Here is a 72,089-nt window from a genome sequence, read left to right on the forward strand (position 1 = left end):
TGCTTGTCCTGATTGTTTTTATTTGAAAAACTCTTTACTCAAAGAAAACATCCATCAAATTTTTAGATAATTCATGGTACCATGGGGATTGGTTTTTTGGTTTTAATTGATCTTCTCTCTGACTTATTAATATTAAGGGTTAAAGCAAGAAGAAGAAAAATTAATGCTTCGTTAATTTTCTAAAGAGATAGATAAAAAGGAAAAAAAAAATCTAAAAAGACAGCTAAAAATGAGCATAGGAAGTAGTTTTGAGCATTTGAATGCACAAAGCTTTTAGGATACCTGAGCTTCAAGCTTATTTGGCACTGTCTCAAAAGCAAGTAGGTCAGCACCTGAACCTGCTAAAATTTGAACTCTTCTCCGATGAAAATCTTTAAGAGTTTCCAATGTCATAGCATCACCATAATCCCCACTGTTAGGAACAAAATATCAAAAAACATGACAATCAAAAAAAATATGATTGCTATTAGTGCCGAGAATAGCAGCAAAAGTTTATCAAACCTCAAACTTTCAAAAATGTTAACAATTATATGCAGAAAAAGCTCAAAACTGTACACACATGCAAGATGACTAAGACATTCATTTCACACAACCTTTTGAATTTTCTCTTCTAAGAACCAGAAAGATTTTTGCCAAAATAACAGATACCAAGCTAAAAATGCCACCTTGGAAACAAAACATATCTTGAATATCATTTTGATTGTTAATCAACAAATGGGCTCCACAAGTAAAGTAGTAAACAAAAACCACAGCTGATGCTAAATACTAGATCTTAGTCCTTTAACCTGTACTCTGATCCGTCAGCCAAATAAGCTCCATAGCTCCCCACTGATGCTGCAATTAGGATAGTGCGTTGTTTGAGGATTCTACCATCAGCCCCACCACCCGAAGAGAATGCAGCACATCTTTCATAATACACATCGCGGGCCTCGCAAGCAATTTCAACGCTTCTTCTGAGCAAGGCTTCACTTTCTTCATTAGAAAAGCCCTTCGCTTTAAAACCTTGAATGGTGGCCTATGCACAAACAAACAACTACCTCAAGTTCATCTTTTTAGTAAGAAACAAAGAAATAATCAGAGACAACACATCCTTAGCAAAAGGAACTCACTTGATAAGATGCTGTGATTATAATGTCTGCACCATTTTCCAAGTAATCAAGGTGTACCTGCTCCATTGAGTAAGCCAACGATGATTTTAATTTGTAATTGGAAATGGCGAAAAAATGAAGCACATCATTCAATTAAGTTAAAAAAGATTAACGATTGATAACACTGTTTCACGATAATAATTCAGGTTCATGGAAATACAAGATCACCATTAGTAGATAAATTTATGACTCTGGCGTATACGAATTAACACTTGTGATGACAAATCGGTAAAAAGGTGAAAAACCCTAAGACTCGAAACGGTGCGGTTAGTATCTATGAGCGTATGCGGACAATTTTTCAATCGCAATCAATGAAAAGTTTTAGAGGTTTAAAATGGACGTGAGTACCTCGCGAATGAGGTGAGGGGAGGAATGGAGGCATTTGGCGCTCCAAAGCGGATCGTTGAGATCGGCGCCATGGCGTTCCAGCTCCGTCGCCAGACCTCCGTCAATGACGGCGGTGCCACCAGCCTGATGGAGGAAATCCGCTATAAACGACGACATTTTGACGCCGGAAAAGGGTGTTGGGTTTTTGAGATATTTTACAGGTTCAACTTCAAAGTTCAAATTACCGCCCGGGTTCAACGCTTATCTAAACATGTAGATACAAGTTGAGGGAGGGCTAGGTAGAATAAATTAATAATAAATGCATATTTTACAAACAGATTTATCAATATAAAAAATGGTAGGATATTGTGATAACCAAATAATATTACTATCAATGTTACTACCACATCTTAACCGTTGATTTCCGTCAATCAACGGTTATCATTTATTGTGAATTAATAATTAATTAATGAGATTGATTTGAAAAATGATAACCGTTGATTGGCAGAAATCGACGGTTAAGATGTGGTAATAACATTGGTAGTAACATTATTTGGTTGTCACAATATTCTATCTCAAATAAAAAAAGGGTTTTATAAGAGTGATGTTGTGGAAAAAGTGATTGTGTAATGTTATAGATAGGGGTGAAACTGGGCCGGGCCGGCCTACAGGGGCCTATGGCTCAGCCTACATCAGGCTAGATCTGACCTAATATATTTTGTATAATAGGTCAGACTCGGGCCTTAAAAAAGTCTGTTTAATAAAAAAGCCATAAGTCTACTTTCAAAAGGTCGGGCCTATAAGCCTTCAGGCCGAGCTATATTGTAATATTTATTTTAAATAAAATAAAATAGAGTAAGTATGCCTTGAAGAAAAAAAAGAGATATAAATTTAATCAATTGAAATTATTTATAACTTAATTATATTCGATTATATTTTAATAGAAATCTTACTTTATTTCTTATATAGGAGGAACCAACATCTCAACATGTTAGATTGTGTATATGAATATATTAAAATATTTTTTGGAGAGGTTATACTTACTACAAACATCATGATGTGTTTGTTTGTTGGATTCATGTAGTTATTTTAATTTACATAGTATGGATTGTTTGTTGGATCTGATGAAATACATGTTATTTAGTTTGAGCATTTTGCTTTTGAAAATGACTTAAATGCATATTGTATTAGTTTTGTTATGATTCATGATTCTGTTTGGACGTTGAAATTATGATTTTTGGCGTAGCAACATAATTTGAGTACTTTGTAAAGTTGATTCATAGTTCTGCTTGGAAGTTAAAAATTAACAGGCTAACGGGCTAAGCCAGGCCATTTGATTTTTTATAAACGGGCCAAACCAGGCTAACAGTTAGATTCATATTAGGTTTGGGGCAGGCCAAATTGAAATTTTTTGACATAGGCTTGGGCTTTTCGGGACAAAGCTTGGCCCAGCCCAGCCCACTTTCACCCCTAGTTATAGAGATTCGTTTTGCGTGCCGTAATTTCTTTTTTTTCTTTTTTCTTCAAAAAGTGTGGGTCCCACAAAATGTTGTGTGTGTAAGAAAGTTTGTTGTGTCATGTTAAATGACAAATGCAAACCCCTATAAAAAAATATTATCGCGTTACACATGGCATGGAAATATATTGGATCTGGATCCTCTAATGTGAAAAATCATGACCAAGTCATGTAGAAAATCATAATCATACAAAGGCAGATCAATGGTAATAAAGGAGGAGAGAAAAAAAATATTAAAATAGATAGTTACAAAATCATAACCAGTGATTTACCATTGTATCGTTGTGATCTTCTCATATGACCATGTCATATTTTTTTTTCATATGAATGGATCCATTTCCGAATATACTAGTTTTAAGTTAGGAAATTGTATAATTTTTCTTTAATGTTTTAAATTATTTGTAACGTTCCGATGGATTAAAAATTATATGAATTCGCTGGAAAAAAAAAAGTGTAATTTTTTAACAAAGTTTTTTTTTTAATCCACCGCTTTTCCCACCCAATCACATGTTGTGTCATGTACTTGGAATATGGCCTTAAAATTCATTCCTCAATATAAGTGCATTAAACCCGAGATATGGTGATAGGATCGAACAACATCCAATCATTGATATACATTCCATTAATCAAGTTTGTCACCCCACGAAATTAAACTAATTAGTTTTAGCTTTTAGGTCCGATTGAGTGCCCCTATTTATCTTTTTCTGTGGTTTTGTCTAATTCAACTAAATAGTGTCATGATAATAACGTAAATATATATAGTAATATCTCCATCCTTATATGCATTAAATAGGTGAACCTATCACTCATGGTTTTAAATCACAGATTACATCACGATGTGGTATTGTGGTTAGTATAAATGGCGACTGTGGTTGTGTTATCAAATTCAGTTCAAACTGACCAGGTTGATTCAAAATCCAATGAACCAATGATTTAACCGGTTCGAGTCAAGATATAGACAGATAATATATTAAATTCAATAAAAATCGGTTTGAATCGATCATGTATTATCAAAATCAGTAATTCAGTTGGTCACAAAAAAGTCGGAGGGTTATGTATTTTTTTTTAAAAAAATTTCAAAATTATTCACAAAATTTTAAAAAATAATAACTCTTCCCAAATGAAATCCTTATTCACAATTGCCGATTCCACTACTTACTCAAACACTTCTCTTATCTAATAGTTGATTCTCATATTCTCTTTACTCTACAAAGTTATTAATTCTACGCTCAAGTCTATCCATCTTACTTGCCTTGGGGATTGTTTTCAACTACATTAATGTCTCTTTAGTCTCATCCATGTTCCAATATTATCACTTTCTTCGCACTGTTTACAAGCACCATTTCAATGCCAAGGGTCGGGTATGTTCATGTTTTTCATTTTTTTTTCTATTTTTATGTAGAAAAACTCCATATTTCATTTTAAAAATGAATTACTTAAAAATATATTTTTGGTGTCTTGTCTTGAATCGTAAAAAGTTTAGATGTGAGTTTTTAATAAAATATCTTTAAAATATTCATTTTAAAAACTCCAAATTTCCAGACATGGATTTGTCTAGTCAAGATGATCATATTAGACATTGTCTGCATAGTATTAGTGTGTCTTGAATCGAAATTGGTTTATAACTTCCCAACTTTTACACAATTTGTAGAATTTGACATGCAAGATATATAGTAGATTTAGCAAATTTCTTATGAAAACTGATGAGAAATAATTTTTCTGTGGATTCTACCGTGAATTTTTAAGTATAAAATATAAATTTGGGATCTGGATCCTCTCATATAAAAAAAAATGACATGGTTATGCGGGAAATCATAACCATACAAAGATAAATCAATGATAATAAAATAATAAAGAAAAAAATATTATAATAGGTGATAAATCAATTGGGATGTGATTGAAAACCAAAACCTAGTCAGCAGCTAAAGGGGCTTTGTTATTATTACATTATCCTATTGAAATGGGCCTCATTTTTGTGGGCTTCGTTTCACCAGGCCCACGTTTTTGAGATTGCGTGTTGAAATTGTTTCTGGTGTCTTATTTGAGACATACACGGCTAGGACGAGTGAGGGTTATTTAAACATTAAGAAACTAATCTAAGTTAGCATCGAATGATTTATTTTGTTGTGTGATATGCTCTTATGAAAACTTGTTAGAGCTCCTTCTTCAGGATGCTTCTGTAGATCTTTTAAGTTCTCGCATCGTGTTTTTTTTTTTTTTTTGGGGGCTTTTGCCCCTCTTTATTACAAAAAAAAAAAAAAAAAACTTGTTGCAATGCGTTTACTGATCTCTCCGTCGTTTTAAACTTTTTCATGCTTAACACATGAGATTTGATAAAACCACATCAATAATCATCTAAATTATGTCTAATCTCATTGTCATTGATCCGAAGGGTACAGTACAGAGCAATAACCATTGTGAAATGGGTGTATCAATGTATTTTCGAGTTAAACCTCCAATGTAATTAGACACTCTAACAGCATGTAGTTAGACTTTATACCTGAATCTAATCTAGTCCTTAATAGACAAATTGCAAAAAAAAAAAAAAATCTTAAAAATGGTGGCATTCTAATTAAAAAAATGGTTACAACTCTTATAAATTTCTTAAATTAGTTGTCTAGCCCCCTTTTGAACAACTGTGATATTTTTATTGTGTGCCATGTAGACTAAATGTCATTTGCAATTTAATAACTTTTATATCTTTACCCTCTTATTTCTTTTTCTTTTTTTTGTTGCAAGTATAAGAATTAATAATTAAAAAGAGTCATTCGTAACATATTAACATTAATTAATTATTTAAAGAATTTTTATATAATTTTAAGTTATTAGTTATGAATTCACATTTTACGTTCTTTTCTTATATGTGCTTTATACTTTATGGCTTTAATGCTTTTACCATGAATGTAAGAAAGTTATTTATCTTTACTTTTCAAACGACGTTGTTTTGGATTGAAAGATTAAAAAATTATAATGAGAAAAATTATTATAATTTTAAAATAAATTATAATTACAACAATATTATGTTTTTTGTCTCAAAATAATATCGTTTTGAGCTCAATATAAATAATTTATTTACGTTGACCGAAGAAAAATCCAACACATATTTTATATATCATTTTATTAAGGTATACAATATCGGGAAAGAAGGCAAGCACACTGCAACACCAAGAGCAAGGCCATCGATGTTTCATTTAAGTTTTTATAAGAATGTCCGAAAATTCGCATATATAATTGGGAGCGGTTGGAACAACAAAATCAGCAAGTAATGTGTTTGAATGCGTTGCACATGGGGACAGAAAAAGTTCGCATGTGTTCATTATTTAAGCTAACAATATCATGACAATTATAGGACTGAACTTGAGCTTTTGCCTTTTGGTATCTTCGATGTCGAAGTGGGGACATGATATGCCATGTTGGACGTATATTGGGCAGTGTGCTGCCATGGCTACTCCCCGAAAAAATCTAAAGTGAGCACTGAAAAATTTGATGATTTCTCTTACAAGAAAAAAAAAATTCTTCCCTTTTTATTCATATTTTTCTTCTTCTTTTTTTTCTCCCCTTTGTATCGAATGAGTGGTGCTTCCGAAACACCCAAATTCCTCACCTACTCCGCATCAATTCATATTAAGTCAATTAACTAGTATTTGGGGTTGTAGTTTGTCGTTTAATATGACACAAAAAAATTTCTTACATACACAATATTTTTTGAGGTCCGCACTTTTAAAAAAAAAAAAAAAATTAAGACATGCAAAACGAATCTCTATAATATTACATAATCATTTTTTCTATAACATAACTCTTATAAAACCCTTAGTATTTACATCTTAAGTACGTATTTATCTTCATTTGACCTACGCTTGAAGGAGGTGGGTGGGATCATTTCTTTTAGGGTGGGAACAATCCCTTTGTGTGAAGGGGGATGTAATTATTTGAGAATATTTTAAAGCTTAAGAAATAAAATGAAAGATTATTATGTAATATTTAATTAATAACTATTTTATAACAATTTAAAAATAAAGAATAGTTATTTCTTCCTATTTTCTTTGACAATATAAGGTTATATTTTATGTAAGTATTCTCTTTATTTAAGAATTTTTTTAATATACAGTTAGAAGTTATCATAAAATTCAATCATTATTTTTTTCATTTTCATAACAATTAAAATAATTAATGCATAAAATACACATATAAATATTAGAGAAATATAATACAAAATTATTAATTAATCTTCATCCTAAAATTTTGTGGGTTGAAATAATTTTTTACCTAGTATCAGAGCTTACGTAATCAAGTGGTAACGAGTTCGATTCTATTAATAAAAATTATGGAATTTCTTACCATAGGTAGGTGGGCATATACATTATCTATCCTTAAATCCAAAGGGCACTTGTGTGAGGGAGCGTATTTGAGATATAATATGTAATATAAAATTATTAATGTAGACTTCACTTAACAACGGTCATGAATTCGATCTCACCACCCCCGTTCTATTAATAAATAATTAAATATTATGAAATTTCTATACGTAGACATGATATTATGCATTGTCCACTCTTCCAATACAATGAACTCTTGCATTAAGAAGCATGTTAGAAAAATAATATAAAATTATGAATTAATCTTCATCTAAAAGGTTAAGCTTCTCAGTTAAAATGATGCTTTACAATAAACCTTAAGATATTTAATCAATTATTGTCAATGTGATTTAACCACCTATAATTAATTACCAAACGAGGTGGCAAGGAAAAGTTGATTTACCATTTGTTAAAAAAATAAATAACAAAATTGGGAGTCATCATAAATATGTAACTAACTATAAGTGGTTAAAGGTTAAATTAATTTAATGATTAATAAAAGACGTGTATAAGAGGTTTCTAATTTCTGCATATGATCCCTTTAGGGGTGTTAAAACAGGTCATGACCCGCAGGTCAACTCACGACCCGACAAGCTAAAATGTGTATCGTGTCGACCCACGGGTTTAAACGGGTCATGTACGGGTTTGAGATTTTGACACGAACAAGTATTGTGTCGTGTCATAGGTTGACCCGCATAAATCGTGTGTCAACCTGTATTGAGGATATTTTTTATAATTCATATTATGAAATCATATTCATGTTGTGTCGTGTCGTGTCAACTCGCAGTTATGCGTGTCAAATTTAGGCTTTTTTATTTTTTTAAATAAATTCGCAAATTTTTCTTGTCTTGTCATGTCGACCCGTGACTCGCAGCAAGTTGTGTTGTGTACGGGTTAAGCGGTTTCATGTTCGTGTCGAGTCGTGTCGTGTCGACCCATTTTGCCACCCACAACAACTATTATTTTTTAAAATATTTTATAGTTATTTTAATTTATAAATAAAAATTTACCTTTTCTCTTTCCGAGTCCACCTTCCAAATCCTTCCATCCATATACCCTTAGGTGTTGTTTGGTAGAAGGATTTCATTTGGGTTCCTGAGAAAGTGGAGTGGGGAGTAACAACAAATTCAGATGAAAATGCCCTCAGTTGAAATGGCTCCAATCTGTTCATCACCTCCATGTTCATCAAAATTTTCCCAAATTTCATCACCATAACCTCTGTGTCCAGACAAAAATTTTCCCAACTTTTTTTCCCCACCATGTTTATCACCTCTAATTGAAATGGCTCCACTCAATATTATGAAGATGAGAACTAACGAAAAGGCTTTGGGTAAGGTGATTTATGGACATGCAAAAGAGTACTACACCTACATTGGTTTTGCTTCGGTCCCAACCGAAGATCAGTTCACATTGCAAGCTTTCTTTTTATGGTTTTCCCCTAACTTCGGCTTATAGATTTGGGGCAAGAAAGGAAATGTAAGAGAGAGAAAAAAAAGAATAAAAAAAGGAAATTTGAGCAAATGGGGTTACAAAGCTATGGAGTGAAGAAGCAATGTGCAAGCAAGATCCCATAAAAGAAAAAAGAAGAAGACAAAGAAGACGAAACGGTAAAGAGAACCGGACAACTAAATCAGGTATGTTGTTCATGATAATAGGGAATGATGGGTAAATTTGTAATTTCGGTTCAGATTCCCATCAATATTTTATTATCAACCAAACATAGCATCAGTAAAATTAATCCAACATTTCCGGAAAAAATTTGGCCTACCAAACACCTTTTAGTAACTTACCCGGAAAAAATAATTCCCTACCATATTCTAGGAAATCTTTTTTTTCGATAAAAAAAAATTATCCTCTACCAAACGCCCCATAAGTGGCTTTCTGTTACCTTTCTCTTAGTATATCTATCTATTATTACATATGTTTGTTATTATTTCCAATTTAAATCACAATAAAAGAATATATATATGGACAAGATCTTCTTACACCGATCTAGGAATAATAAATCTTATACTCAATTTTAACCGTTGATTTTTGATATCATACGGTTTAATATATTGGAAATTAATAATTAATTAATACGAATAATCCAAATAATTAGAGTCGTTTGATAGACATAAATCAAAAGTTAAGATTGAACATAAGATTTTTATTCTTATTCTTACACTGGTATATAGGGTAAATTATTTTTCTTATTTATAGTGATCCCAAAACTACATCGTTTTGAATTAATAAAGGGTGTTTTCGTAATTTTAGGAAAATTAATGAAAGATGTTTCGATAAAATTCATATAATAAAAAAATAAACAAAATTATAAAAATACCCTTCATTAATTCTAAACGACGTAGTTTTGGGGATCATTGGAGATAACTTAAGTTATCTCCATTGAGCTCAAAATGATGTCGTTTTATGGTTATAAGATTAAAAAATTATAATGATAAAGACAAATATAACCCTGCAATATATTAGAATTACAAAAACAACTTGATTTCCACCCCAAAACGACATCGTTTTGGGCTCACTGGAGATAACTTATCCCTATTGACTGAAGAAATCATTTGTCCACACACACACACACACGTATATATATATATATATATATAGTTTAAGAGAAAAGTATTTCTCCAATCACTGAAGAGAAAGTTATCTCCGGTGAGCTCAAAACGACGTCATTTTGGGGTTATAAAATTATAATGATAAAGACTAAAATAATCCTGTAATAAATTATAATTACAAAAATACATTAATTTCTGTCCCTAAACGACGTCATTTTGGGCTCACCGGAGATAATTTATCTCCATTGACTAGAGAAATCATTTACCCATAGTTTAATATCTCTTGTGTTATAGAAGATAATTGTATTCGCTATACACACAAAAATGCGAGGGACCCATTTTTCTCTCTCTTCTCGTTATATGGCTCCATATGGGTCCCACACGTTTTTATCTATGTGTAGGAGGTAATTTTTTCTCCTACAACATAAGAAACATCAAATTCATACATCAAACTCATATATATATATATATGAGTTTGATGTACGATTTTGATGTTTATCATATTGTAAAAGATAAAATTATATCATACAGACACATAAAAATGTATGGGACCTAAGGTTGGAAAAACGGGCCAACTCGGCTCGACCCGGCCCAACCCGCATGCAACCCGAAAAAAATGAGTCGAGTTAGGGTTGACTCGAAAAATAAAAACAAGACAGAAAATCCAACCAAACCCGACCCGAGTCGGGTTAGGGTTGGCTCGCGGGTTAGCTAAAAAATATAGCTCGTGGGTTGGCTTTAGGGGTGTAAATGGGCTAGGCTAGACTAGACTTTGACTTAAATAGGCTAGGCCCATGTAAAAAATATTGGGTGTAGCCTGGCCTATTAGCCTGTGTAGGCTTCAAATTACAAGTCTAGCTTGACCTATATTTAAAAAATAAAAGCTTTGGCCTAGGCCTAGGCCTATTAGCTTGTTTAAGTACATTAAACATTCAACAATTAAAGGAATAACTAAAATAATATTATTTTATTATTCAAAATTATTAAAATAATAATTTTATTTATTATATTTTAAATAAATAATATGATATAAGCCGGCCTGAAAGCTTATAGGCCCGTCATGTACAAAAAAAGCCCATGGCCTATTTTCTAAATAAGTTTTTTTAAAAGCCTAGGCCTGTTCTATTTTACTATTTATAATAGGCCAAGCCTGACCTAATATAGACTAGACCGTAGGCCCCTGTAGGCCGGCCTAGCCCATTTACACCCCTAGTTGGCTTGAAAAAATAGCTCGCGAGTTGGCTCATTTTCAGCCTATTTAAATGAACTTGTAGTATTAATGCACCAGCTATGTGACTTCCATCAGCTTAATCAAAGGGTTACAAAATGAGAAATAAAAGCAAAATATTATAGTTTCGAATTTTCTTTACAACAAATTTGCACTAACATCAAGAAACAATAAGAATCACTTGCTACCAAGTGAGTAAGATATTTGAACCAAATAGAGTCAACTAGTGGCGGACCCAGGAAATTTTTTTTATGTCCGCACAATTAGTGGTGGGGGTTCGGGGGCAGTGTCCCCGAATTTTTTTTTTTTTGTATTAAATCAACGCTTAAACCCGCTCATAATCTAATTGCTTTCATAACAAGCTGCAGTCAATAGTTTGACCAATTATCCCCCCTAAATCTTACCCTACATAATCATTCTATTTTATAGTGGTGAATAAAAAAGTCAACACTACTAGTACATAAGGCAAGCAAAATCACAGTGAATGCCTCGTCTCTAGATATTAACTTATTTGAGAATGTCAGACCTGCAGTCAATCCTCTCTTTTTATAAAAATGAAAAAGGAAACAAAGGATGAAGAAAGCATGGGAACGAGTACGTGACAGGGAAGGAAGAATAAGTTTTCTCTCTAATCAATTTGCGCTGCTAAGTTGTTTTAATCATCTCCGTACGTTGCTAACTAATAGAAGAATAAATATCTTTTTTCGTCCCTAACAAAAAATTCAATCTCCACTTTAGTCCATTATAAAAAAAAATTAGTCACCTGGTCCCTATGAAATTCAAAGTGGACCAATTTTGGTCTTTTTGAGGGACTAATGTAGGTCTTTTTTGAATTTGTGGGGGACCACGATTTTAACTATATTGATTCACTTTAAATTTTTTAGGGACCTCGAGACTATTTTTGTTTTTGTAAGGGATTAAAATGGGGATCATGTTTTTTGCTAGGGACTTAAAAGGATATTTACTCCTAATATATATATATATATTGAACTAAGAGACAAATAAGAACCTGCAACCAAAAAAAAGAAAATAAAATGAAATAAACAATTTTATGACCGCACTTGCGGGCATTTGCCCGCAAGTGGGTCCGCCACTGGAGCCAACACAGCCTAACAATATAAAAATGGCAGTGATATGAGAAAATTATGGAATTAGGTTTAGAGAAGTAAGAAAGACGATGACAGCATGTGTGGATTTTGTCCATTTTTGTATATTATATATATATATATTTTTTATTAAAAAAAAAACTCAACCCGCGAGCTGACTCGTTTGACCCGCGGGTTGGCTCATCTTTTTCCGAACTGGCTCGGGTTGACAGCTCATTTTTGCCAACCCAACCTGACTCATTTTTGACGGGTTGGCTCGTTTTTGCCAACCCTAGTGGGACCTATGTGGAGCCATGTAAAGGGAAAAAAGAAAAAAAAAAAATAAGCATCACACATTTCTATGTGTTTAATATATCTCATATTATAGGAGATAAAATTATCTCCTACATACACATGAAAACGTAGGGCCCGTGTTTTTGTTTTCTCTCTTTACATTTCACATAGGCTCACACAGGTCCCACACATTTTTATGTGTGTATAAGATATAAAATTATCTCTCACAACATGAGAAACATTAATATCATATAGATAAATAAAGATTCATTTCTTCACCTTAACGATTATATCTGAGAAAGACATATAAATATCGCAATCATTTGACATTAAAACCTTTATTTTATATTGGCCTAACCCGGCACAAAATATTTCACGGGATATGATCAACTTATATAGGTGTAAGAATAATAAATTTTATCCTCAAATTTAGTAGTTGATTTTCATCTATTAAACAATTGTAATTGATTGGGTTATTTTCATTAATTAATTATTATTTCTTAATAAATTATAAATATTATATGTATGAAAATTAACGGTTAAGATTAAATGTAAGATTTGTTATTCTTACACCGATATAAGAGCAGCTTGCCCCTCATTAAAAATTACTTCTCCATCATTCAGGCTTCATCAACTCGATCTCACTTTTGCGACCAGTATTTTAAAACTCGGTCTGGTCATTGACTCGACGAGGTATTAGGTCACTGGATCATTAGTTCAACTGATGGGTCACTGATTTAATCGATTTAATTAAACTTATATTAAATTATATAATAAATATATTATAAAGTGCATTTTATCTAACAATTGATGATAACTTAATGGTAAGTGATAACACTGTTTTCCAAGTCGATCTGGCTGGTTTGGTCTGAGTTTTGAAAAACAGTATCTTTTCTTTAGTACTTTATTTGTTGTTTTTTATTTTTCTTTTAAAAAATTCTTTTTCAAATTAATAAAATGTATTTTTAATTTTTTAATATTAATCGGTGAGAGAAAATATCAATAAAATAACGATATTTTAAATGTTTTTGATAAAAAAACTGAAGATATTCAATATTTTTTTTGGTGAACAGATATTCGATATTTTTAATTCTTATCCAACATTAATCTTAAAAGGTGAATATTTTCCTATATTCTGTGCTCATAAATAACACTATTTGGTACAGAATCTTTAAATAATTATTATGTAAACAATATTTAAATGAGACAAAGAAAAAGTCAAAGTGTAAGGAATGACAAAATTACATGTGAATTGTAATGTACACTTACAAAAAAATTATAATATAAAGTAGAAAAAATTATACATAAACAATTCAATTTTCATCTATTTATATATATTTAACTATGTGAAATAAGAATTTGGGAGGTAACTAAGTCTCATACCTCACTCCTTTTTTCTTTTTTATCAACTGTTGATGTCAGCAACATTTAGTATGGTTAATAACTTGTTTAAAGTTTGCGTAGCGGTAACATCCCTATTACAATAAACAGAATCCTCTATAATTAATAATTACACAGCCTAAGGTTCCATTTCCATCAAAGCCGGAGCGAAAAAGTAACAATATTTACTTTTTTTTTTTTTTGGTTGCATGTTTGCTATGCTTTTGCTGGAAATAGATTCTCGTGAAAAAAATATGACATGGTCACGTGAGAATATCACAATCATACAAAGGTAAATTAACGATTATGATTTTGTAACTATCTATTTTAATATATTTTCTCTCTCTTCTTTTATTACCATTAATCTATTTTTATATAATTATGATTTTCTACATGACATGGTAATGTAATTTTTCACATTAGAAAATACAGATTCGCTTTTGATACTGTGATTGTAAGCCTTATTAAAGAAGCAGGAATGCCAGTCGTTGGATCTGCTATACTTTTATAAAGTCTAGAAGCACTTTCCTCTTTTGCCAGAGCATTGACACTAGAATATCAGACAGGATTTATTGAAAATATGTACGTCCTTATCATGTTCGGGCGTGTAAAAATGTTTCAATTGATAAAAATAAAATTATTTAAATTTGACTAATAAAATTTAGAGTTTAGGTTTAACTTGAAGTTATAATACTTTAACTTAATTTGTGTAACTTATTTATAACTTCAATAGGCGCTGTTGATTCATATATAGTGTGCTAATTTCTTCGACATATTAGATTAGAAATACGATCGTCCGTCCAGCCAAATAATATGCAAATGTCCATCACAATATTCCAGTATAGTTTATCTTTTGATTCAATAATTCAATTTGGTGGTGTTCCTCTTCAAAAGAAAAAGTTCGATATAATTCTTCCCCGCGTGGCTGAATTTCGAGTCCTTCATGTAATAAATCAAATAATACATCAATAGCATATATTGTCGTTTCCTCCATATAAACTGAGACATTAAAGAGAAATTTGTCTTCTTTTTTTCTTTTTTCTTTTAAGTAAAAGGCGAAAGAATAGTTCGCTTTGTGCTCAACACACGGCTCCGTGAAAATTGTCTTTATTTGTTCGATATTCAATTTCAGCTTCTCCTTTACTGTTACAAGCAAACAATAGTGATTAGACATATTTATATTTATATAATCGTTTACAAAATGCTATATAATTGACACCAATTTATTGTATCTGCATGTAGTATGTATAAATACATAAAAAATTGATGAATTTGATGATATATAAGAGATTATATTCACTGGGGGTGTGAATAGGTTGGCACAGGGGAGACTTTACTTTAGCTTAAATAGGTTAGAAAATATTCTAAATTTGGTCTCGCATTTTAGTATGATTGCAGATAAAATTATAAATTTAATCTGACTTATTTTTTAAAAATAAAAAGTATTGTTGGCCTATTAGGTCTACAAAAATCATATGCCTACTACAATTTCAATTGTAATAAATCAAACATTGATTGCTTAGGAAATTAGAACACAATAATAAATAAGAACAACTCTTATGGGCATGTTTGGTACATAGTATAGGATAAAACCTGATAGTATAAGACTTGATAGTATAAGACCTGATTAAATTTTAATACTATCATACGTTTGGTATGGTATTGTATAAGATAATATCCTCCAATATTTTAAAAATTAATATATCAAAAAAATTATTTTAATATATTAATATTGAAATGATATATTAGTTCTTGGAAATTGTACTTTTAAGCAACATTAATACATTAACCCCTTATCAGGCCTAATCCTATCCCCTTAGGGCATGTTTGGGGCATAATATATGATAAGGCCCGATAGTATAAGACCTGATAGTATAAAGCCTGATTGTATAAGACCTGATTGAATTTTAATACTATCCAGCGTTTGGCACGATATTATATAAAATAATATATTGCATAAGATAATATCATCTAGTATTTGGTGATGCACTGTATAATACTATATAGGATAAAAATAAATATTCTTTAATAAAAATATTCTTTAATAAAGAATTTGTATAATTCTTTAAAAAATGTCATATGATATTAATTTTTATAAAAATTTATTGATTAGTGTGTCCAAAACATAAATTAATTTTTATAAAAAAATTCAATATTTTAAAATTAATATATTGAAAAATTAATTTTTATTTTAATATATTAATATTAAAATAATATATTAATTTTTTAGAATTGCACTGGTCAACGATGTTATTACACCAACCTCTTATCAGGCTTTATCCCTCCCCTTAGGCCGAATTAAGTTATACATCGTTTTGATGTATTAAGAGATCTTGCTGTATAAGCTTATACTATACGATAGTCACACCAAACAGCTGAAAATGTCATAACGTATAGTATAAGCTTATACTATCAGGCCTTATACGTCACACCAAACAGGCCCTTAGGCTTGATTAAGTTATACATTATTTTGATGTATAAAGGGATCCTGTTATATAAACTTATACTATACGATTGTCACACCAAACAACTGAAAATGTCATAACGTATATATAAGCTTATACTATGAAGCCTTATACGTCACAACAAACAGGCCCTCAATTAATTTCTTCAAAATATTTCTCTACCATAATGCTCATTTGGTCAATATTTGAATTCTTTCGCCATAAATAAAAAGTCAATTATCAAATTATAATTGATGATAGTAAATTTAACCTTTTTAAATTTGTAAAGATTATAAAAATTGTAGCTAAGAATTATTTATTATGTTAATTATTATTTGGCTAAACGAACATTTGACACTATTTAATATTTGCTGGAGTGAGGGGATGAATTTGTGAGTGGTAATGAAATTTAGGATAAACGACCAAAATTATGTCACTTGGCATGATTCCATAAGTTGCACAGAAATGATGTGTGAAACTCACCTGGTTGCACTATGCGGAAATTGCACACTATCTATATGCAAAACTAGATGTGCATTCCTTCCATACACAACCGATTGCATTATTTTAGAAAAAGAAATTTAAATCTGTAATAATTGAATATTTTTTTTAAAAAATTTGCATTAATTATATTGTTTTACCTTGATTATTTAGGCTAAATCATATTATTTTTCACTACTCTAAATAACTTTCATGATGGATAGTTTTATTTTGTTACTACTTAAGTGTATGGGTGGTTAGCATTACTTAATAAATAATAATTTGAAAGATGCAAAGAGCTAAGCAGTTAGCGCATATGCGGTGATTTTTATTTATTTATGAAAGGTGCTAATTCTCTCTCTCTCTCTCTCTCTCTCTCTTTTGTTGGTAAAAGCTAATTCTCTTTGTTTATTATTGATTTATTGTGCATATATAGATATGTCAATTAGGGGTGTTCAAAATGTTCAAAAGAATCAAACCGATCCATAATCAAACTGCTCCACATTTTAAAAACCGGTTATTTTTAAAAATCGATTTCATATGAAACTACATTTTATTTTATAAACGGGTTATTTACCAAACCATAAAAATAATTGGTTATTCATAACAAACTGCTCTACAATTAAAGAACAAATATGTATTATTTTTTATCATGCCTATTATATTAGTCAATTGACTCAAACTTCCAAACAATAAACTAGCAAAAAAAGTTAAACAACTCAAATAGAAAATATTTATTTAAAAAAAAATTACACATAAATCGAAAGGTCGCATCCTAAGAAAGCACTTCTTATGTAACGTAACAACTTGTTTTTTCAAAAAACAAATAACCACATACAGGCCTCCGGGCAAACTCATAACTTGACAAGGCGAAGGCTTTGAAATGACAAAGATGAAGTTAAAAAATCATAACAAAAAAGACAACAAAATCAATCAATTGACTTAACATCTCTGAGAGCGTCGTTAAAAGGATAACTCAGAACGGATTTACTTATTTGTTCTTTAATTATAGACTAGTTTGGTTATGGATAACCAATTATCTTTATGATTTGGTAAATAACCAGTTTATAAAAATAAAATACAGTTTCATATAAAACCGATTTTTAAAAATAACCGATTTTTAAAATGTGGAGCAGTTTGGGTATGGATTGGTTTAGTTCTTTTAGACATTTTAAACACTCCTACCTGTACTTTCCTCCATTAGTTCAAATGAAACTCTTAGTAACATAAATCTTGAGAGAACGAAGAGCAATTTTTTTTTAAATTTTAAAATAATTCAACTGTTCTTCTACCAGTCACTCGCAAAACAACGTGAAACAATTTATATAAGAATCATTTCGTCCGCAGAGTTCCAAAACAATGAAGATTCTTGTAAAAAATAGTTGGTCAACTACCTATAACCGGGAGAAACAAACGACTACTTATAAAAATAGCACAATTCATCAAAAATCGATTTTGAATTTGTTAAAAAACTGATTTTTAACTTGATAACCGGTTTATGGTTCATAACCAATTTTGATTTAAAACCGGTTTAAAACCATAAACCGATATTGGAACCGGTTTCAAACCGGTTTAGAAAATTAAAAACCGGTTTTAAAAAAAGAAAACCGGTTTGGTTTGAAAATAAAATCGTTTAAAACCGGTTCGGTTTTTGTTAAAACCGATTATGAACCGTTCCATACAAACCTCTAATGTCAAGGAATTATAATCCATGAGTTTAACCCTATTTAACTCACTAACATTGTTGGTTGGGTTGCTTAAATTTAGCTCAAAAAAGTGTGTCATTTTGACTACATTCACTAAACTCACACTTGAAGTGGATTTAAGTTGGGCTGGCTATTGAGTTCACTCAATTTTTATCCTTAAAAAAATCCAAACTGTTCTGTCTTGTCAAATTTGGAATTTATAGATTATATTTATATAATTACGTAATTGTGATTTATGATTTATTATATAATTTAATTCTACCGATTCTCAGTTTGGGCATTTTGTTGGTAATATAATATAATTTGATTATTATTTTTATAGTCTTTATTTTTTTTTATTTTTTTTGTAAATTTTCTGGTAAAGAAAAATCCGTTTAACCCACTAATCTTAGTAGGATGATAGTGGTCGATCATTTTCAACCTACTTCCAAGATAGGCCAATGTTTATTTATCTGTCATATAACTCCACGATCCAATCCTTTGGTCCTGGATCTAAACTAAACCCCTCAATTTAAAAGGGAAAAAAGAAAAAAAAAAAAAAACTACACTAAACCCACGAGGTGATGACCATGCATATTTTGTAGGATAGCCACTTCACTCGAGCAAGTTTACCGGTAGTTTGTCATTGGGTTTTAAGGATGGAGCAAACAATAGTAATATGTGCAGTTCTTGTTAAGGTTATAGGACCAAATATAGTGATGACGAAAGATGGATTTAATTGGAACCAACCATAATCAAAACATGATTTTAATGCCATGTGCATATTTCTCAAAATAGAACAGCCCAACGACCGACAGGCCAATGCGAAGTTCAAACGTTATAATGAAGTCACAAGAGCACGATCATAATCTATAAAAAAAGAGAGCACGATTATAATCTATAAAAAAAGAGAGCACGATTATTGTATAATCTACGCGTGCCAATGAAGTCGCATACGCAGCAATGCAGCATTATGTAGTTCCCACGCACGCTACAGAACATGCGATAAATAGTTAAATACCCGTTTCAAACAGCATATATATACATGATGTTTGGTGGTAAATAATAAAATAACAAAGGGTGTGTCTCCAATATTTTTTTTGCTCCCGCGAAAAACACGTGTGTGGTTCTCCTAATGTGACAAAGGAATTTGTTTGGGCGGCGCGTGGACGCTTAATCACATGACTGTCACCGTCCTTGGCTTACCTTCTACAATGACACTTGTCATATACGTCCTTCAATCACCAAAGTATTTATAGCCTATTACATATAAAACATAATTTCTATACATAACTTCTGTTAATATCACCTGCTATTTATATATACCTTTTTCTTTTAATTTCATTTTTACTTGATATCATGCTATTTATTCATTAATTTTATTTTGAATATATTTTAATTTTATTGAATTCAAATTCAATTTATTAACAAAAATATGTGCTATATAAGGAAAAAAGGTTATAATTATTTAATTTTTAAAATTCAATTAAACTATTTAACTTATAATCATCATGCTATATAATATTTATTATAACTATAATTAATCTTTTATTTTATTCCATGCTATGTATTAGCTTAAGTAGTGTCTAAAAAACTTGTGCAAATTGCAAATGATATATATGGAGCATAAATTTTGGCTCTTATTTTTTTTTTTTTAAAGTATAAGTAAAATAAAATAACACTTTTAAATATATATGCTTGATTGTAATATGTTATTTGGTGTACATTATGGATTATACATATATATTGGTAATGGGAAGAAAGTTAAGTTTTAATAAACTAATTAACTTGATAATATAATGAAGATATCAACGAACCATTTATTTTTGTTTTTTTTCCTGTTGACCATAAAAATAGTAATCGATAAGTATATAATCTGAGCTAGATTTCAGAACTTCATGTGAATCAAAATTTAAAATAAAAATATCCTATTTTAGTAATAAACATCCAAAGTACAATAATTAATACCATTAAAATAGCGGTTTATTACTTTACATGAAATAATCCAAATCGCATGATAGATTTGACTCTTTGAGGCATGTAAATAATACAATGTAATATTAAAAAATTTATTCAGGTGATAAAGAATTTTTTTAAATTTTAATCATAGAAATGGAAAAATAAGGAGAATCGTGTTTTATATAGATTTATATCGGACTAATTGATCGATTGAAATAAATAATATATTTTAATGAAAAAAAACAGAAAAAAAGAGTAACTACGTTATTTTTTTGGTACAAGTATAGAACCGTTACTTTTGCACACAGAAATTACGTACAAGTGTTTACGTATGATTCAGCAACGGCAACTTGTGTTATTATTACATGGAATAAACCGACCGGAAAGTCGGCGACGAATTTGTTACCGAGTATGTTTTTTTTAGGAAAAAACTTTTCTCATATTCTATGGGAAATGAATACTTATCTCCTATTAAAATAAAAGGTGGAGCCATTATATTTAAAAAAAAATATATATATTGACACACATCTTTTTTTTTTTTTTTGGTAAGTTGACATACATTTTTATATATGTATAGAAATCACTTCTTCTCATCCATTGTAAGAGAAAATCATTTCCATTTTTTTTGTCCAAAAAATATTTTTTTTACTTTACACAAGGCAATTTTATCTTATATAATAGGGTTTGGTGTTTGTTATTTTAAGAGAGATACAGACACAAAAAATTTGAATTTTAAATTAAAAAAAATCATCCATTTTCTTAATCTTTTTTTTTACAACCTCTTACATTAAAACCATATCATAACCGTTGATTTCTGCCAATCAACGATTGTCATTTATTATGAATTAATAATTAATTAATGAGTTTAATTTACGAAAATCATAACCATTGATCGGTAGAAATCAACAGTTATGATATATGGTTGTAAGAGGTTGTAAAAAAAAAATTATAACTATAACCTCATCCATAAAAAAAATAAGTAGAATCAAAAGTGAGTTTCAATTTTTTTTTTATATAAAAATAAAATTATTTCAAACAATACCAAAGATGGTAACACTAAAGCAAACCGAAACCTCTCCTCGTAAAATACACGCAACCACATTTAGTACTTTTGTATTTGCTAATCTTATAATTATTATTATTTTGTCTGACGAAAATTCGAGAAACAAAAAAACACAAACTTGAGAATCCAAATGCTATCCCACTTTTATATCGGTTACTCAAATTTCAATGTTCCAAATTAAGGTCAGGAGCGTGTATATCAGATTTAAAATTATTTATTAATTCAATTAGATATTAATTATTATTTTTCCTTTATGTTTTTCTTTATCTTTTCTCTCTGACAAATTTGTTTTGTTTTTGTTTTCTTTCCGCTTTAACAGTTCTGAGATGCTGAGGGACAGTACCACCAACCTATACTACACATAAAAAGCAAAGCAGTGCAGGAGAGAGAAACACCACACAAGACTGCATTGTCTACACAACACAGAGAGATCTAACCAACATGGGGTGACCCAGAAAATGGAATAACAGAGAGGGAGGCAGAGGGAGAAGAAAAGCAGCTGAACTTGTTTATCAGTCGCCAGTGTTAATTGGAACCCAATGGCTCAAGTCTGATTTTTTTGTTTTTTTGTTTTTTGTTTTTTGGTGAGTAACATGCTACCTGAATTATGAGCATTATGTTGTAGTTATTGAGCACTGATCTCTTGTCCATGACTGTTACTTCATTTTTTATCTTCTTCTACACCCTTGTCCCTGGACTTTTGAGTTTTGAATTCCATTCCCTTCCTTTGTAATGGTCTTAGTATTTTAATGGGGTTTGATTGTTCATGCCGTTTGAATTTTATGGTTGCCATCTCATGTTCATAAGGGATCATCATACAAAAATTGAGAACATTTTTTATTTTATTTTTGCATTTTCTGACATAGACTAATTTTATGTTCTTGTTTACTGACCAAATTCTGATTTTGTTTTGGAATTTTGTGTCTGATCAGTACTATTTTTTTGTATCAGATTTCTGTTCATTCACTCTTGGAACTTGAGAGTTCAACTGTTCAGGTAAATTTATTTATTTATTATTTTTTGGTATTGGAGCTGTTTGTGATCATTCATTCACTTTTGCTTTGATGAGAACAAACAAAAGGCATGGCTATGATTCACTTGAAACTGAACCATTTGCATTCCTTTCGTTTTTTGTTTGTTCCAATGACTATATGCAAGCAGCAAGAGAGACTCGGCTTGCTATATACTGTGAAATTGGGTCACGTGATCAGAAGACACGGTGCTGGTGTTATTGGCTGAAGTGATGGCGACTCTGTCCCATGCTGATTCTAAAAGAATGTATTCATGGTGGTGGGATAGCCACATAAGCCCCAAAAACTCGAAATGGCTCCAAGAAAATCTGACAGGTATAATAATGCCTATTGCCTGCTGTATTTCTGGCTTTGGTTGCAATTCTGTTTAAGATGTTAGCATAGTTATTATTCATCACCTGACACCTTAATGGTTGGATACTAAATTGCACCCATTTCTTGTTTTCTCATGTTAAACCAGAAACAAAATTCACTTGAGCATTTTCCATTTTCTTATAATCTAGATTTCTTATTTCTTTGCTATCAAACATAATTACTGATATTGGTATGAGGACTTATAAACTTAGTTTTAAAATATTTGTTGTTAAAGAAGCGTTTAATGAAACCTACAAGTGTGCATTTTCATATATCTTTCTGGATCTTATTTTTTGGCGCATATCTTCATTAAAATTATTTTCTTTCTATAACTATAAAATATCAGTTCTGTCCTGTCCTGCAAGGACATGTTACATGCAATTTGTACTGTAGTCTGCACATGATAATAAACCATATCCTACTTCCTGTATTACATCTTTCCTTTTAACTTATGAAATCTATTTCCTTAATCACTCAGAAGAGATGTGGCAATAATTCTTCTTGAAAATTGAAATTTTTCTGTTAACATCAATCCTTTGTCCTCAAACACATTAATTTATCACAATGTTTTTCCTCATGAACAGATATGGATGCCAAGGTGAAGCAAATGATCAAGCTTATTGAAGAAGATGCAGATTCATTTGCCAGGAGGGCAGAAATGTATTATAAGAAACGCCCAGAGCTTATGAAATTGGTTGAAGAATTTTACCGTGCATACCGGGCATTGGCTGAGAGATATGATCATGCAACTGGAGTGATACGCCAGGCCCATAACACTATGGCTGAAGCATTTCCTAATCAACAAAACCCTCTGGGAATGGCAGATGATTTACCTGCAGTTTCTTCCACGGAGACTGAGCCACATACACCAGTGACAAGTCACCATTCACATACATTTCTTGATCCAGATGAATTGCAAAAGGATGCTTCTACTCATTTCCATGCTATCCAAAGAAATGGATGCTATTCTGATGAACATGATTCTGCTATAAGCAGAAAGGGTTTGAAACAGCTTGATGATCTCTTCATGTCAGGAGAACCTGTAAGTCATGCGAAGTTTGCAGAAGGGGGTGCTAGAAGGGGGCTCAATTTTCAAGACAAAGGGGAGATTGATGGGCTAAACAATGGAAGCCATGATAATAGGGCTCAAGTCTTATCTGAGTCTGAACGGATGACCAAAACTGAGACAGAAATTTTGGCCTTAAAGAAAGCCCTTGCTAAATTAGAAAGTGAAAAGGAAGCTGGCTTGCTTCAGTATCAGAAGAGTTTGGAGAGATTATCTAATCTGGAATCAGAAGTGTATCATGCAAGAGAGAATTCTCAAGGACTTGATGAACTAGCAAGCAAAGCTGAAGCTGAAGTTCAAACCTTGAAGGAAGCCCTTACTAAATTACAAGCTGAAAGAGAAGCAAGTCTTCTTCAGTACCAGCAGTGCTTGGAGAAAACATATAATCTGGAGAAAAATATTTCTTCTGTTCAAAAGGATGTAGGAGAACTTAATGAACGAGCTACTAAAGCTGAAACTGAAGCTGAATCCCTAAAGCAGGACCTTGCTAGAGTTGAAGTTCAAAAGGAAGCTTCCCTTGTTCAATATAACCAGTCCTTAGAGACATTGTCAAAACTGGAGGAGAGGTTGGTACAACGTGAGGAGAACGCAAGGGAAATTAATGAGCAAGCTAATATAGCTAAAAATAAAATTGAAGCCATGAAGTTAGAAATTGCTAAACTTACTGAAGAGAAGGAGGAAGCAGCTCTTCGTTATCAGCAATGCTTGGAGATAATTTCCAGTTTGGAGCATAAACTCTCATGTGCCGAAGAGGAGGTGCATGGGCTAAATTGCAAGTTAAATGATGGGGTTGAAAAGTTACAAGGTTCTGAACAGAAGTGTCTTCTCTTAGAAACATCAAATCAGACTCTGCAATCCGAATTGCAATCTTTGGCACAGAAGATGGGGTCTCAAAGTGAAGAACTAAGCGAGAAGCAGAAGGAATTGGGTAGACTTTGGACATGCATACAAGAGGAACGGTTGCGATTCATTGAGGCTGAAACTGCTTTCCAAACTCTTCAGAATTTGCATTCTCAATCTCAGGAAGAACTTAGATCTCTTGCTGCTCAGCTTCATAATAAAGCTGGAATTCTGGAGAATATGCAATCCTGTAAGCAGGCTTTACAGGATGAAGTACACAAGGCCAAGGAGGAAAACAAAATTCTAACTGATCTCAAATTGGCTTCATCTTTGTCTATTAAAAATTTGCAGGATGAGATTCTAAATCTGAGGGAGACAATAAAGAAACTTGAACTGGAGGTTGGACTGCGAGCAGATGAAAGAAATGCCCTGCAGCAAGAAATTTACTGTCTTAAAGAGGAGCTCAATGATGTGAATAAAAGACATGAATCCATGATGGAGGAGGTCAGATCAACTGGTTTAGACCCACAGCTCATTGTCTCATCTGTGAAGAATTTGCAAGAAGAGAACTCAAAGCTGAAAGAAACATGTGAGGCTGACAAGGGTGAGAAAGCAGCTCTAAAGGAAAAACTAGACACCATGGAGAAGCTTTTGGAGAAAAATGCTGTTCTGGAGAATTCCCTTTCTGATTTGAATGCTGAGCTGGAGAGCGTCAGAGGAAAGGTAAAGGTATTGGAAGAAACTTGTGAATCTTTGCTTGGGGAGAAATCCACTCTTGCTGCTGAGAAGGGCACCTTGTTTTCTCAGTTACAAACTACAGCTGAAAAGCTGGAGAAGCTCTCAGAAAAAAACAACCTTTTAGAAAATTTACTATTTGATATGAATGCTGAGCTTGAAGGATTGAGGGTAAAGTCAAATACTTTAGAAGACTGTTGCCTGTTGCTTGACAATGAGAAGTTCAGTCTCAACTCTGAGAAAGAGACCTTAGTTTCACAATTGAACATTACTCGTGGAACACTGAAAGATCTTGAGAAACAATGTAGTGAATTGGAACTACAGCATTTGGATCTAAAAGCAGAAAGGGAGTCTGCACTTCGAAAGGTGGAAGAGCTACTGGTTTCCTTATATGCTGAGAGGGAAGAGCATTCCAGAGTTGTGCAATTGAATGAAGCTTACTTGGCTGAGAAGGAATTACAAATTCATATTCTACAAGAAGATGCAAATTGCCAGAAAAAGGAATATGAGGAAGAACTAGACAGAGCTGTACATGCTCAAATGGAAATTTTCATCTTGCAGAAATGTATACAGGATTTGGAGCAAAAATACTTCTCCCTTCTAGTTGAGTGTCAGAGACTCTTGGAGGCATCCAAAATGTCTGATAGATTGATTTCTAAATTGGAGAATGACAATGTTCAAAAGCAGGTTAATGCGAATTTGTTGTCTGAGAAAATTAAAACTCTAAGGATTGGGCTGCTTCAGGTGTTAAAGACTCTTGACATTAACAGCAAGCATTGGTGTGAAGATATGATTGAAGAAGACCAGGAGCTTCTGAACCATATACATGACAAACTTCAGGAGACACAGAATTCTTGTGTCACAATTTTCAATGAAAGCCAGCAAGTGGCTATTGAGAATTCAGTTCTTGTTACATTCCTTGGGCAGTTGAAATTAAAGACTGAAAATCTTTTGACTGAAAGAGATGCCCTTGATGAGGAGTTGAAGATCCAGTCTAAGCAGTTCTTGGCATTGCAAGCAGAGGTCCAGAATATACTGGAGAAGAATCAGGAATTGAAGGTGACAAAAATTAGGGGAGAAGAGAAAATGAAAGTAATGACATCTGAAATAGAGAATCTATGCAAACAGCTGTCAGACTTGGAAGAGGCTCACAGAAACATAAAGGAAGAAAGCTATAAAACATTTGAAGAGAAAAGTTCCTTGATGAGAAGATTTCTAGACCTGGGTGAAGAGAAAAGTAACTTGGAAGAAGAAATCTGCATCATGATTGATGAGACAATAGCTCAATCTAATATTTCTCTCATCTACCAGAACATTGTCTTTGAACAACTCCTGGTACGTAAAGAGCTTAGCAAAGATCTTGATAAACTTTGTTTAGTAAATACCAACCTTGAGGAGAGGTTAAAAATAATGATGGGCAAACTGGAAGATGCACAAATGGAAAATTCATGTCTTAAAGAGTCTTTTGTAAGTTCGAACATTGAACTAAAATTAGTTGAGACTGTCAATGATCAATTAAATTGTCATATTAGTAATGGAAAGGAGTTGTTGACTCAAAAGGAAAACGAGATTTTGGAAGCAGCAGAGATGTTCAGTGCTTTACGTGATGAGAAAACAGAGTTGCATAGATTGGTGGAAGATCTGAAGAGCAGGTACGACGAGGCCAAGGTGATACTTGAAGACCAAGCTAGTCAAATTTTGAAATTATCCACAGACAAGGACCGTCAAAATGAAGAGCTTGGATGTGTTTGTGAAGTGAATCAGAAGTTAGAAGCTGAAATAAGGGACTTGAATCAAGAACTTGGGGAAACTAAACTGAGGGAAGAGAAGTTAAGTTATGAACTACTCAAGGGAGCAAATGAGGCTGAACAATGGGAAACTCAGGCTACCACATTCTACACGGAACTGCAAATTTCTGATGTCAATGAGACCTTATTTGAAGACAAGGTCCGTGAGCTAGCTGAAGAATGTGAGATGTTTGAACTCAGAAGCAATTCCAAAGGTATGGAAAGTGAAAAGCTGAAAGAAAGAGTTAACAAGTTGGAATGTGAAAACGGGAGACTACGTGGTCAGTTGGCTGCTTATGTTCCAGCTATCAGTGGTTTGAGTGACCGTATAACATCCTTGGAGATGCAGACGCTTTTACATGCAGATCCTCATGACCGCAAAGAATCAAAGGTATTAACATACGTAGTTCCAAATCTATTTGGCTGTAGTAAACTAATTATGTATTTTACGGTAAGAGTCCGTTTGACTGTGTTTCGATTTTTTTGTTCTTAAAACTGTTTTGTAGAATAATTAATGAAACAAGTGTTTTCTATAGGGTTTTTTTTTTGTTTTGAAAGTTAAAAGTCAAAACACAAAACAAAAACAATTTGGACATGCTCTCTAAATTTGATTCTAAAAACAAAAAACAGTTACAATTTTTATTTTTATTTTTACAAAACAAGTCTTATCAAACGAGTTTTTTTCTTCCGAAAATCAAAAAACTGTTTTCCAGAATAGATTTCAAACAGGCAAGAGATTCATATTCAATATTTCAATGCTTGAGAACTTTGTAGAAACTAAGATCCTTGCTTCCTTGTATGTTAATGGGAGGTCATTTGTGATAAATTTAATTCCCTCTTCTTCAACTGGGAACCAGCTACTATTGCATTGTTTATATAGATATAATATAGTTTGTCTAAATCTTTGTTCCCAGGTTAAAAATTTGGCGAATCACACGTACACTGAAGGTGGTCCACAAACACGTGAAGGTCAGAATGCTATGGCAACAGATGCACAAACAGACTTCCAAGACATGCAGCAAAGGATCAATGCAATTGAAATGGCTGTTAAAAAGATGAATGAAAGTTTCCAACCTAAGGATGAAATGAGAGAGATTCAAGTGTTAAAACCTGGAATCTGCCGGCGCCAAGGAAATAACCAAGCAAGCAAGCATGTTACTCAAATGGATGAAACAAAGGAGCATCAAGGTGGACCTGCTGATGAACGGAAGACAAGGAAATCAGTGTCAGATATCCTTGTAGAAGAAATTGAAGTTCTGCCAAAAGACATCATGCTTGATCAAACGACTGAATGTTCATCATATGGGATAAGTAGGAGAGGAACTCATAAGTTTGATGATCAGATGCTCGAATTGTGGGAAACTGCTGATGAGGATGGCATTATTGGCCTGACAGTTGGAAAGGCACACAAGACAGCCACATCACCTGCTGGATACCATCAAAGGAGAGCAACCAAGGAATCCAAAAACAAATATCCTTCAGTAGAGTCCTTGATTGAAAAGGAGTTGAGTGTGGACAAGTTAGAGATCTCAAGAAGATTGACTAAGCCACAGCCTCATCAAGAAGGCAACAAGAGGAAGATTTTAGAGAGACTTGATTCTGATGCTCAAAAGTTGACAAACCTTGAAATTACCGTACAGGATTTGATGAACAAGGTGGAAATTACTGAGTTGAGCACACATGGAAAAGGTATTGAGTATGACACAGTGAAAGGGCAGCTTGAAGCTGCTCAGGAGGCCATCACAAAGTTGTTTGATGCCAACCGCAAGTTGATGAAGAATGTAGAAGAGGGTACCTCGTCCTTTGCTGGGAAGTCTACAACTGAGTCAGATGAGAGTGGAGGCGTTAGCAGAAGGAGAGTTTCAGAACAGGCTCGGAGAGGGTCAGAAAAAATAGGACGGCTGCAGTTGGAGGTGCAAAGACTGCAATTTTTACTTCTAAAACTGAATGATGAAAAAAAAGGCAAAGGGAAAACATTGATTGATGATCGAAATCCAAAAGTTCTATTGCGAGATTACCTCTATGATGGGACGAGAAAGAAGTACCAGAAGAGGAAGAAGAAAGCACCCTTTTGTGCATGCATACAGCCTCCGACCAAGGAAAATTGAATAGACAATAATTTAGCATAGTTTAAAAGTACATGAGACAATTGAGACATTAGCTTTATTGTTTGTAAATTTTCCTTTATAGTCTAGATATGGTTCAAGACCCTGCTGTACATGTTCTGTAATGTTCACTCAGAAGAAGAGGCTAGGATGTAATTTTCGCTATTTCATTGTCTGAATAACCCCCCGTCTAATTTCTTTCTTGGTTAGATGTGCCGTTCATGTTTTGGCTATTACTTTGTTTACCATCGTGGTGCCATGCAATTATCTTGCTCTTTTCTTTCTTTTGCTTGTCTCTTTAAGAATCGTTTGTTCAGCATAAAATACAATGCGACTCTTGCATTAACATATCTTCCAATAACAATAAAAAGTTAACGTTCAACAACAACAAAAGGAGTCAACCCCTGACAAAAAAAGGGAAGGAAAAAAAAAAAAAAACTCATGTCTAAGTTCAACAACAGAATGCTCATATTCTAGATCCGATGAACATCTTATTGCATTCCATGATTTAAATGCTTAGCCAAATTTTCACGCATGGTCCTTCCTGAAGGATCAACTTGCTTGCAATACTGTTCTTTATATCCTGAATCATGATGACATGACAAGGCAACATCTGGATGTAAGGAGTCACCGCAGTCAATGATTATATTATGAAGCAAACAACATGTCAAGATAATGCTGGGCAATTTCCTCTTATCAGGTCTCCACATAACCTTACTCAGGATTCTCCAACTTCCCTTTAACAGTGAGAATGCCCTTACTGCAAGTAGCCTTGCTGCCTCATGTTTGTAATTAAAAGTGGATTGTGAATCTGATATGCCATTAGTTTCATAAGGAGTCATTAGCCATGGAAGAAGAGGATAGCTGTACCCACCAACTACATATTCTCTTATCACATCTCCACCTAAAGTTCTTGCATTTCCATTTAAACGCTCCCCATTCTCTGAGAGTTTGTAAAATGCTGAACACTTCAACAATCTGGAAAATGTCATGCCCCCAGGGAAACCTGTCATAATATCAATAAATCTCGTTTCATGATCGACAATTCCCTGTAACAACATGCTGTAATTTTTTTCATGATCACACCAATCATCCGAGGTTTGGACAGCTGGAAGGGTCATCATGATGTGTGTTGCATCAATAGCTCCGCAGCAATTAGGCAACCTATAGGATGCTTCAAAACCAAACTTGATTTCTTGCATTCTATTGAAATCAGGCCAATTGAGATGATGTTTAGCGCGTTCCTCCAGTGCTTCGATGAATCTCCAAGTCACCTGAGAAACTGTTGACTGTCCAACCCCAAAGGCAGCTCCAACTGAGACTTGAGATTCACCAGATGCCAACCTTCTAAGGGCAATGGCAACCTGCTTCTCAACACTAAGAAGCCTCCCCTCTATGTTGATGAGCCCTGATGGAGGCCTTGATATGAGATCCTCCCTTACAAGAGAACATATGTATTCAAAAGTAGTCTTTGACACCCTAAAGAAATACTTAAACCCTTCAGCTTCATCAGCAGGTACAGAGTATCCTGCAGGTTTGCATTCAATCATATCCATAACAAACATCAAATCACAACCCAAAAAAGCAAAAAAGAACCAATATCATGTAGCAATAATTTTATAATATTTTGGGTAAAGAAGGGAAAACCGGATAGAAGGAGAAGATTGCAGAGAGGTCGATTGGGAGAGAGAATTAAGAATAAGAGAATAATTAGGAGAAAGTAATAAAGAAAGTTGTAATTGCTTAATTAATTTTGTGATCGGGTGGGCTATCTATCTTACCGTCGCTTACACCTTCTAAGAGATAAAATAAACTATCAAATAACATACTTAGAAATAGGATAACTAATACTACTGACAGGATAACTAATTTGAATTATAAGTTTATAACAACTGAGAAGATAAACTACACAATAAAATTGACATATCCAAGTGCTTGGCCTTGAAGGTTTTGCTACATTCCACCGCTCTTCAAACCAACCTTGTTTGCGAGGTTGAGTTGTGCAATTCCGGGATCAAAGATGACAATAAATGTCATGTCAATCACAGTCTCAAACCTAGTAGGATGACAAATGATGGAATGCCATAGCAATCGGGGAAAAGCACGCTTATTGGCTGGCAATTGAATGGATTTATTGCCTATTGGAAAACCTGTCGGCATTGAATGACACGTGTTTTGGGGAGTCCTCACATGTAGAAGGCTTAATGTGTTTCGATTCAGCAGCATCATTAATTGCGCGACAATGGGAGCGCATACAATAGTCGATAAAGAGGAACAGCGTCGATTGCATCCACTTGTTGGAGTAGGTGAGTAAGCAATGATTCGGAGAGCGAGTTGTACAAATTCAACATGGTCCCTCCTATTCCAATGAAGAGCTACCTCAATCATGGTCAGCCAGCCCAGTGGCCTCTTCCAGAAGGCTTAACAGGCTATTGAAGATTTGATTAATAGCTACACGGGATTGAAGAAGATGCTGGAAATCCAGGGTTTGCTATGAAAGAACACAGAGGCTAGTCCGTGCAGCCATGGAGGAAGGCTAGATCAATGAAAGCACCATTGTAACAATAATTTTATAATATTTGGGGGGGGGGGGGGGGGGGGGGAAGGGAAAACAGGAGATGAGAAGATTGTAGAGAGGTTGATTACATGAGAATCGATAATTAGAGAATAATTAGGAGGAAGTAATTACGAGAGATACAATTAATCAATTTTGTGATCAGTGGCTATCTACTTTGTAGCAGCTTACACCAGATAAGATAAACTATACAATAACATAATTAGGAATAAGATAACAAATGATCAAGAAAGTTATACTTATCACCAATTAAGTTTATCACTTCTTACCATCAAATCTTAACTGTTGATTTTCGCCGATTATTGGATAACACTTATTAATTAATTATTAATATCCAATAAATTATAACCGTCATATTAACGAAAATAAGTTAAGATTTGGTGATAAGAAATGATAAATTTAATTAGTGATAAGTATAACCTTCTAGCTAATGATAACTATTTTAAATTACACAAACTCATGAGATAACAAAACTAATAAAGATAAAATAAACTAATGAGATTGGATCTCCAAGGCCCTCGCCTTCAGGGTTGTTGGTACATATCATAAAACTCTCCGTCACAGTGGTTCCTCTTTTTCTTCACCAACTAGATATAAACATTATGAGGGTTGTTGAGAATTCAAAAAAGTGATAACAATTGAGAAACCCTTGCATGAAAGGGTTTCCTTCCCGAACAAAAATCATGAATAAATAATAAAAAGTTCAAAAATTTGAAGGCGAATGGAGTGAAGAGAAAGGAGAAGATACCTGGGGCAGTAGAATTCTTGTGCCAGAAAGAGTCCCACCAATCGTTCTCACTAGTTCTGGGCACAACAGGGACCAGACTCACCTGTTTGCGTTTCTTGAACTTCTTGGCCTTCCTTTTGGTCTTCTTTGATTTCTTCGGAAGGGTTACCATTTGAGCATATCAGAAGGAATGACTCACTGTTCCCAAGTGACAAGAAAACAAGAGAAGTAAAATGAGTGAAGTGAATTTGAATGTCACTCTGAACACACAATCTTTGTCTTTGCGGTAAATTTTGTTTTACTTCTAAGATTTTTTTTTTTTTTTTCAGAATGTCGGCCCTTACAGTAGTCCATAATGTGCATTGTTGGGCCCTGAAAACCCCTTCAATATTGGGAGATTGTCCATTACTTAAAACCACAAGATTGAGTGCATCAACTTTATTTTAGTTTTGGATAAAACATCGAGACAATTTTATTCGAGACGAGTTTTGGATTAAGATTTTAAATTCTTCTCAAAGATAGTATTGAAGAGGTTTCACTCCATGTGCTCAGCTTTCATGCATTCCGGGTTGGCAAAACGACCCAACCCGGCCCGACCCAACCCAACCCGCATTCAATCCGAAAAAAATGAGTCGGGTTAGGGATGGTTCGAAAAAAAAAACGAGTTAGAAAACTCAACCCGACCCGAGTCGGGTTAGGGTTAGCTCGCAGGTTGGCTCAAAAATATGGCTTGTGGGTTGACTTGAAAAAAGGCTTTTTGACCTTTTTATCCCTTATTAAATAAAAAATAACCATTTTGTCCCTGTTCCAAAACTATACCTCACTTTGCCCCTATTTAATCGATTACATAGAAAATTTAATCGACTAAGTGTCAAAAAAAATATATTAATCGATTAAAAACCTTTTTAATCGATTAAGTATCGATTTCTTCAAGAAAATTGCAGAGGAAGAATGCCTACCACCGACAACTTCATATGAATTTCATCGGTGTTATTAGCTCTAGGAGTAATAGTGGGCGTGAATGATTCAATGCCCTTCCTCATCAGAGTCATTGCACTATGTCATCTTTCTATCTTACGTTCTTATGCACATATATCACAAAACAGAACCTTTTTCTTCCAATCCCTCCTACAGTAACAGCTCTCCCTAATAAAATCTTGAAAAAATAGAGATGAAAAACGATGAAGAAAGGTAAAGCTAGGAGCTTGTAACTTTTGGGACACTTTTATCCTGAATCGCCTTCTTGTTGTTGCTGAAAGGGAGAGAATTTAATTATATCGGGTTCCCACTTTTCCTCCTTCAGTATATGTTCTCTATGTTAATTATATGATCAATGATTGAACTGAGCTGTGCCTGATTTTCCAAATATGAAGTTGTCGGTGGTGGGCGATCTTCCTCTGCAATTTTCTTGAAGAAATTGATACTTAATCGATTAAAAAATTTTTTTAATCGATTAATATATTTTTTGACACTTAGTCGATTAAATTTTCTATGTAATCGATTAAATAGGGGCAAAGTGAGGTATAGTTTTGGAACAGGAACAAAATGATTATTTTTTATTTAATAAGGGATAAAAGGGTCAAAAAGCCCTTAAAAAAATAGCTCGCGGGTTGGCTCGTTTTTAGCCTATTTAAATGACTCTGTAGTATTAATGCACCAGCTATGTGGCTTCCATTAACTTAAACAAAGGGTTACAAAATGAGAAATAAAAGCAAAATATTTTAGTTTCGAATTTTCTTCACAACAAATTTGCATAAACATCAAGAAACAGTCAGAACCACTTTGCTACTAAGTGGGTAAGATATTTGAACCAAACATAGTCAACATAGCCTAACAATATAATAACGTCAGGTATGTGAGAAGATTAGGGACTTAGGTTTAGAGAAGGAAGAAAAATGATGACAGCATGTGTGGGTTTTGTCCATTTTTGTATATTATATTTTGTATTTCTTTATAATAAAAAAAAAACTCAACCTGCGAGCTAGCTCGTTTGACCCACGGGTTGGCTCATTTTTTCATGAGATGGCTCGGGTCGGGTTGGCAGCTCAATTTTGCCAACCCAACCCGGCTCATTTTTGGCGGGTTACGAACCAACCCCGATGGATTGACTCGTTTTTGCCAACCCTACATATACTAATTGAGCTATCATTGTTTGGTACATCATTTTTTACTTCTTTGTAAATTTCCTTTATTTTTTTGGGAGGTTATATTTAATACCAATTAAGTTTATCACTTTTTACCACCAAATCTTAATCGTTAATTTCTGTCAATCTAACGGTTATAATTTATTAGATGAGATTTATTAATTAATTATTAATTTTCAATATATTACAACAATCAGATTTGCAGAAATCAATGATTAAGATTTAATAGTAAGAAGTGATAAACTTAATTGGTGATAAGTATAACTTTTTTTTCTGATCAAGCCTATAATTTCAAAATATATATCAACATCAATTATAACATATTTGGATTAATTTATTTCAAAATCGAAAGTTTTTAATTATAAGTTTTTTTAAATTTTTTGAAAACCAAGCTATTACACTACTAGAAAAAGCTCTATTATCGACGTAATTTATTAACGGAAAATATTCCGTCAAAAATAGTAACGGAATTTTTGACGAAAATTCAATTCCATTGGAAGTAGAGACGGAAAAAAAATTCGTTGAATTTTGAGACGGAAATTTTCAACGGAAAATAAATTTCGTCAAAAATTTTAACGGAAATTAAATTCCGTTGAAATATTCTGTCAAAAATTTATCACATAATTATTTTTAATCGAAAAATATCGACGGACAACAAATTCTGTTGATAATTACAACGAAATAATATTCCTTTTAAAATTTCAACGGAAATTTTCCGTTGAAAATTGCAACGGTATAGTTTTCCGTCAAAAAATGCAACGGAATTTTGGTCCGTTGAAACTTTCAACGGAATTTTGGTCTTTTTCCGTCGAAAATTTCAACGGAGTTTTTTTCCGTTGATAATTTTCAAGTCATCACAACCATTATCAAAAACCCTAAATTTCTTTTATGCAAGTATGCTGTCATTTATAATTGTTTATGGTGTTGTGCATATATATATTGAAACATTTACATGAGAATGCAAGTAGTGACTATCCACATATGGAAGTGTTGAAGAAGTGGGTGAAGTTATAAGTATACTAAAATGATGCTCATATGTACTCACATGATAATGGATGTGAAAATACGTAAACATGTTGCTAACAAATCTCTGTAATATTTATTATACTCAGATCAATATCATATATGTTGATAATTGCATATCACTCATGTTGTGTTTGTTTTCATTGATTGCATTTTTTATATTGTTTAAGTTTACTATTGATGGCTTCCAACAGGTATGGGCTTCGGAGGTTTTGTCCCTCATCGAGCTTTGGCGTGTGTGCCATTTATACGATTAATTCTGTCAAGGCCTAGGACCTTATCTTTTGTTTGAAGCTTATTTTAATAAAGATTAAAGAGATTTGTTAACAACATATTTACTTATTTTCATATCCATTATCATATGAGTACATCTTAGCATCATTTTTGTATACTCATAACTTCACCCACTACTTCAACACTTGTAGTTGTGGATAGTCATGACTACTTGAATTCTCATGTGAATGTTTCAATATGTATGCACAATACCATAAACAATTATAAATGATAGCATTATTGCATAAAAGAAATTTATGGTTTTTCAAAATGCTTGTGATTACTTGAAGAGCAAAATGAAAGGAGTAAAATTCAGTCAAAATTATAAACGGAAAAAAAATCCGTTGAAATTTTCAACGGAAAAAGTCCAAAATTCCGTTGGAATTTTCCACGGAAAATTATTCTGTTTCAATTTTCGACGGAAAAAGTACAAAATTCCGTTGGAATTTTCCACGGAAAATTATTTCGTTGCAATTTTCAACGGAAATAATTCTGTTGCAATTTTTGACACTAATAAGTCATTGTCTCTCACGAGTCATTTAGAAATACACTTTGCATCCTTGCATAAAAGAAATTCATGGTTTTTCATAATGTTTGTGATTACTTGAAGAGCAAAATGAAGGAGCAAAATCCAATCAAAATTATAAACGGAAAAAAAGTCCATTGAAATTTTCAACGGAAAATAATTCCGTTGAAATTTTCGACGGAAAAAGTCCAAAATTCCGTTGGAATTTTCAACGAAAAATTGTTCCGTTTCAATTTTCGACGGAAAAAGTCCAAAATTCCGTTGGAATTTTCAACGGAAAATTATTCCGTTGCAATTTTCAACGGAAATAATTCTGTTGCAATTTTTGACACTAATAAGTCATTGTCTCTCACGAGTCATTTAGGAATACACTTTGCATTCTTGCATAAAAGAAATTTATGATTTTTCATAATGCTTGTGATTACTTGAAGAGCAAAATGAAGGAGCAAAATCCAATCAAAATTATAAACGGAAAAAAATTCCGTTGCAATATTCGATGAAAAAAACCAAAAGCCTTTGAAATTTTTGACACTAATAAGTCATGCTAGGAAAGCAATGTTAACCATGTTCATGTAGCATATTTGATTAATATTTGTTATTTTTGCTAGTTTATCTAGATTGAGATATTTGTGTTAAAAAAAGTAATATTATGTGATTTATATGGTGAGAAATTTTTGAAGGGTTGTTAATCCAATCCGCTAGTGACTACTAGAAAGTATGGGTTTGAGAAGAAAAAATATATTTCTAATTATTTCCTTATTAGGGAGGAAAAATCATTTGTCTCTATCTTGTTACGGGTGAACATATATGTTTACGTATAATGTGGTTGTGCTCTTGAGCTTCCATGAAATAGTGTGATCGTGGTAGCAACAAGATAAATAAATTAGGGATGAAATTTAGAGTTTTCTCCTTATAAAATTAATATTTATAATTTAATATATCAAAGAGAATTTTTAAATATAAAAAATATTTATTTGAATAACAACCTAAAGAACCTCTTTAGTACAAATATATATATATATATATATATATATATATATATATATATATATATATATATATATATATATATATATATTATTATATATATATATATATATATATATATATATATATATATCGTAACTGTATATATATATATATATATATATATATATATATATATATATATATATATATATATATATATATATATATATATAATTTTCGTCGTAAATTTTCTCAATCTAACATTATAATTTATTGGATTAATAATTAATTAATAAGTATGACCCAATAATTAATATCTCTTAAAATTATTTTAAAATTAACTTTATTGTTACCGTTTCTCATTATTACAATTAATGGAAATATTTATTAAAAATGCTTATAAATTTTTACCGTTTCTCATTGTTACCGTTTTATTAATAGTCCATGTTTTTTTCTTATTAAAAATATTAAAACAAGAAAATATCTATATTTTTTTTACCTCTGTATTTTTAACTATTTTTTATTAATTTTATTTTTACATGCCAATATAAATTTTTTTGTAAATTTTGAAATTTAAAATAATATTAATAGAATAAGTTATATTGTAAAATTAATGGAGAAATTTAGGTAATTATTATAAAATTTTAATTAATTATCACAATATCTTAAAATTATTTTAAAATTAACTTTATTGTTACCGTTTCTCGTTATTACAATTAATAATTCCAAAATTTACTCTTTTCCACTTAAATAAAATTTTCATACTCTTTTCCCCTACAAAATTTTACATTCCCGCTTGTTTGAAATTTTCCCCCCCTTCTATGTCTTTTCACAATCAAATTTTTTTTCCCTTCTCTATGTTTGTCACTTTCTCCTAGCCAGCCCCTTCTTTCCTTCTTCTTCACCTTTGTTAACACCATCTTTTTCCAATGGGCCACTGCATACCACCACCGTCCGACAATCATCATTCAACACACCACCCCTATCCCCTCTTCTCTCCATAACCACCGTAAACTAACCATCACCCTTCCACCATTAAACCGCCAGCCATCATCCCTCTCCTTGCTCTCATTTTCGTTCGAAACCAACCACCGAGACACTTCGTTAAACCCCCTCTCAGCCTCTACTCCATCACCATCGTGCGTCACCATGCGACCAACCTTCATCATCAACCTTCTATTTTCGTTTCATCCCACCGTTCCACGAACCTCCGACCTTCAATACCGGTCCACCTTCTCATCCCCTGTGTGTGTGCTGATTTATTGCATTTTAGCTTTCATGGGAAAAGACAATGTAAATTTCAATCCCCTCTTCGCATTTTAATATTCATTGCTAAAAATTTCGAATTATAGAAGAGAAGAAAACAGTTACGAATGAAGATTCATGTAGCTCAACCCAGATGAACCTTCACAACAGTGAGATTGCTGAGGAAAGACGTTCAAATATTTGGAGTCCTGAGCTGCGTCTGAAGTTTATAGAAGCCCTAAGTGAGTTAGGAGAGAACGATACTCTTACTTTTTTTTCCTATCTTCCCTTTTCCTTTATTTTCTTGAACAGCTATATCAATTATATATGGTATATTAAGCTTCATTTTTCATAAGGTAGTTGCTAATTCAATGTAAGTGTACTTTGGTTTCTTTTCTTTGCATTCAGATGCTCGTCCAAAAGCTATATTAAGGTGGATAAATGAACCTAACCTGAAAACTCGCCAGGTTGCAAGTTATATGCAGGTACTTTTTTTGCACCTTCAACTTAGACAAGCAATAGTTTCTCATAATTATGCTGTACAAATTAGTTTGTAGATTCCTGATGCTAATATATATATATATATATATATATATATATATATATATATATATATATATATATATATATATAAGGTGTTTGTTAACGTATGCATCGAATTTATCTCACTTAGTGAATCTGAATTCTTCCCTTTATATTTGATGTTATTAGGACTGAATGTTCAATAAATACTTTGTTCAGAACCTCACTGGTTGGTTTGGTTAAGAATCTAGCTACTGGTGTTTGTGTGCAAATCTTTTCATGGTAATACTTAAATGACGAGATCTCTAGCCAAATATGAAAAGAAACAGATAGAGAGATTATTAGTAACTTTAATCCAGTAGGTGGCAGAAACAGAATCTAAATATGAAGAGAAAAAAATATGAATAGATGGAATCTAAAGATGCATATATTCCTAGTGCTTGTGTTGCTTCTTTAGTTAACTTCTATTTCAATTAAGCAGTTGTTGGTGACTTATAAAATTTATTACTTGGGTGACACACGTTGAAAGACCAAAATTTATTACCTCATATTATTTGTCTCATCTAATTTTCTGACCAGGTTAACAACTGATTCTTCTTCTTCTTCTTATGCTGTTGATGCTACTGGCTGAGTTGCATTGCAGTTCTTTGCATCGTTGTCTGGGATTTTGGTTATAAATTGTGTGTGTTTCCCTCTCATCTAATTTCTCTCTCTCTTTCACTGGCACTTGGAACCTACTTGTATTCGTTTATTTCTTATGTTAAGAATGGTAGAGAAGAATATTGTTTTGGTTATAAATTGAGAATGAGGAAATTAATGTTAGAAGTTATTACTCCATTGTTTGAACTACGACCTCTGCGTCTATGGATAGTAAGAAACATAAATTTTATGGGGTGTGGTAGGTTTCCCTGGAAATTGTGGTAGGTTTCCCTCTCCAACACGTAAGGCTATTTTAAATAGTGTAAGCTTCCTTTAATTTCTGTTATTTTGAGACCCCTTTTGTCCTTTCCATGCTTCCTTGCTCCCCCCTCCATAAAAAAGAAAAAAAAAATCAAGGAAAAACATTATAGTAGCCTTTCACAAAAAAGAAAGAAAAACATGATAATGGTCTAGTTTGCTAATATATGGGTTACCGTGTTAGATTGAGATTATTCATTATTATTTATTTGATATAGTATTGACTCTCTAATGTTGTTAATCATGTACTCTTCTGCTAATATTTAACTGTTTTGCCACTGGACATAAAATATCAGATTTACCTGATTTGCTGTTTTCTTCTAATTCATTTCCAGGGTTTATGATATTAATGTACTTTTTTGAAACTTACTTGGATGTGCGACAACATGCGGCACTCAAACTTCCTACTCTTGCAAAAACTCTTGGAGTAATCAAATTAGATAAATTTCAGAAATCTAGAGCCTATAGTCTAGATAAAAGGTTTGTTCTTTTGTTTCATGGAATTTCTTATGCAGTTGGATGCTTGTACTTGGTATCTCATTCTGAAGGTTGCTTTTGGGATGTCTTGCTAGTATTCTTATTCATGGCTATTTGTTTACTTTGTTCATCCACTTCCATTTTCTTCATGGGTTTGTGACAATAGTGATGGATTCCACAATTTTGTTCTATGGGGTGTTGCCCTGGTTTTGGAAGGTGAGGATTGGTTTGGTGTTTATGAAATCCAACTTTATAACTATATGATCACCGTTTAATGTGTATTCTTGATTGCAGAACTATGAGTATTGGTCCTACACTTACCATGAGGCATCCTCCATTAATTTTTGCATGCCAACATGGTTGCAATGAAGATGATTTAGTTGTCTTGGCAGTTTCGGGTTCAGGTGCAACTTATATATGGAATTTGAATGCCTCATCTGAAAATCAGATACGACCAACTAAATTTACCATGAAGACAAAAAAAAGTTGAAGATGATAAGGAAAACAATGAAAGTTCAAAGAAAAAGTTGTTCAATTTAGCAGAAAAGATTGCTAATTTTTTGTTAAGTGAGGATAAAACACGCAGAACGACGGATAATTCCTATGTAATACTTATAGGTCATATTATTTATGTTGTAATTTGGTATTGGACAAGCTTGACAATTATTTAATGTATGGAATGATTTTTTTAGGACATCATGATAATATATATTCAACTTTTGGTAGCTATTTTTAAAAAAATATTATTGCTTTTCAATTTATTTCTATATTACAGTTTTTGTTGCTAAAAAAATTAGGGATATTTTTTAAATAAAAATTGAAATATTTTTATTAAATAAAAAAAAAATTAGGGACAAAATTTGGGAAGGATATATTTTGATCCTATTAGGGACGGACAAATTCTGTTTCCATATGAATTTAATGTTTTTAAAAAAAATTAAAAATATTATTTTCGACGGAATTTTATGTACATTCCGTTGTAAACGGTTAAGAATTTTCAACGGAATTATAAATAAATTCCGTTGGAAACTGAAACGGAACTTTTCAACGGAATTGTAGCTAAATTTCAGTGAATTTTACAACGGAATTTTTTCACGGATATTTTTTCTATTGCAATTATCGACGGAATTATAGTTAAATTTCGTCGAAAATAATGACGGAATTTTTCAACGAAAATTAATTTCGTCAAAAATTTCAACGGAATTTTTGTTAATTTCTGTTGCAAATTGAGACAGAATTTTTTGACGGATATATTTTTCGTTGAAATTTTTGACGGAATTTATTATTTTATTATTATTTCATGACTTTATTTATTAACGGAGAAGTAAAGCTTCCAACGGAATACATTCCGTTGAAGTTTTCAACGGAAAAAAATTCCGTTGTAAATTTCAACGGAAAAAAAAAATTTCGTTGCCTTTCGACGAAGGGTTATCCAACAGCAGAATTCTGTCGTAAATTCCGTCAAAAGCTGATTTTTCAACGGAATTTTCATAATTTCCAACGGAAAAATTCCGTTGAAAATAGAGCTTTTTTTAGTAGTGTTATTTTCCCAAAATAATCTAGTCTAAACATGCACTCAGTGTTTGACAGGAAGAATTTTATTTTTCTTTTTGTTGAACGTTCCTTGAAAAGTATGAACATTTTGTATGTCAACTGTGATAAATAGAATTTCAAACAAACAGGAATGATTTTTTACTCGCCTATTATTGTTCATGTTGTTTAGTTGCTTTTTTTTAATCTAGAAGGAAAAAAAATCATCTTAAGTGCATTTATCTATAAAATGCACAAGATTGCATTTACTTTTGAATTTTAGTACATTAAGTTGATGATGCACGTTAAATTAAATTATAGATACACTTCTATTTGAGCATTTTATAAATAAAATCACTTTAAATATCCTTATTCATCTAAAAAATATTTGATATAACTTGTAGGAAAAATAATTTTAATATATTACCTTTCTTGCAACTATTGTCTTTTGTCCTATCGCCTTCAAAGTTAAAATAAAATAAATTAATATTAATCATTTTATAATTCTATGTCTAAAAGCATTTTCACTTGACACCATCTAGACAAAATTAGTTTTTCATAAATACTTTTTTAAATATCATCTTTAAGAATAAATTAATTCTCTTAAAATTAAATTCTTTATGTTAAAAAAATTTAATTCAAACGAGTCTTAATTAAGTTAAAATTTTCAAATTAAATATGTAGTAATTTTTACCTGAAAAAGGTAGTATAATTATAGATGGGCTAACCCTCATTTGCATAGACTAACTCAAAGAAAGAAAGAGGGAAAAGAGAGAGAGAGAAATCTTATTCTTCTTTTTTGGCTTCTTTTTCAATTCTATTTGGAATTTATGAATTTGTAATAATCTAGATTTTCACATCATCTCTTTGTATAAATATTTTATGTCTATCTGTTTTTTTGATAAATTTTTACAAATTTTACTGGGTTCTACTTATTTAATATCCCTTAAAAAAACTTTTAGATAAGAGAATTACATTTCCCGTAAAAAAACTTTGAAGTTTGAAATTTCATTGAAACTCCTTAAAAACTAAATCAGGAACCAAATATATATTGGTAATTCCCAATTAGTTGTAATATTTTCTTAGCAATTTAATGGGATTGCAAATGAGATATTTATAATGAAAATAATATGGCACAAATAAACTTTCAATATTTCTATGATTCGTACTCTTCTACTAAAATTAGAAATACTTGGATGCATATGACATTAAAAATAAAGAAATAAGTGAAACCAATGCACTTATGTGAATTATATTTTTAAATTGTTACACTGAGTTGTATTGAAGGGCCGGCTTGGCTCAGCGGTAAGCTTGCTTGCCGTGGTGTGTCAGGTCGCGGGTTCGAATCAGCCTCTCTGCAAAAAGCAGGGGAAAGACTGCCTAGAGTATTCCCTTCCCCAGACACTCACGAAGTAGGTATTTGAACTGGGTCGGCCCTTTACACTGAGTTGTATTGCAAGGTACTGAAAATTTATAATATTTTAGGCTTTTAATTTATGAATGAACACTTATCGAATCACTATAAATTTATTAGAGTTACGAACGATCATCTCATCAATTTATAAAGGTAAATATTTCTACAGTTATTTTAGACAAAATTATCTATAGCTACTATGGATAGTACATAGTTATAAAGGATAGCGGTAAATAACTTTATCTAAAGTCACTATTTTTTCTTCCTCCCTGCTAAGTCCTTAAACCGAAAGAAATTTGTTCCCTCCCCAAGTAAGGTCAGGTACATGCGCATAATTCCTACAAGTACTAAGCTTGAGACCTTGTGAATTGTGATCAGCTCTAGGACATTTCCAAAGGAACACAACTCAATTCTAGTTGCAGCTACTTTTCATTTCAATAGATTATCAAGCGTGATACATAATGATCCAATAGCCTGTATTGGAAACTTTCTTCCAACTAAGGATGAAAATTTGAAAAATTAAAATACCCAAGCAACGTTTCACTTTTTTATGCCTCTAAATCTTCTGCAGCATGATTCACAAACTCTAATGCCACATACTGTGAAAGGTAACTTAGCTGAGATGAAAACTTGTAAGCTTTACTTGATCAAACACTGCTTTATTGCATGGCTCAGACACTGTTACAACCCCCTGATTCATCTTTCACGTGGTTCGGTTTGTATGTATGGAGCATGAAGTTGCATGCTCCAACAGCCTCATCAACTGTCAGATAGATCCATTTATGCCCCAATTCATCAAGGAACTTTGATTTGTTCAGCTTCTTCATAACCTCGCTTCCAGGATTGACCAAAACTAGCTAAAAACATAGGAAGCATGATTACAAAAAATCAATTTAAAGAGCTCTAAACTACGATAAATGTTACTACAAAATTAGAACATAACACGAGATAGAAATAATTACTTGTAGCCCTCTTCTGTCATTAGTCTTCTTGAACTCTTCAAGCATGCTTATTCCACTTGTATCAATGTTCCCAACAGCTGCAAATAAAATTACACTGCAAGTTAGACTATAATTCTTACTAACCAGATTGTTAATTACTACATTTCTTATATATCAATAACTTACCAGTCATATCCATTATAACATACTGCAAACTGGTTTTCCCTGAAGTTTTTATTCTGTCTTCCTCTTCATCAATCCACCTTGTGATCCTATGAACAAAGTTTTAAGGTAATTTTCTAATTTCATTGGAGGCCAGTATTTTTTGCATGCAATTAAGAGCAAAACTGTAAATCCGCTAGTAGCTTACCTCTCTCTTAAATAGCTTGCATTGGCAAAGTAAATGGGTGCATCAATTTCAAGAATCAGGATTCCAGGAATATGACTTGCATTTGGATATTGTTCTACATTTCTGTATGCTACCGAATTTGGAATGTTGCCTAAAAGAAATGTTCTCGGCCTTGCAACAAATAGTAGTACTCGAAGTAATGATATTGCAACCTGAATATTCACAAAGAGCACATGTTAATTTCAACAACCTTATATTAAAACCCAAAATTAGCTACTACAAAAGTCTACAGAGGGGGAGAGTTAGGAGCACAGTGATACATACTGCTATAACTAAGCCAATCTCAACACTCCCAAAGACTACGCCAATATATGCACTGATGCACACTAAAAAGTCAAATTTGTCAATTTTCCACAAATGGATGACTGCTTGATAATCTAAGAGCCCGAGCATTGCAGAAACAATGATGGCTGATAGCACCACCAGGGGAGTGTAATGGAACAAGGGTGTCAAGAATAACAATGTCAACATGACAGCAATTGACATTACAATGTTTGATGCTGCTGTCTTGCAACCGGCATTGTAGTTCACAGCAGAACGCGAAAATGGTCCTGAAACAACATTCATTTTTTATGCCAAATTTGTTAGCAATTGGTGCAGGAAATTGGTTGATTAATTTGTTTTTCTTCTTCTAATTCTATGTGAAGTGTGAAGAATGAAGATTAGCTTGTAGAGCTCAAGAAACAACGCAGAACAAGAAAAGGGTATTATACTATCTGGTTGAGGTAAAGCTCCAAGCTTGTATGTGCAGCATACCCTATCTAGTCATTTGATACTAATATAATTAATAATGAAACAATTACCTGTTGTGAGGTAACAAGAGGTGAACGAACCAAAAATGTTCATGGTCCCAATAGCTATCATCTCTTTGTTGCCATCAATATGGTAATTCTTAAACATTGCAAAGCTTCTCCCCACTGCTATTCCTTCCTGCATACGATCACCAATTCAGTACTCCGGATATTATCGACATAACTAATAGTATCAAATCTTCTTTCAACTGTTCAAAGACCAAACACAATTGCACTAAATTGGATATTTCAAATTTCAACCTTTGGAAATGAGAAGCACATGATTAGACCAAAACTTTTATTACTTGACTATCATTTCTCTCCTTTTTTTTTTTTTCATTGGTTAAATTTCTCCTTTTGCTAATGTTGTGATTAATAAGAGTTGAGATTTATATCTTCAACTATTATTAATACAAATGTATCTTCTCGTGACTTATGTGTTATTTAACATGATCATATCATACGATAGGAACTGGACAAATCAATATAATAATTTTTTCACTCCGTATCCTAAGAATTTTTTTTCTATCATCTCCTATCACTATTAATTTGTTCATGAATAATTAGCATCCTCTCACTTGTGTAACACTTGCCTTGTACCAAATTAAATGAGATTTGAGAGATAATTACCGCAAGCGCTATAATGCCGATAATAAGTCCAGTTTTGATAGTTGTGCTCATATAAGGCGATACAAACACCAAATCCATGACCGAAGGTGGATTTAGCCCCTTCTTCAATTCTCCAATCTGAAACAAGATTTGAAAAAAAATATATATATATCACTTGACTTCACAAAATAAAACAGTAGTTAGTGAATTTAATTTTGGTGTAGTATTAGAAAATTTACATTATTTTTAATTATTACTATTATCATAATGAAATTCTTTAATGGTATGATTGAATTATTGTATACAATTAATAAGTAATAATAACAAGAGAACACTAATCATTCTAGTAGTCATTGAATGAAGTGAGTGGGGCCCAATGGCGACTTGCATTGAAGGGTCCCCCAAAGTGGTGGTGTTTCCTGTTGTTGTTGTTGTAGGTCAAGACAATGATTACGGATTGGGCCAATGACAAGAGCCCAAAAGGGCCCTAGTGTCTGTCCTAATCTTATAAGTGTAGCAGCACTAATACGTAATACCGTGTTTGGCTGTGTGTACTGTGTAGTCACGAGTGCGTTATGAAAAAGGAGCGTTTGGAACTTGGAAATACTCACCACTTGAACGCCGTGCTTCTCGGCGTGTGTGAGATAAACTAGCAAACTGCCCAATATAACGGACGTCAAAGGCGCCATTGCTGACACCCAGAAGAACTTCGGTTGTCGTTTGCTCTGCCATCACAGTCCCAAATTACAATCACTTCATTATTTTCATTAAACTCAATATCATTACCACATCAAGTTCAAGTAAGCAATTTTCTTACAATAAAAGTTTTAATCAAATCATTTATGCACTTTTTTAAAATAATAATAATAATCATAATAGAATAGCATCCTGAAGGCAATTAAGTCCTTTTAATATTTGTTCTGAAGTGGGAATCGAATGTAAACAATTGTCTAATTATTTCGGCTGCAATAATATTATATGTAACTAATAGTATAGTGGAAAAAATATTATTTATAATAATTTATAGTATAGTATATTACTACTTTGTCATGGCCGTTGTTAATTGGGAAACATCACGAAAAGAAGGATTTAATGTCAGCTTCTGAGAAAATTCGCTGACTTTAAATGAGGATGCATGGGTAGGTTAATTAGGACTGAAATAGAGCCATTCAAAAGTTGAAAATAGAAATAATCAAAAGAATAAGTTGATTTTAAAATCCCTTTCCCAGAAATATCTGGCATTAATAAATGTAAAGAAAATAAGTATGGGATTAGGATCTTATCCCTTTACAGTTAAAGTCATGGCTCTTGGTATGAATTTAACGTTTGGCTATGTTTCTTTTTCTTTGTTTAATTAGTTAGTTACAATATGTGAAACATGGAATGTGAAACATATATGTAGAATAATTAATTAAGGTATGGGTTAGGCATATCACTCACGAAGTATCTTGTGATGAGAAGGAAGAAAATAAAGCAGCATCCTAACACAGCGCTTTCCCACCTCCACTGAAATAGATAAATAAATAAGCAAACAAAATTATGCCACATTCAACCAATCAATTAGTTTAGAAAAATCATTTGAGAACATCAGTGGTGTACAATATTTCCACTCTACTAAGTTTTAGCTAAGGATGACTCAAATTTTGGCTAACAAAGTATATTATAAATTACTCATTGAATTAATACTTTATTTTAACTTATTTTTAAATGATATATAAAATGAAATATGCAAAGAACAAGATTTTTTTTAAATAAAATAAAATAAAAGAGAATAGGGTGTTTAGTAGAGAAGAAATTTTTTTTTTCTCGGAAATCATGATTACAAAGAATATGCTGAAAAAATGAATTTTTCGAAAATGTGACCAAAAAATTATTTGGTAGGTAAAAATATTACTTAGAATATTAGCTCAATTTTAATGATTATATATTTGGTTATTTGTTAAATATTATTGACAATATCAAATTTTTCCAATATCCGAGATTCCAAGAATAACACCCTCCTAAAAATTTTTAGAAATCTTCTGCCAAATATAGATAAATAGGATTTTTAATAACAGTTTCTTGAAAATCCAAAAGAAATCAATATAACAAAGGACCTCTAAAGAGTTTGAAAGCTATATATATGTTGGTGAAGATGGTGCGTGGTGGCAGGTAATGTTGTGTCTTGTAGTGATTTTAAAAAAAACACAGCAGAGGAGGGGAGAGGAGGAAGAGGACAAGTAGCTAGCTAGCTGTAGTGTTGGTGTTTTAATTTGTACTCGTACCTCATGAGTTTGGGTAAAAACAGAGCGCATTACTGACACGAGATCTGCCTCGTGGGTAAAATGCTCAAGGCCCAGAATCGATTTTAGCTGTTGCAGGCAAACCACCGTGGCTGCTCCTCCCATGAACCCTACTATGGCTGCATGTGACAGAAAATCCACGATAAACCCTAGCCTGCACTCCTCCAGGGTTTCACATGGTTAATGATTCAGAAAAACAAAACATATAATGTTATTAATTAGAAAGATTGATAATTAATGTTATGTCAAGGAAAATTTATATAGATAGTGAAGGTCAATCATCGACACTATTTAAAATTACTACTGTACTACTTAACATCAATATATGAAATTGAAAGCAATAATAGGCCAATCGCACTTTACAACTCGATTTCAGTATTTAATTTTGTATAACAAGATATGTGTACCGTTTATTGGGGATCTCAAAATCACAAAGCAAAAATAGTTTCAAGTAAACAAATAGAAAAAGACAAAAAAAAACTCCAGCATATGTACGGATATGCAGAAAATAGTGTCCTCTACACATAAATTAAGTTTTAAAGATACTATCAATAACATGTCATTCATTTTCATTTTAATTTCACTTTAATAAATTTATTGTCCGAATTAAATCCATTCATATTTTAGTGTCTAATTAATTATTGCTATTGTCATTATACTACTAGGCTATATATTTATGGGATTTTCAATGTTATCATTCAACCGACTATATACACAGGATTCGTTTTTTTTTTTGCAGTTAATGAATTCTTTGTAGTAAGTCTAATACGATGTTATTTTGGGACGAAAATAATGGTGTTTTTATAATTTTAATTTATTTCAGAATTATTGTAATCTTTATAATTATAATTTTTTAATATTTGAATACAAAACAACGTTGTTTTGAAAATAAATGCAGATAACTTATCTGCAGTAATTGCATAAATATTTTTCTGATATACATATTGCTAAGTAGAACTATATATAATGAATTACCTAAACAGACCCAGTGATGCCTGCAAAACTCCAGCAAAGAATGTAGCTGTGAAAGCAAGGTGGAGAAAAAGTGTTGGGTTCTGGTTGGGATTAACCTCACGACCCAACATGGAAGCCATGAGAAGCGATCCAACAGCCACAGTTCCCACTGCCAAATCCCTGGAACTTCCCATCATGGCATAAATCAATGGTGGTATAAAGCTCGAATCTGCATTCATTCATATATATTTAATTTCCACATTATATCAAAATCCATAAGAAAAAAAAAACACAATAAATAAATTGACAAAAGTGTATATATATATATATTTATTATATGATGACTTGAGTACTAGATAGCTATTTAGTTTATTATATATATGATGAGTATTGTATTGAGTATAGCAAGTTAATTATATACTAACAAAGTCCAAGAATTGGAGGGAGGTTGGCTAGCTTGGCGTAACTGATGCCTTGAGGAATAGCCAAACTAGCAATGGTGATGCCAGCTATAAGGTCTGATTTCAAGAATTGGAGGGTGTATTGTGGTGCCCACTCTAACATTGGGAAGAAGTATTGAAAGCCAAGCACGACCCTCTTGGAGGCTGGTTGGTCCTTGAACTTTTTCAATGGGTCATCTGGGAAGAAGGTCTCTTTCAGAGAGTTCTTGAGAGACTTAAAGAACGGTTGAGGTGGAGGGATGGCCACACGGTGCACGCCCTCAACGTTTATGACCGAAGGGTAATCATAATCTGTGTTACCCATGTATATGTGATGCGTTTTGGGCACGGTTATGTGTGCGTGTGCGTGTGCGTGTAGGAGGTGCTAGCTAGCTATAGTTTATGTAACTTAAATGGAAATATGCTTTGGTAACTAGCTCGATTGGTATATATGTTGCCAAATTGAATGGCGGTTCTGTTGTTGAAAAGTGTTTAACTAGTAATAATGGAAAGGGTAGAGGCGGTGACGGTTGAGAAAATGGGAAGGGATAAGCTAGGGTGGGGAATTGGGTGAGTAGTGTTGATGCTGGAACCTACGAAAGTGTTGTTAATGAATATGGCTTTATATAAAGGATTTGCATAAGCCTGTTTGTTTGATATGTGTGTGTGATCGGAGGAGGATTGAATGACGTGGTATGGGGGATCATTATTCTTTGAACTATGTTATTTTTTATATTTAGGAAAAAAAAAACATTTTTTTTTAAATAAACCACATGTATTTTCTTTCTTTTAAAAAAATTAACGAGCTTAACTAGAAGTGTAAGATTTTAGGTGTCAAGAAAACATTTTCATTCTTTTGCACTAGCTGGTGGGGGGACCCATTCAGAAGACCTGAATAGTGCACAAGATTAGTGGGATGGGCCCTCAACTTAGAACATTATTCCCTTAGCTGAATAATAATAATAATAAATAAATAATAAATGATATTCCATCTTACTCTGGACCTGCCCATCTCGTGCCATACGGTTGTGATTTTTGTGCCCAACACACGATGGAAGTAGAATCCAGGAAGCTGACGCATCTTATTAAGTTTGGAGAGAGAGAGGGAGAGAGAGAGAGATATGGCTAATGGGGCTTCACTCCCATTCTCAGCTTAAGCTAGTCTCGTCTCTACTATCTATCATTGAATTGAATCTTTCCCCTAGTGACGGGTATTTTCAGGTTGGCTAGATTTTTTTGGTTTTTGCTGGTAAAAAAGAATCAACTAACAAATTAAAGATCTAAACGTGTCTGAATAACTAACAAAATTATGTTAATGCGAGCTGAAGATCCCAAACAAACCCCCCCAAATTAATTGCATTTAGCACTTGTCTTGTCCACAAATTTACAATTCTCTATTTCCTTAGAACGAAGTATTTTACGAAGAAAAAGTAACAAAAAATTGCGTATAATGAAAATTTAATTTCAATGTTAATATTAATGTAATAATACTTATTTCATACTATAAAGAACCAATTCACTCCAAAAATTTAAGTTATTGGATGAGGAAATATTATTGGTTTTATATTTTTCTAATATGACTCCTCACACGAAAGTCCACTGAATTTGAATGATGGACAATGCAGTCATCTACTTATGTTAAAAAATTTCATAATACTTAATTATTTTTTAATTAAATGAGGGCGGTGAGGATCGAATTCTAACACCAAAGCTCTGATATCATGTAAGTAACTAATTCAACCCAAAAATTTAAATTATTGAATGAAATTATATTATTACTTTTATATTTTTCTAACAGATACACGCCGCAAGTAATTTTAAGTGAAACAAATCTTACATAGACGGTCACGGAATAAATAGGAACCAAATCTGACTTAATCGGAAACTGGATGCTTTTTAAGAGAGTAAAACAGGTTTCTTTCGAAAGAGTTTTATAATATACTTTTATAAACATCAAAAAATTAATATAAATATTTAATAATAATGATGATGATGTAACCAAATATATAGTTACAAATAAAAATTTGATAATATAATTAAAGAATATTGGTTGCTATTGTTTTATCTCAAGATTATTAATATTTTGTTTGATTATCTAATATATAATTCTGTATTATACAATGTTCAATTGGGATATGATAGATACTGGGCGTTGGTTACGGTGATTATTTTTAAAAATATGGGAAAGCCTGCTAGGAAAAATAAAAAAGTCACGTTTGATAGCAAAAATGATAAGAGATATCCGGCTGTATTTTTTCCCGAAAATTGCTTTTCTACCGGGATACTGACTAAAATGTCACTGTTCACCAACTTTTTTACCTAAATGCTATGCGAACAGTCTTACTTCCCAATCTGCCACGGGGGCAAGTTCGCTTCTGACACAAGCGACCTCGGTTTGCTGACGTGTCACATTTTTAGTGGATAACACGTATTAAATTTTTAAAAAAAAAATTCAAAAAGGTAGGCGAACTTGGTTAAAATATTATTGAAACCGAGGTCGCCTGTGTCAGAAGCGAACTCTGACACCACCAGAAAGCTGACACATCAGCAAACCGAGGTCGCTTGTGTCAGAAGCGAACTTGCCCCCGTGGCAGATTGGGAAATAAGACTGTTCGCGTGACATTTAAGTAAAAAAAGTTGGTGAACAGTGGCACAATGGTCACTGTTCTTTTTCTACATGAATTTGTTATCAAAGATTTTATTGTTGGGATGAAAAAAAAAATCCCACCACATGCAATGTTGTCAAATGTCTAATCAATTAAGTAAAGTTATAAATGACCCTGGAGAGAGAGAATGCAGAGTTAAAATGAAAATTGCACGGTAATTTTGTAATTTTAGTTCAGATTCTCATTAATATTTTACAATCAACCAAATATAGCATTAGTAAAATTAACCCAATATTTCTGGAAAAAAAATTGACCTATCAAATACTTTTTAATAACCTTTTTGGGGGAAAAATTTACCACTATATTTTCGGAATTCATTTTTTTCCAGTAAATTTTTTTTTTATCTACCAAACGTCTCTAAAATATTTTAAATTTTATCCTATAAATAAGAAGAACATTGACCAAAATATCACTGTTCACCAAATTTTTTATCCAAATACCACCATAAAAATTGTGACCTGCTCCTCCTTTGCTTTGATTGAAAAAATTGTTTTCTTTTCATTTCTTTGTTTCAACTTCACCATAAAACCATTGTACAGTAGCAAAAATGTCAGCTTAAAAGTCAGCATATTCAGCATAGAAGTTAAGTAGGCAAATATTATTAGAAGGTAGTTCGCTATTATGCATAGCGAACTTTTCTCTTATATTTTGACTACCTAATTCATTACTTGCTGTAGTGAATTATACACGTGATTGTCATATCAACAATCGAAGTTCGATATCTACTATAACGAAATTGTATGCGTGACATTTTTAAAATTTTTACTATTCACATGACATATTGACAAATAATTTTGAGAACAATGACATTTTAATCACTGTTCCTCAAAGAGATTTAGAGTATGTTTGGAGCACCTGATAAAGAAGATAGGATATGATAACTTATCATATCCTATTTTTATTTCTTGTTTGATGGGTCAATAGGATATGATTAGCTTATCCTATTGTCTCATTTTATTCTATCCAATACATGATTTCTTATCCTACGAGAGGAGCTGAGTTAGGATTCAACAGGATAGGATACTAATATTGAATACCCAATATATCTCCAAGCTACCCAATATATCCACACGCTACTCAATATAATAGTATTTATTGTATTATAATTTTTTTCTTTCTCCTATCTCCTTCTACATAATCTTATTATATTGCTAATTAGATGCTCATGAAACATATGACATGATATAGACTTATCAACTCCATATCATATCTTATTCTTATTAGCCTCGTATCATATTTTATCCTTATCTTATTTCGTCTATGAAAGGAGCCCTTAAGCTCGTCAGTTAAAATATTATCCTTCTATTTATACATCGGAAATGTAAAAAGCATTGTGGTTTGACCACTCACATAATTTTGCGAAGTCATAATACTGTTATACAGTTTCAGCATTGACCAAACTACATTTACACATCAAACATCATGGAAATCGACGTTTATATACAGTAGACAAGACATATATAGCTATCTGTTCCCAATAAAGAAACTCTGTGTAGCGGAAAAAATATCGCGTCTCAGCACTTTGCTGGTAAGAAACAAAGCTGAAGAAAGGAGTAGTGGCGTTTAACATAGACATCGAAAAAGCATATCCCCGGGTTAGTTGGGACATTCCTCAGGGAATATATCACAGGGAGAGTGACTATTTTGTCACGTTTGGACAAAAAAATTACCAGACTGTCACGTCAACAGTAAATTTTGTCAAAATATCACACGGCATAATTCGCTATACAGTGTAGTGAATTATGTATACAAGTAATTCGCTACACAGTGTAGCGAAATATGCCACGTCAGAACCAAAAATGATACATGTCAAATTTTGCAAAATTCGCTACCCTATGTAGCGAATTTTGCAAAATCTGACATGTGACATTTTTGGTTCTGACGTGGCATAATTCACTACACTGTGTAGCAAATTATGCCGCGTGACATTTTGGCAAAATTTACTGTTGGCGTGGCAGTCTGGTAATTGTTTTGTCCAAACATGACACTTTGGGTACTGTTCCAATATCATGATGGTATAGAATAGATAAGAATTATTTATGTTATTTTAATGATATTTTAAATTTTTTTATAAAAAATCATATTTTGTTAATAGTATGTATTTAATTAGTATTTATTTATGATTTCTATTAGTTCTCAGTTATAAAGGCTTTTTTAAGTGTCTTATGTGATTTAAATTTCTACACAATTGATAATTGATATTTTATTCATTTAAAGAGTAATTAAAACTTCAGTTGGAGGAGCACTTTAGGTTTATTCGTAGAGTATTTTAGAAAATAAAAATAAAAGGTATTTTATTTTAAAAATATCCTGTATTTTTTAAATACCTAAATGACATCATTTTAAGATTATAAAAGATTATTTTATTTTCTATTAAAAAAATCAATTTTATCTCGTATATCACTATTTAATCTGGTCCACGTGTTGGGTTTATTATGCTGAGTTTTATACCTGTCACAAACTTAAAGATTTCTTTTGAAGATGAGGAATGGATTTGTTTAAGGGAAAAAAAGTTTCTGATGTTATTTTAGATAATTTTATCTAATGTTCATCGAAACGACGTCGTTTTGGAGTTAAAAAATTAAAAAAATTAGAGAGATAAAGACTATTATAACCCTGAAATAAATTAAAATTACAAAAATACCATGATTTCTGTCCTAAAACGACATCGTTTTGATGAACATTAGATAAAGTTATCTAAAGTAACATCAGAAAAAACAAATTTAATTGTGTTTTGCTTTTTTTTTAAAATTATTCTATAGAATAGTCAATAAAATTAGTGTTTTATTATGTATTACTATTATTTTTTTATTTTGAAAGTTAAAATTCAAAATATAAAACAAAAATAATTGAAATATATTCTCTAAATTTGATTGTAAAAATTAAAAAATATATATATTTTTTAAAACTACTTTTACAAAATAAATATTATTGAACAAATTTTTTTATTATGAAAAATAAAAATTAGTTGAAAACAGAATTCAAACATATAAGTTCATAATATATTCAACTTTTTAGAAGTGGGTTCTTTTAGAGGAATGGAATAGTACATAGTAGATTTAAGATTATTTGTATTATTTTTAATTTATGGATTTACTAACAGGTCTTAATTATGTTATTTAAAATATTAATACGATCTTTTCTTATTTTTATGGTATTTATCTTTGATAAAATATATAGTTTAAGTAAAAAAAATTGAAATTATACACCTAATTAAGATTTTCAAAATCTTTGAATTATAAATAACCCTTAAGTGTATTATATAATATAGACGTTACATAATTGATAATATTTAAAGAGTAAACGAAGCTTTGAGTCATTACGTATTGGACTTAGAAGAGTCAAGTATTAAAGATTTATTGATAACGAATCTCAAAACTTTGCGTAAAAAAACATTTCTATCATAAAAAGATTAAATTATTAAGTGAAAGTTATATAACAAATTTATATATTATAACAACTCTTTTATAAGCTTGACTTTTATATTTCTCATTACATTAATCTTGACACTTGTTCATTAGATCAGAATATTCATGCATTAATAAGTCCAAGTAAAAAACTCACAATAAGTAAATCTGAAAAATCCTATCTCAACCTAAAACTTTAAGGTATTAGATATATAAATCATTTCACTTATATGCTTCATACTTTTAGTTTATTCATTTTGTACTTTATCATTTACACATAAATTTTGAACACATTTACCTTTTTTCCGATGAGATAAAGAGAAATAACTATTTGTCTATTTTCTTATAAATTTTCCCTCATCTTATAATAACATGCACGATTGGATATTTTTCTAATTGATTTTTTTAGATATAAAAGAGAATTCAACATATAATCGAATACAACCTATCTAAACCCCTCGTCACTAGATTAATTCTAATGGCTTCTCTAATTAAAATTTAAACAGGTTACCTACATTGTCTCAAGAGTTAAAACTTAACTCTGTGGTGTAAGATTTGTTGAGTTATTGGCATTAAAAAAAAAGCTAAAGTGATTGATAACAATAATTTTAACTCTATTACTTTTTTTTAAGAAATCATTGTTCACTTAATTTTAGGTTAAAATGTTGAAATATATGACATTGTAATAAGTAATGTTCGCTTGAATTTGTAGTATTTTATTATATTTTTTATTTAATAATGTTTAATTTATATAATAGAAGTCAATAACGATATTAGCCGAGTTTTTTTTTTCTGCAGTTACTTAACAATTTTACTTCCTGGATGACATCTTCAATGATACAATTTAAAAATGGAGAAGGTTATATTGTCGAATTTTTTTTCTTATAAACTTACAAATTACACTAAGTCTGAATAGTCAGACACTTTGATTGAAACATGACTGGTCAGACTTAGTATAATTTGTAAATGAGAAAAATGTTTATCTTTTTAAATGACACAACTTATATCTTTTCACTCTCACAAAGAAGTGGGACCCACACTTTTATTTTTCTTGTCAACTCTCCTCTCTTTCTTTATCTATCTTTTTCTCTCTCTTAAAATGACATAACTTTATGTCTTTTAAAATGATACATACTTTACCCTTTGTAAATTTATAAGAAAAAAAGTTTGTGAATATAACCTTCTTTTAAAAGATAGATCTTGACTTTATTATTGAATATGCCGATACATTTTGGCTTGTCTTAAAGGTCTTGTCAATTAGTCTATGTGGACAAAAAAATAAAAAACCTCAATAATTAAGAGCCTATGGAGACTGGTGTATCACGTCTATACGGTATAATTATATATGCGATTGAATAATTGAAATGGATAAGACGAGCATATAAACCAAAGGGGGAATGAGCAAGTGAGGTGTTGAGATAGGGAGAATATATAAAATAAAAAAATTAATAAATTTTAATTGTTATTGAAATAAAACATCTGGAACTTCAAGTTATTTTCTAAATTAATAAGAGCTAGAGTATAAATGAGTTGGGTTGAGCAATTTTTTTTTTATAGACAGGTTGAGCTAGGCTTTTTCACCATTTTGCCTCTTATTAATTAATTAATAATCATTTTGCCCCTGATTCGAAACTATTTATCAATCTGCTCCTTTTTAGTCGACTACCTTGAATTTTTAATCGACTAAATGGCCAAAACAGACCAAAAATAGCTGCTGGGAGATTTAGTCGACTAAATCTCCCTATTTAGTCGACTAAATCTTCATATTTGACAAAAAAAAAAAAATAAGTCAGTATGATTTTAATCGATTAAGTAGGGAGATTTAGTCGGTTAAATCTCCCAACAACCGTTTAGTCGATTAAAAATGCAAGGTAGTCGACTAAAGAGGGGCAGATTGATAAATAGTTTCGAATCAGGGGCAAAATGATTATTAATTAATTAATAAGGGACAAAAGAGTGAAAAAGCCGGTTGAGCTAAGCTTTAATTTAACGGGTTTATATCTCTTCTGTTGCTGTATTCAAATATTTTTTTGCAACATAAACAATAAACAAGAGAGAGAAAGTGAGATGAGGATATAGAGAAAATAAAATTGATGGTCCTCACATGTTTATTGTCTCTGCTGCAAATTTGTTCTGGATGCAGTAACATAAGAGATGTAAATCCCTTAATTTAAATAGATTATGTTTGTGTAAAATTTTTTAAGTGTGATATGATAGTCATGTTAGACCAATGTGGGTTAAATTATAAGTCTAGTTTGACCTAAATTTAAAAACCCCTAGTTCTATTAGTTTGTTTAAGTCTATTAGACCTTCAAAAATTAAATAAATAATTAAAAATAATATCTTTTTATTATTTAAATAATAATTTTTTATTTTTTTAAAAATAAATAATATTATATAAACTAATATACAAATTTATAAGTCAGATCTTATAATAGAAAGCTTATGATTTGTTTTTTAAATAGCTTTTATTAAGGTCTATATCTATTTCATTTTATTTAATATATTAAGTCATGTCGAGTCATAAGTTCCTAATAGGCCGCATGATCCATTCTTCTAATAAAAGCTGATCGAATTAGTGTCACTCTATTATGTAGCCAAATGTTTATTTATACTAATAACAAAATTAATATTTACAACTAAAATTCTAAAACATTAAGCTAGAATAATTTTTTAATTTTTCATACTGTTTTTTTTTCATAGACATTTTTCATACTGTTTAAAAAGTATCAATGAATTATAATTCTAATAAAAAATTTATTTGGTGTAAAAATTTAGTTTAAGATAGCATTGGTGACTTTAAAAATAAATTATGAGGCCACTAAGGCTAGCCTAATGGTGGGGTGAGCAGTGGATTAGTGGATAATAGGTACTCATTCGATTTTCAATGTATTCAAATATATATAATATATATATATATATATATATATATATATATATATATATATATATATATATATATATATATGAGGGACAAGGAGGCCTAGCTCAATTGGAAGAATCAATTTGCACCAACATCAAAGTCTATTTCTGAAATAAATATTTCATTTTCACAAAAAAATTTATCATCTATGTGCAATTCTTTTTGCTTTTTTTTTTCGGTAGACATTCTTTTTGCTTTTATTGGGAAAAAAGATGTCCTGCAATTTTCTTCTGTGACTTGGTTGAGGGTACTAGGAGTCCGTTTGTATTTACTTATCAAAAAAGTTTTTTTTATGATTTTTTTATTTTAAAAGTACTTTCTATAAAAGCTATAACTATTTAGATTTTTTTAAAAAAAATTGATTTTTGAAAAAAATATTTGACTTTTAATTTTGACTTTTTTGAGAAGTTAAAATTTTTAACTTTCGGAAAAAATAAATTTTTAATTCTTTTTATGACTTCTGCTTTTTTAAAAGCAGATATCCAAACAGATTTTTTTTGAAGAAGTGTTTTGTTTTTTTAAAAAAAATAACTTTTGAAGAAGAAGAAGAAAAAGTTGATCTAAACAAGCTCTAGATTACTGTTTTATATCCACGGCCACTGTTGTTTGGTACTAGGGCGTACCAAATAGTTATATTTCTTAAAAGCACGAAATGAATATGGGCATGGTCGATGAGTCCAATTCAATTCAACTGGGGTTCGGCCCCACCACTTTCTATGGTGCAATTTCTTGCAGATGGTCTCACCCAGCATCCTCTTGCCCTTCAAATGTTTAATGAATCTCTCTTGTTTTTTTATCCCTCGTAGCCCACTCACTCTTTTGCCAGCTTCTTTCTTTATTTTTAGTATACGCAACCATTCATTTGGTTTTATCAGTTGAAGTCCTTTGATTGTACTAATTCAAGAAATTATTTTTCTCACAACTCTCTCTTTTTCTGTGTCAGTTTTCTTTGACTTCTCAGTTTCTCTCTCAAAAAATAATAATTTAACTCAATTTATCTCTCTTAACAATAATCAATTCTTCTTGTTCTAAGACTGTGCATGATAATTATTCTATTTTCTATCTTGTTTCGGCCTATTTTTATTTTTATTTTTGTGCTTTGAAAGAATTTTTGGGCATACTAATATATTTGATAACACTCATTCTATAATGTGTGTATTTAATAAAGGGAGAGAGTATTCATTCTTTATCATTTTTTTATTTAATAAATAATGTGTTTGAAAACCATTTTATTTTTTTTTATAATTTTTATTCAGCTCATCCTTTTGAAAGAGAAAAATAATTATTTTTTATTAACTGCAATTTCTCACTACCAGAAAAGATTTTTTTTTTTACGAAAATTTTTCATCAAAATTGGTGAAAATTTCATAAAAAATGAAGTTATCTACAGAACTATTGATGGATTACAAGATGTCAAATTTCTTTTTATTGACAGCAATTTTTTTTACTGAAATTCAGATCCCGTCAAAAGTAAAATTATTCTATCGAAAAATAACAGGCATAAAATAATATTTATTTAATGAATTCCATCGAAATTTTTGACAGAATATATTTTCGTCGAAAAATTTCATCTCTTTATACCAAAAAAAAAAAAGTTCCATCTCAATTTGCAATGGAATTCAACGAGAATATAATCAAAGTAAATAATATATCAAAATCAAATCTACTTAATCAATACAATTAAATGTACAAAAGTCCAAAGATACCAAAAAAAGAGAGTACAAATGTCAATATCATATACTAATCAAATGCATCCAAACAGTATTAATAAAATTCATGCAGCTGGCTGATCTTCATGATCATGGTCATCACCTAAGTCTTGAGACGGGGGCTGAGTCTCGTCGTCATCCTCGATATTTAACAATACCCCGAGAATTGTTCGCATAATCTTCTCCATCTGTTCCATTCGCCTCTACATCATTGAAATGAGGCCATTAAATTATGCAATTGTACCACGCATCAATGCATGTCACTCTCTTGTTGTGCCAGCATCAATGATATGCCACTCTCTTGTTGTGCAACCGTACCCCCAATTCACGCATTCTGTCATGCTCCTGATGGGACTCTCCAGGTGGTGGCATGTTGGAGAATCGATATTGCTTGTATACTCCTGTCTATGTATCTAAACCGTATATTCGTCCTTTACGGTTCACTATACCAGCCGCTTGCACGTATAATTCATTATCTAATGCTGCATTGCTAGCATCCTCTCATGGAGTGACCTGACTATCTCTCTTCCCTCATTATGATAAACTCATCCTACAATATACACAAAAAGTATGTGATATGTTAAAGTCAAGCGAATTAAAACTAATCATCTTTCAAAGTATACAAATACTGCAAACATCAATAATACTCACAGTTATTGCCTTGGACTTGTCATTTATCCATCTCTCATAGTCATCTTTACATGTGTATGTATGCTTGTACACTGCCCAATCCAGAGCTGATGGGTTAGTGATCTCATCTGCCTGCTGCATCATATGAAACGTAAAACAATAAGTATATATTATGCTAAGTATAAAAAAAGGCTTACCATTTTCATTACTTACAAACATATGCAATTATAAGTATTCTTATCAACCGCCTTGCATGCTCAGTATATGGAATTGAACCTCCAGAATGTGAAGGTCCATCATATATATATATGGACCTGTTCCTCTTATTTGTTTCTTCCATTTTTCGTTAGTAGTCCAATGTTCCTTCAAAGCATCATGTACATCTAAGAGGTATCGCCCTTTTCATTTCTTAGCAAATGCATGTGATTTTTAATTACATATGTGGCTTTGGTCTTGAATACCTTATTGAAACGATTCTGATCCTCTGACAAGTATTTATATTTTTTTCTGCAATATTAAACATGATAAAAAGACAACTTAGTAAAAAATATCAAGTTTAGCCACACAAAAACTTGTAAATACATAAACATAGATATGGTTAAGTTTGAAGGGAAATATTACCATCAATTTCTTGTACCAGTTCTGCTTGACGTCATCCGGCACAACCTTATAACTAGGCCATGCATCGTCATAATTGTGCACGATAATTTTAGATATCCAATGCACTACATCCTATTGTTCAAAGCTGAAATACATTCATATGATTATATTGACCAATGCATTTAAAATATTATCAACACTTACATGAAGATGTATTGCAAAAATATCACAACTAGCATTAAGAATTAAGTTACTTACTTGCAACATATTTATGCGTTGTTAGTTCCATTATCATGTGAGTGAATTTGAGCATCATTTTTGTATATTTACAAAATGATACTTTTAATTCCACCCACTACTTCAACAGTTTCAGTTGTTGATAGTCACTGCTTGCCTTTACATGTGAATGTTCGAATATGTATTTACAATACCATAAACAATTATATACGCCTATCCTTCTTACACAGACATAATTTTTGATTTTTCATAATGCCAAAATCATATTATAATAGGATTAAATAGCACGTGATTCCTTGACTAGTAAAATTTACTCAAAAATTAATAGTTTTTTTGTCGATTTTTTTTTTCAACAGAATGTATCTTCCATCGAAATTTTTTAATGGAAAATACATCTTATCCAAAAAATTTACGAAATTTGATTTTAGTCGAAAATATTTTACGAAATCTAATTTCCGTCAAAAAATTTGACAAAATTTTTTTTAGTTAAAATTTTTGACGAAAAATATTCTGTTGAAAATACTTTCCTTCGAAAATTTTCGACGAAAGTTATTCTAACTAAATTTTTTGACAAAAAAATTTTTGGTACAAAATTTTGACGAAAAGTATTCTATCAATAATCTTGATTGAATCTATTTTCCTTCGAAATTTTTTGACAGAAATCAAATTACTTTGAAAAATTTTGTCGATTATAATGACCAAAATAAATTTTGTCTCTATTTTTGGTGGAATTTATTTTCGTTCTATTTTTGACGGAATACGTTTTTGGTCAAAAAAAATTGTCACTAATTTTAATGTAATTTTTTGTTGTTGATAATTATGTCTTTTAGTAGTGTCTAACCATTTCTTTTTTCTGACTGAAATTTATTGTTTTTGAAAACATTATCGTTATATATTATCTCGTACATGAAATCATAAAAGTTTTTGTTTATGTAAATTTCTCGAAGTTATTATTTTGCTAACTAGTTCAGCCTATTGAAATTGTCAACTTGCTAGGTAGTTTTTCTCAAATCAATTTGTGTAGAGGAAGATTTTAAAAAACCAAATCAACACAAGTTAACATTTTTTTAGGACCAAATTACACGTGTACTTAATTGATACCTTGTTTTAGACGTGGATTGCCAATAGAACTATTTAGTTGCTAGCTATTTAGTTGATATTTTACTTACCACAATTATATGACTTGAGTTTAAATCTAAGATTCTTATTAATAAGTAATTTATAATATCGTATTGTAAATACTGGTTATAGTTAGTGATTTATCATGCTTTAGAATGAAAAGACTTTTCCTTCATTTTAAACTTTTTTCCTCGCTCAAAAATGAAAAATTAAAATGCATGTGATTATGAGGCTTTAGTATTTTACCGTGCACCTCATCTCTAAACTCTTCATCTAATTTATCTTTTCGCAATTATTAAAAATTGCTTCTAAACGTAACGCTTGCTTATTTGCTTTATAATTATTCCTGCAGCTTAACTTAAATAAAAAAATTTATATCCAAGTTTTATATTTTTAACAAATTATTTGTTTGTAGTAAATTAATCAACAACAACAAGTATAATGCATGAGTCTTAGAAAAAGGTGTAAGGTTGGGCACTATATAGAATAATTGCAAGGTTTGAATTGACTTCATCGATATTGATCGATTTGCTATCTCTTTATCTGCATTATTGCTTGACTTTTTGGGTAACATATATACATATGGAATCATCACAAGAAGTAAACAATCTCCAGTTTTTTTAAAGAGCACATAGACATATATATGGCACAAGAACATAAATTTGGGTGGTGTTATTAACCTGAAATAAACCCACATTCTAAAAGGTCTAAGAAGAGCAAATAGTTAATAGAGAAATTAATGAAAAATTCTTTAATTATACTAATCCTAGTACAATAACGATAGATCAAGCATTGAACCCCCAAAAATTCATCAAAAGTTCAAAATTTCACTATTAACAAATAAACTCTATAAATAAGAGGTGAAGCCTACAAGTATGATACACTATCTACTTACTGCGTACACACCCTTTAGATATGTCATTATTATAGTGCACATTAATCTATTATTCTCTAAGGTGCTTCTCATATTGGCACCTGAGAGATGACACATAAATTATATAGAAACATATCAATATCTGATTACACATCTCAATCCTATGAGGATCGAACAGGTGGTGGCTAGTGGAACGGTACATCGGCATTGACCAGCGATCTACATTATGGCACAAAGATACTCTACGTGAATTATGGCTCTCATGTCTGCTGCAGTTGGGACACCTGCATTGTGGCTGAAAATCCATTTAAGATAATAATTGAGTTATAGCAGCGCATATTTGAAGCAATAAAGATTAAAGGTCCCCACTATAAAAATATTCTAACATGGAAAAACTGTGCTTTAATTTGCGTTGTTTATTATTGACCCTAGTTGATGATAATATCTTAGACTTGAGAGTTTGTTAAGCTTCTTATCCCTCTATCATCTATTTAATCGTTTACATTTGCTTATTTGTCATTTTTATTTATTTATTATTACCCTTTCTTTCAACTTAGATTTTTTTTAAGAGAATATCTTTTACCACAATTGAGACAAACTAATGAAATATTAAATAATTAAATCAAATACTTCATTTAATCAATAAGTAAGATTTGACTCTATGCATTGAACTATTAAAATAAAAAGAATAAAAAATAGATAACTGTTTTTTTATATAAAGTGTGATAGGTTAGAATAATATTTTAACTCTATGCATTTGCTTAACTGTTTTGCATTGAACTTCATTTACGCAAATTTTAATTTTATTTTATTAAATAATATTTTAATGTTAAGTTTTTTTTCTGGCTAAAAAAAACCTGGTGCTAAAACTAGAACATGATTTTCATACTTAAAATTAATTATAATATTTATAGATTAGAATTTTAGATTAGTGTAAGCGATAAAAAATTAGTAGTTTAATTAATCTATTTCATAAAAACATAAATTTTAAGAAAAATAAATAATTAACAATGTCAATAAACAGTTTTTGTAAAAAATAACGTATAAATATTGTTTACCAATGGAAATAAGAGAAAATAAAAGTCCAAGCTAAATATGGAAGTTAGATAAAGTGTGATAGGTATTCCCACCAAAGGTGGGCGAAGGCAAGCCTACCTTATCTAAAAAGTGTTGAGGGACGTAGTGCTAATGAAATTCTTGCTTAAAATATTCATTTTCAAGGAAAGAGGGATTTGATGTGTGTGGATTTGCTCATGCTGTGATTAAGCTCTGAGTTGAAAAGGAAATGTCTGGTGCAAATGTTATTACAATAGAATGTCATCATTCAATTAATTAAAAAGGTTTCCCCCGTTTGAATATACTATAAGTCTATAATGAAAGATAGAAGTATTGAGTCACTACTTCAATTATATCACTCGACAAGTATATGTAAATTTATAATTTATATTAAAAAATTATAAATATACTTAAATGTCTGTAAAAATAATAATATCAATTCCAAATATTTTAATATGAAAAGCAATAAATTACACATTATTATCCACCAAAATATCAATCAAACATATAATACTTGTAATATTGGTGCTTCAGATTTAGTAAACAACATCTTTTACTATAAATCAAATCAAAGTTTTTTACATATTGCATAACCAAGATAATATTAGTGTTGTAGGTACATAATCTATGTAAGTCAATAAGCAACAAATCACTCAAACTATTTCAAAAGAAAACAAATCATTTGTACATAAGAGTGAAAAAAAGAAATGCATCAATTAATGAGAACAAATCATTTTCTTTTAAGAACCGTGCTAGGTCACCGGTTGAACCGACCGGGTCACCGGTTGAACCAATCGGATCACCGATTTTTACAAAAACCAGTCGAATCACATCGATTTTTACAAAAATCGGTTGGGTCGCACCAATTTTATTACGTGACCGATTCAATATGAAAATCGAACCGATTATATGATCGGTTCACCGATTTTCAGGTCGACCCAGCTGGCTCGATCCAGTTTTTATAACATTGCTATGATGAGCAATAGTGATGCTACACTCTCCAAAGCACTTGTGCAAATTGCCTACACTAAAGAGTAATATTATTCAACAAAGAGGTTGGTTCAAGTGGTACATGCTTGATTTTGCTTAAGTAAGATTTTGGGTTCAAATTTGGAAGAGCTAATCTCACCATTATGTGAATGTTCCTGATTCGAATATTATAAAAAAAAAGTAATATTATTTATACAACTTTTTTCTTATACTTTTTCTCTTTTTGAGGGGGAAAAATGAAAGGACAAGTGAATTGTGCGTCTTTCTCTCTCTTTTTTGTATTAAAACAAAAAGTTATAATAAACTAAACTTAATTAATTGTGGTATATAAGCAAATCATAACTTCATTATTAACCATTAATATTCTAATTTAAAACTTTGCTAATTATAATATTAAATGGTTAATCAAACTTGTTCATCTTCGTACACCATCTGATTAAAATGAGGAAAACGAATTAATATGAGGGGACATGTTATATTTATCAACTTTTTTTTTTATCATTTTTTACTATAAATTTTGTTATCGTTGGATCAAAATTAAATCAACAGCTCTCATTTATTTTATAATGCTGATTCGATTTTGATCCAATGATAATAAAGTTGATAAAAGAGATAGTAAGAAAAAATGATAATAAATATAACTTATCCCTAATATGATATCATAATTTGTGCTATGATACTATTAATTATTCCCGACACGGCAAATGTATATATACATGTACAAAATATGGTATTGAGTTCATAAAATAAGAAAGAGAAAATTAATTTGATATAAGTTAGGGAAGTCATTAGAAAAGTGAAAGGAACTATAGCACACATACTCAGCCACTACACATGGAGTTGACATAGGTGCCCTTACGATTCTCTGTATCTAATGCATATAACACAAATTTTTGTCGACAGCTATCCTTGATGGTATCCAAGTATATATCCTCCATTCCCTAAATTGGTATGTTAATTGCTACCTATAGACTATAACTATAGATACCTTAAAAAATAGTGGATCATTGTATATTATTATAATAATGACAGTGAAATTATGAGGTATATATTAAGAGAAAGGGTTTAATACATGTACTTGGTTGACTTAACCCTTTATTTATATATGGGTTATTTGATATGAGTGAATTTTTGAGCTTCTTAAAAATATTGCTGATTTAATTGTTGATTCATTATTATCGCACTATAATTATTATAATTAAGGATCTTTTCTTAATTTATCTCTTAACCGTTAGTCATTTTAAATTGCTTAAAAAAAGTGTGCATTGTTTTTTCATCCCTTTAAAACACATTTGACTCTTCTTAAGATTCTTTACTACTTTTTAGGCCTTTCGTTTTTATGCAAAAGTTTCTTTAAAACTTTGGATAAGTTTTTCCCTTTTTTTTTAGAAAATTTATTTAATTACCTTATTTTATTTATATTTTTAATGTAAAAACACTTCTTAAAAAAATTAAAAAATTATTAATGCTTTATTTTCTCGATCACATTAATGATTTCTTATTTCAGATGTGACAATCTGTGGTCTGATAATTAAGTGCATATTGGTTTTTTTTTTTTTGGTTTTCTAAGGTATTCTCTAGCCGACAGCCGAAGACTAATCCTTCGAGGCGGGAGATCACATTAAGTGGGTAAACCTCTCCCAATAAAGCCTTCTCCATATACACGGCCAGGAATCGAACCGCATGCTTAAAGAACCCAGCTATCTACCGACTGTGCTGGGCTTTGTTGGTGCATATTGGCTTTTTTCGTTTAAAAGGTTTCAAATCATATTTTATATTCAAATTATTATTTTGGGATTCTATACCAAAAAATCAATCATAGTATATAATTTGTTGGCGGAAGACTATCTAGGTATATAACTTGGCAACAGTAAACCAAAATTAGTCCTTCTTCTTCTTTTTATGAGTCACAGATATTATTTGTGGGAGGTAAATTTGTTCATGGATAATCTAGTATTAAGACTTTAAATTTCTTGTAAAGATGATACATGGGAGGATCGAATACATATTCTTTCATTTTCACATGTTCAACTCTTATACGCCAACTAAATTATAAGCATTTGGTAAAATTAGTTGTTTTCTTGTCCTTAAAGTGTGACAATGAAGAAAATTCGTGGCTGATAAGTTGTGAGGAAATCATGTCCACGATTTTCTCACTTTTTTTCAGGTTAATTAATTGTTGAAGTTTTTCTCAGCTAAAACTCAAAAAGTTTATGAAAATGAAAGGTCCTTATGCCATTGTATGTATTTTCTTTGAAATGAAAATATATCCAAAGCGCCTACCTAACGCCACATATAGTGCTTCCTTGTATAATTGATCACTATTCACAACCTTAGCACTTCCTCTCGTGATAGCTACTGCATTGGGTGCTGGTCGTTATACTCCTCAGTTGTGAGTCTATAGGGTGCGTTTGCACTAAATTTAAAAGAGATGTTTCTATGACATTTGAAAAATAATTTTTTTTAAAAAAAGCATAAATAAAAGAGTCTTTAAATTTTTTCCTTTTTAATTATTGTATTCTTAAGCTGACAAGTTACATTATGTTTCTTGTTTCTAATCTATGATTGTTATATAAAAATAATAATAATGTGTTTTGTTCCTTCTTATTTGAAATTTTCAGATAACAAATTATTTTTTGAGACCACTTTATTCATAAATAAAATATTAATTCGTCTTAATTTTTTTTTTGGGAAAAGTTCACCAATGCCCATGAGGTTTGATTCAGAATCACCTATGCTCCTGTGATTTTTTTATCACATATGTCCCTGTGTTTTATAAAAAATAAAAAACCACAGGGTCGTATGTGATTAAAAACATACCTTTTTGCAAACCACAGGGACATATGTGATAGAAAAAAAAACCATAGGAGCATAGGTGATTTTAAAGCAAACCACGGGAGCATTGATAAACTTTTCTTTTTTTTTTTTACCCAAAAGATAGTGAAAATCAGTCTATTCCATTTCGTATGGGGATCGTTGGGGGCCCAAAAATCAAACAGAGAAGAACATACCAAAATAGATTCGTTTTTTGAGCAACTCCATATAGTCTCAATTCCAACGAGCCCAATTTCATTTCTAAGCCCAGTTCAATTAAAACATATTCTGAAGTAAGTTTACCAAAAAAAAGAAATATATTCTGAAGTAGGAGGTGCCCCCACCCTTCAGTGGGCTTCTAGTTTGACAACCATAATCCGTTAAAAATCTTCTCCATTTTCTTCAATAAATTTTTTAAAATTTATACTAATTAGTTAATTATTATTAGAATTTTTTTATAACAAAAAGTTATTTACCTCCCGGTATAATTATTCTACTTATATTTTTTTCATACATTTATCTATTATTTTCCAACACTGTTAGATCAGAATTTTAAAAAATAAAATAAAATAATAAAGATTAGTTAAGATTTTTTTATTAGTTATCCAGCAATTTCATAAAATTACAGAGAGGAATTTATATTTCTCTTTCTTGTGACGTGCTTAAATTGTATCGTCCTTCTTTTTATTATAAAAAGATTATACTCTCCTCACTTGACATATTAATATATTTTACCCTTTAACAAACCTCTTAAGTACATTTTTCCTCCTTTTCGGACTCTCGGTGTTAAAGACAGCTAAAATTGAACACTTATTATTGACTTTAAAAGATGAAATAATGTTTTGAAAATTCGTATTATCAACTTTGAGACTTCGTTCAAAATTTTCATTTCATCTTTTAAAGTAATACAATCTATAATACAGGTTCAAAACTAGTCACTAATTAGATTGAGAGTCACAAAAAGATAAAATATATTGTCATGACTTCGGAGGCTCATTCACATTAAAATAAATTAAAGTATATAACTTATTAATCTCTCAAGGGGAAAAATAATTTTTTTATTCAAAAGAAAATGGAGTACAACAAAATTTAAGCATCGATACAATTTATCCTTTATAATTTTATTAAATTTTGAATAGGTGATAGAGAATTAAAACCCAAAGGTTGGTGATTAAAGAGAAATGATATTTGCATGCCATTTCTTTACAAAAAAAAAAATTTCTTGCACTACTTGTTTTTTTGTTTTTTTTTTATTTGCACTATTTTTGTTAGAGAAAAAAATGAAAGAAGGAAAATGTTTTGAGATATGTGTTTCTTTTATATTATTAAAAAAAAATAAGTTATTCTACCTATTATCTTTTCTGTCTACTTTTGTCTACTACCCTCTAATACCGTTAGATCAGAATCTTAAGAAAAGAGAAATAGATAAATGTTAGTTAAGATTCTGATTTAATGGTGTTTTAAAATGATAGACAAAAGTAAGCAGAAAAAATAGTAGATAAAATAACTTATAATTATCCCTTAAAAAAATTAAAATGTATAAGAATAATATAATAAAGATGATATGTAAATATCATATTTTGTAAATGAATATTTTTTGGAAAAAATAAAGATGCGTGGTTGAGATATACACGAAATAAAAATAGTAAAGAGGGCAATTAATTTGCTAAAAAGAAGATATGGACAACCTAACTTAGAACTGACTTTGATGGAACTGAAAACCTAACTAAAAGGTGGAAGATATAATATGAACAGGAAACAAGTAGTTGTACTTGTATGATTGACATATAACATAATTCGACATATTTTATTAGCTGTCGTCTTTATGAATTATGCTCATTATTTTTATATCATTAAACACATTCCTATTAAATTAACATAATTTTTGTAGCGTTGTGGACTTTTAAGTAACATTAAATAATCAAAAGTGTAAACTAGGAACTCGTCAATCTAATTCTCTTTCTTAATAAGTTTATTTGTAAATTTTTATTGAAAAGTTTAACATGAATTTTTTTTATTTCGTTTTTTTTTTCTTTATCTCCCTGGCCCGTAAGAGGGATTTCTCAAGCATTGTAAAGAAAATTGTTGTCTTGACTCATGTTTCATTTTTTCCAATATGCTATTATAGTAACTATAATAGTATATTGGAAAAGATTTATTACATTTGATGTATAAAATCTGGTCTTTGTCACAAGTAATAATTCATGGCTTTTTAATTTTTTTGCCCTTTATTAATTAATTAATAATTTTTTTATCCCTTATTGAAAACTATCTATCAATCTATTTGTTGTAAAATAACATGCGGAAACCAAAAAGATTGGGAAGAAAGAAAAGAGTGACACGCAAGATTTACTTGTTCAGAAACTTGTTTTACCAAGTTTCCTACATCAAGGGTCAATTAGGGATTAAAATCCCTGGTACTTGCACTATAACAGAATAAGAGTTTGAAACAATATACACAACCAATCAAGAAACAATGATTGCAAAGAGCCCAAATAAAACCTCAGATAACAGAGTACAGATCAGAAACCCTAACCAACATGTATCAAAGATACTTCAGAAAACTCTCAATAGAGAAGAGCAACCACAAACATGCAAACTCAGTTGTGGTACTAGAACCTCCTCCAAGATCCAAGCTTTCAGTTCACTTCTTGATGTCTTCAAGAAGCCACCACCGAGATCCTCTTGTTCGTGAATCAGCACCAAGTTCCAATATTGAACCTGCACTCACAGAAGAGAACCAGAACCAAGAAGAAAGCTCGAAGGAAAAGGGGTTAGCAGATCAGATTTCTGGTTTCAGGAGAAACCCTAGCAGAGCT

The 72,089-nt window shown here is 31.2% G+C and overlaps 4 protein-coding genes across 5 annotated transcripts in view; 1 reads left to right on the plus strand and 3 right to left on the minus strand.

Moving 5' to 3' along the window:
* Positions 1-1,708, minus strand: part of LOC133310112 (selenocysteine methyltransferase-like) — a 5,126-nt gene extending 3,418 nt beyond the window's left edge. For both annotated transcript variants that reach the window (XM_061511000.1, XM_061510999.1), the window contains exons 1-4: positions 1,497-1,708; positions 1,110-1,166; positions 786-1,015; positions 283-412 (exon numbers count right to left, since the gene is read on the minus strand). In XM_061511000.1, the coding sequence (XP_061366984.1) occupies positions 283-412; positions 786-1,015; positions 1,110-1,166; positions 1,497-1,652 (573 nt within the window). In that variant the 5' untranslated portion in view covers positions 1,653-1,708. The remainder of the gene's footprint in view (positions 1-282; positions 413-785; positions 1,016-1,109; positions 1,167-1,496) is intronic.
* Positions 1,709-22,762: 21,054 nt separating this feature from the next.
* Positions 22,763-29,440, plus strand: LOC133310106 (protein NETWORKED 1D). The gene is made up of 4 exons (XM_061510992.1): positions 22,763-22,865; positions 23,489-27,723; positions 28,247-28,432; positions 28,511-29,440. The coding sequence occupies exons 1-4, from the start codon at positions 22,763-22,765 to the stop codon at positions 29,438-29,440; spliced, it is 5,454 nt and encodes a 1,817-aa protein (XP_061366976.1).
* Positions 29,441-29,783: 343 nt separating this feature from the next.
* LOC133310118 (protein ANTAGONIST OF LIKE HETEROCHROMATIN PROTEIN 1) lies at positions 29,784-32,962 on the minus strand. Its single transcript, XM_061511008.1, has 2 exons — positions 32,761-32,962; positions 29,784-30,965 (listed from the first exon to the last, which is right to left on the minus strand). The coding sequence occupies exons 1-2, from the start codon at positions 32,909-32,911 to the stop codon at positions 29,929-29,931; spliced, it is 1,188 nt and encodes a 395-aa protein (XP_061366992.1). The 5' UTR covers positions 32,912-32,962; the 3' UTR covers positions 29,784-29,928.
* Positions 32,963-44,370: 11,408 nt separating this feature from the next.
* Positions 44,371-50,596, minus strand: LOC133310109 (sulfate transporter 3.1-like). The gene is made up of 12 exons (XM_061510996.1): positions 50,231-50,596; positions 49,827-50,034; positions 48,834-49,005; positions 48,010-48,075; positions 47,181-47,294; positions 46,591-46,707; positions 45,973-46,099; positions 45,434-45,720; positions 45,131-45,321; positions 44,947-45,032; positions 44,782-44,858; positions 44,371-44,676 (listed from the first exon to the last, which is right to left on the minus strand). Exons 1-12 carry the CDS (start codon positions 50,568-50,570, stop codon positions 44,491-44,493), a joined length of 1,971 nt encoding a protein of 656 aa, XP_061366980.1. The 5' UTR covers positions 50,571-50,596; the 3' UTR covers positions 44,371-44,490.
* Positions 50,597-72,089: the final 21,493 nt, after the last annotated feature.

The sequence above is a fragment of the Gastrolobium bilobum genome, unplaced genomic scaffold (genome assembly GCF_033153095.1).
Source record: "Gastrolobium bilobum isolate Gb01-03AN ecotype WA unplaced genomic scaffold, APGP_CSIRO_Gbil_v1 utg1034, whole genome shotgun sequence".
Classification (NCBI taxonomy): Eukaryota; Viridiplantae; Streptophyta; class Magnoliopsida; order Fabales; family Fabaceae; genus Gastrolobium; species Gastrolobium bilobum.

Coding starts and splice junctions, on each gene's coding strand:
- LOC133310106 (XM_061510992.1), top strand. CDS start 22,763: ATGGCGACTCTGTCCCATGCTGATTCTAAAAGAATGTATTCATGGTGG. Junction 27,724..28,246: donor ATGACCGCAAAGAATCAAAG/GTATTAACATAC, acceptor CTTTGTTCCCAG/GTTAAAAATTTGGCGAATCA. Junction 28,433..28,510: donor ATGAAATGAGAGAGATTCAA/GTGTTAAAACCT, acceptor GATGAAACAAAG/GAGCATCAAGGTGGACCTGC.
- LOC133310109 (XM_061510996.1), bottom strand. CDS start 50,570: ATGGGTAACACAGATTATGATTACCCTTCGGTCATAAACGTTGAGGGC. Junction 46,708..47,180: donor AGAAGCACGGCGTTCAAGTG/GTGAGTATTTCC, acceptor ATCTTGTTTCAG/ATTGGAGAATTGAAGAAGGG. Junction 45,322..45,433: donor AGATTGGCTTAGTTATAGCA/GTATGTATCACT, acceptor GTGAATATTCAG/GTTGCAATATCATTACTTCG.
- LOC133310118 (XM_061511008.1), bottom strand. CDS start 32,911: ATGGTAACCCTTCCGAAGAAATCAAAGAAGACCAAAAGGAAGGCCAAG. Junction 30,966..32,760: donor CAAGAATTCTACTGCCCCAG/GTATCTTCTCCT, acceptor GCAAACCTGCAG/GATACTCTGTACCTGCTGAT.